The sequence below is a fragment of the Myodes glareolus genome, chromosome 2, assembly GCF_982192425.1.
Source record: "Myodes glareolus chromosome 2, mMyoGla1.1, whole genome shotgun sequence".
Classification (NCBI taxonomy): Eukaryota; Metazoa; Chordata; class Mammalia; order Rodentia; family Cricetidae; genus Myodes; species Myodes glareolus.
Window position 1 is genome coordinate 113,518,678 of NC_142027.1, and position 72,089 is coordinate 113,590,766.

A 72,089-nucleotide genomic window follows, 5' to 3' on the forward strand; every position below is an offset into this window, starting at 1 on the left:
GAAGAAGTGATAACAGAGTCACAGGACACAGTACAGATCCTCTTCATTTGGGAACCAAATATTCTTGAACTCATGCCATCATATGCATGAGCTATGCATACAGAAATGCATACATGTAACATATAGTTACATGTATAGAATATATATATATGTTATACTTTCATACTTACACAATTACCATGCCTTTGAAGCACTAGATGTCCTGAAAAAGAAACAGAGCTAGTCTGAGCACAGTTCCACACAATTATTACCAACTAGAGCCTTGCCAGCTTAGAACTTAGTTTCTTCATCTCAGGTGACTTTCTTGCTTTGTTTGTTTAGTATTAGTGTTTTGTTGAGACAAGGTCTTTCTCTGCAGCCTGAGCTAGCAATCCTCCTGCCTCATCCTCCTAAATGCTAGAATTACAGGTGTGAGCTCCCATGCCCGGCTTTTCTATTATCCCAGCACTTCAGAAGTAGAGACAGGAGAATCACCAGGGCAGACAGGAATACATAGCAAGAACCCAATCTCAATGGGGTGGCAGTGGCACATGCCTTTAATCCCAGCACTCCAGAGGCAGGCAGATCTCTGTGAGTTCAAGGCCAACCAGGTCTACAGAAAGCATTTCAGGACAGTCAGCTACAGAGAGAAAGGAAAAAAAGAAAGAAAGAAAGAAAGAAAGAAAGAAAGAAAGAAAGGAAGGAAGGAAGGAAGGAAGGAAGGAAGGAAGGAAGGAAGGAAGGAAGGAGGAAGGAAGGAAGGAAGGAAGGAAGGAAGGAAGGAAGAGAAAGAGAGAAGGAGGGAGGGAGGGAGGAAGGAAGGGAGAACGAAAAGAAAAGAAAAAAGACTCAATTTCAAAGAACAAGAAACAAAACCAACAAAATGTCAGTTGGCCAAGGAATTGAGACTTACAAAGTTCTACTCTTCCAAACTCTTGGTCTGTTTCAAAATAAGCAACATTTGGGACAGAGCTGAGAACATGTGTGTTGAGAGCTACAGGAAGTCTCCCTCTCTGGCTGTAACTTAATGCACACTTGTAAATGTCTTTGAGGCATGCCACCCTTGTGGAGATAGAGCATGGCCGTCCAACCATGTGCTTCATTCCTACCCGCGGGTTGGTTATGTGATTAAATCTGCTTCTTTAGCTCCAAGGACGTCTGTGCACTGATGTGTGTGCTGAGGGAGTTGGGGGAGGTCTGTCCAGCTGGAGTAGTGGACTGGAATTTACTTGGAAGGGATAAAATAGAGGAGGAAAGGAAGGAAGGGGGTGAGAAAGAAAGGGAAAGATAAAGGAAGGGAGAGGGAAGGAGGGATCAGGCTTCCCAGGGTCTCAGGGATAATGATTCCAGGGCTTCCAAATAAAAGGTTAATAATGAGAGTTAGGGTGCTACCTCAGTTAATCAAGTTTTTCCCTTGCAAGCATGAGGACCTGAGTTTGATTCTCAGGACCCTTATGAAAAAGCCAGGTATGGTTGCCTGTCCTTACAATCCCAGTGCTGGGGAGAGAAAGCTCACTGGTCATCCGGCCTAGCCAATTTGGTGAGGTCTGAGTCAGTGAAGAACCCTGTCAAAAAAAAAAAGATAAAAACAGCTCTGGAGATTGACATGCGTGGCCTGCACATGTGTATGCACACACATGCACACATGCCTGTTTATGCACAAGTTCATTCATTTGCAGGATTTGATGTCAGTTCTCAACAAACCAGGGCACCCATCTAACCATCTAACCCCAATGTTGTGGTCTGGGGTCTTAGCACAAAGTCATTTTCTTCTTGCTTGAACTCTGCATTTCAGCCCCCATTTTGGGTTGCTCTGTGCCAGTTCTCCATGGGAACTAACCTGATCTCGATGCAGCTTCAAGGAGGAGCTCCAAGGAGCAGCCTCTTCTCATCCTTCAGCTCCCAGTGAGCACCTCACAGAAGCAGCTAACAAGCCTACTCCTTGGTGCCAGTCTCCAGTCTCACCAAATGCTCCCAGGTATGTGTCTGGCCAGAGCCGGACCTAAGTGCTGCTCAGCATAAGCTGGCTGGCTGTGCTATGGCTCGAATATGAAAGATGCCTCACAGGTTAATGTGTTGAACGCTTGCTCCATGATTCCTGGAACTTCCCTGAGAAGGTGTAACAACTCCAGATGGCTGGAGAGACACTTTAGTAACACACTTGCCATACGAGCATAAGGACCCAAGTTCCACCCTCAGAACCCACATGAAGAAGATCTGCCATGGTGGGGTATAGAGAGCTGCGTGATGCCGTGCCTTAAAGATGCGCTGGCTTCCGCCTTCCACCTCCCCTACGGTGAGTGCTCTCGGTCATAAACAACTCCATATATGGTTAACGCTAAGGATCTGGCTTGCTTCCACGTTTCTGGACCTATCTGCATTTCCCACGTGGCTTGCTGGGGTTGGCTACCCAGAGGTTATTTAAGCTGTGGGCTGGCTTTCCCCGGGGGCGAGAGGTCAGAAGGTTGTTCAAGGTTCCTGAATAAACCACAGAAAAAAGAGTCTGTGTCACATCTTCCTTGCTGGTCGAGGTGGGGCGCGACAGTGGGGCACACGTGTAATCCTGGAGCCGGGAAAGTAGAAACTGGAGGATCCCTGGGGCTCTGTGACCAGCCAGCCTAGCTGAACCAGTGAGCTCTAGGGTCTAATGAAAGACTTTATCTCAAGAACTAAGCAACCCTGAATCTGGCTTCCACATGCCAGGCACCTCATGTACTTATGCACCTGCCCACTCCCCCACAGACATGTATGTATGTATCTATGTATGTATAATTTATTAAACCAGGTTATTTTGAAACAGAAACAGCAGATGAATTGTACCTGAGAGGCTGAGAACCCAGTAATTGCTCAGTCTTGAGGTGTGGGGACTCAGCACCTGGGGTGTCCCCTCAGTGGCTCTCTCTCACACTGGAGAGGACCACAGTCCCTTAGTTTCTCGGTCCCCAAGACCAAGAAGCTTAGCAGTACCGATCCAGTGCTGAAAACCTGGAATGTTCCTGAACAGACGCTGGTCTTTAGCCAGTGATGGAAGTCTGGAAGTGCTGATTCTGGTGTCAGCAAATGGAAGCAGCAGCTGCAGCAACAGGGTAGATCAATTCGCTGCCAAGAGGGAAATCCAATCCAGCAAAGGACAGTAATCTTCCTTCTGCCCCTCCCTTTTTATGTGGGTTGCTGACAGAGGTGATGTCTACACTTATCACCTCCGAGGTGGGTCTTCCCACATCAGTTAAGGCCATCAGGACAAGTCTCCAGTTGAGGGCTTTCTCCCTATTCAGGTGATTCTAGTTTGTGACAAGTTGACATTAAAACCAGTCATCCCATGGCTATATCTTTCCCTGGTCCCTTCCTGTAGTCCCTTTCACTACATCCCGTTCACAGTGAGAGGAAGAGGGGGTCCTTAACCACGTCTTCCAGCCACCATAGTTCTGTCCAAGCACACCGAGGTAAGCCACCATGGACTAAGCCCTCCAAAACCAGGAGCCAAAATAAATCCTTCCCCTTTACGTTGTTTCTGACAGGCATTCAGACAAGTCATGCCCGAAAAGCAATTAATATAGTCTCTCTCTCTCTCTCTCCAGGCTACTGCCTAGCTCTAAATGCAGTCACAAACTGGCTGTCACCCAGTGTCCTGCTACTGTGTGACTGCCTGATGGTGTCAGGGGAGATGACTCATTCTAGAATGAATAGTGAAATTGAGAGTGGCCTTGGATACAATGCCCAGGGGTAAGTCCTATTCACCTGCAGCTCCACCAGGCACCCTCTTGGATGTCTCAGGATTGGCAAGTCCATCAGACCTCTGGATAAAGTTATAACAGAGCCTCGGAAGAGAGGACAACGTTAGCAGAGTCAGATAACAGCACTGTCTCCGGCCTGGGAGGAGATATACTAACCCTGGCAGGAGTCGCTCTTCCCCCCCCCTTCTTCTGGATGGGTAACATCCACAGTACTCGCCCCTCACGATCAGGCAGCTGGCTCCATCAAGCCATCTGCATTGCAGAATGCCAAGGGACTCACACAGGGCGTGCCTCTTCTTGGGGGTGGAGACACAGACGTCCAGGGTGACTCACAGCTGCATGATGCTGCTCGTACTGACGTGCTTTCCCCGTGGGGCTGATTTGCCGCTGCATGGAGCCCACCCACAGGCTGCTCATCTGTGTCTATGTGTCCGTTGCTCGTACTCACTAATGAGGGACAAGTGTCATCAAAGGCGCCCCTGGTCTCCAGAGTCGAATTCCACGTCTGCGTGGAATTCCCAGTGACTCTCCCCAAAGGCTAACAGACGACAGTTCGGCGCTGTCTCATACGCCCAGTGACTCTAGGAAGACATATTGTCGCCACGCTGCTCACTCTGTGTCCCTAAGGCCCATCCTCCTCAAGCCCTCAATATCTTCTTCCTTGTTCGTGATGATGACTTCATTGTGAAATCTTCCCCATATGTACATGGGTTTGAATACTTGGTCCCCAGCTGTGGTCACAGTTTTGAGAGGTTTTGGACTGTTTAAGGGGTAGAATCTTGGTGGAGAAAGTAGATCACTGAAGAGAAGCGGACTTAAGATTTGATAGTCTGTCCCCACTTCCTGTCTGCTCTACGTCCCCCACTTCTTGTCTATTCTTTGTGTTCTATTTTTTTTTTCTGTTTTCTGTCTGTTCTGTTTCCTGTCTATACTCCCTTTCCTGTCTGCTCTCTGCTTTCTGGTCTGTTAAGATATAAGACATTTCAGCTATATCTCCCCACTGCCATAAACTCCATTATCCTTCCTGAACCATTAGGCAAAAGAACCTTCTTCCTCTAAGCCTTCTCTACCTTCCTGATGCTGTGACCCTTCAATATAGTTCCTCATGTTGTGGTGACCCCAACCATAACATTTTCGTTGCTACTTCATAACTGTAATTTTGGTACTTTTACAAATCATTATGTATATACCTATGTTTTCTGATGGTCTTAGGTAACCCCGGTGAAAGGGTCATTTAACCCCCCAAAGGGGTCAAGATCCATAGGCTGAGAACCACTACTCTAAGCTTTTTCTTGTCAGGTACTTGGTCCCAGAAATGAGAAAAGAAACTAATTCATGAATCTTTGTACAAATATCACTTACTGTGTGCCCTACCTTCAACCTTTCCTTACTACATGCACCACACCCATCATCTCTAGCCCAAGCCTTTACCTGTTTCTTCATGATTCCCATAGGAATCTCAAGCTCCTTGGTGTGACACTCAACATTCTATGTGCCTTGGCTCGAAATGGCCAATCCCTTCCACTTCCTTTCCCTTCCTGAATATGCACTATAAGCCACCATCCATATCAGCCCTTCTCCATTTCCCAAATGCTCTGCTTCATATCATTCTCTTTACCTGAAACATCTTTCACCCTCCCATCTCCCACTCTGTTCTTTCATACTGCTCAGAGAAAGTAATGTTTGCTTGGAAGAAACTAGAATTAACATAAAGCAAGGACCAGGACTCAAGAAAGAAGAATTCTGTCGCTGAGAAATTCAGCACTCAAAAACATGGCTCTCTTGAGCTTAGTGAAATCCAAGGGAACTCTAAGAATGTAATAGTGAAATGTTTCAAGGAACACTTCAATAAAATACCCCCAGTGAGGGGCTAGGGACATGGCTCTGTAATAGACCATTTGACTGGAATCCCTATTGAGGAGCTGGGGTGTATCTCAGTGGTAGAGCACCTGCCTAGAATTCCCCAGTGAGGGGCTGGGTTGTGGCTCAGTGGTAGAGCACCTGCCTAGAATCCCCCAGTGAGGAGCTGGGGTATGGTTCAGTGGTAGAGCCCCTGCCTAGAATCCCCCAGTGAGAAGCTGGGGTGTGACTCAGTGTTAGAGCACCTGCCTAGAATCCCCCATTGATGGGGTTGAAGTGTGATCCAATGGTAAAGCACCTGCTTAGAATCCCCAGTTATGGGCATGTGAGTGGAGACATAGCTCAGTGACAGGGTGCTTACCTAAATTCAACAGTCTCCAAGTGAGGGGCTAGGAATGGCTATGGCTCAGTGGTAGAGTGTTTGTCAAGAATGCATGAGATCTTAAGATCAACCTCTAGTTGCTCCAAATAAAATAAAATAAATTTCAAGCACAGAATAGCAAAAAGAAGTCTAGAAAACACCCAAGTTAAGGTCCACATCTTCAGTATTTGAGCACAATATCCAACTGTACTTGACCATCTATAAAGCAATAGTACTTACCAATCAGACAGCAGCATTGGCACTGAGTCTTCAGTGACCAGACTTAGACTGAGCCCCCAGTTGCTGGTGTGTCAGGATGTTGGGTCCAGAAGCTTCTTGCTCAAGCTTAATGTGGGAGGTGAAAGACACAGGGGAACACCAGGAAAGATTAGATGGAGAGTGAACAGAGTCCTCCAAGGGTTTGGGACTTGTTATCCGGTCTTCTGTAAAACAAAAATAAGACTATTCTCACTTGCAGACCTGAAAAGATGCCTCCTTTTTGCCAATTTCCTAAAGGAGTTATATAAAAATCCTGCCTCTAAACCCAAAAAGGCTCCAAAGAAGTGTGATTTGTGTTGGCCTAGGAAAGATTCTAGGTGCTAAGTTTTTAAGTCTTTCACCACTTAAAATAGGAAACATATGGATTCATTAAGCATTCCCTGTGCCTCACATCTGGGTTTTCAGCTGGGTATAGGGCTGCCTTCCTTAGGCTTTCTATTGCTGCAATGAAACACAAGGACCAAAGCCAGTTGGGGAGGAAAGGAATTCTTTGACTTACACTTCCATATTGGAGTTCTTCACAGAAGGCAGTCAGGACAGAAATTCAAACAAGCCAGGGACCTGGAGGCAGGAGCTGATACAGGGGCCATGAAGGAGTACTGCTTATTGCTTGCTCATCATGGCTTGCTCAGACTACTTTCTTATAGAACCCAGGACCACCAGCCCAGGGAGGACACTACACATAATGTGCTGGGCCCTCCTCCCCAGTCACTAACTGAGAAAATGTTCTACAGGCTTGCTTGCACAGCCAGACCTGATGAAGGCGTTTTCTCAACTGAGGCTATCTCCTCTCTGATGACTCTAGCTTATGCCAAGTTGACATAAAACAAACCAGTACGTGTGTGTGTGTGTGTGTGTGTGTGTGTGTGTGTGTGTGTGTGTGTGTAGGCTAGAGGACAGTCTTGGGTATTATCCCCAGGTATCATCTCTCAAAGGACCTATTCTTTATTCATTGGACACATGGCCTCTCATCGTCCTGGATCTCACCAATTAGGCTAGGCTGACTGGCCAGTGAGGCCCAGGCACCTGCTTGTCTCCACTTCCCCCGTTTTGAAATTACAAAGACACGACACCACCCCTGTGTTTGGCTTTTGTCTTGTTTTGTTTTGTGTTTACAACGCGGCTGTTGGTGCCTGAACTCGGATCCTCGAGCTTGTGCAGCAAGCACTATGACTGCGCCATCTCCTGAGCCTGAGTCCAGGCCTTCTTCATGTCTTTGGCTACCGTCTTCTGTAAGTCCATTTCATTGCCCTGCCTCCTCTCCCAAGAGCTGAACTCACAGACACGAGCCACCATACCTCAGTGATGTCTTAGGGTAATTTCCAGACGGCTGACTACTTTCAAATCGAATCAGCCTGATAAAGAATACTCTACTGGTATACTACAGGGTACAGTTTGCAGCTTATTTAATTAAAAATGCTTGATGCAACCAAGCTAAGGGTGTTGGAGTCTGTCCACTCACTCCTGTGGTACCCCTCTTCTTCAATCATTCCCATCTACCAAAACCCACTGACAAAAACTTACATACCACTTGGCCTGGGGCATTCACCTCCAGCCTGTCTCATAAGCTTGGACATCAGCCCTTGTAATTCTGCAGCAGAGAGTCTCTTCTTCCACTTCCTGCTCTGCCATGTTTGCTGTGATTGTTTAATTATCAACGAGGTACAAGCTGGAGTCACCTGGGAGAAGAGTCTCACTAAGGCCCTGTCTGAGTAAGACAGGCTGTGGGCAATGTCTGTAGGGGATCGTCTTGACTGCCTTAATGGATCCAGGAAGACGCAGACTGAAACTTGGTGGTGCTGTTCCCTGACTCTGAACCCTGAACTATATGAGTAGAGAAAGCTGACTGAGCCCTGAGCAGGTATGCACTCATTCTCTCTGTACTTGACTATGGATATGACCAATTGTTTCAAAGTTCCCACCGTCTTGATTTCCCTACCATGACAGGCTATAAAGTGGAATTGTGGGCCAAATAAACCCTTTCTCTTTTAAGTTGTTACCTGTCAGGGTATGTTAACAACAGCTACAGAAGAGAAACTAGGACATATACCCAAACCCACACACCTAAACCTTTACGAGAAACCATTGTTTCTTGACTAGGAAAAAAAACAGATCAATAAAAAACACACTGAAATCTGAACACTCTCTGGCTCTTACATGTATGGGGCTGATCCTGGCTTTCCTCTTCTCTTTCTTTGGAGACTTTACCCTACTAATTTTCTGCATAATCAACAAGTTTCAAAGTAGCTCCTACCTTTAGACCAGTAATTCTCAACTTGTGAGTCATGACTTCTTTGGGGCTCAACTAAAATCACTAGAAAACACATATTTACACTATGGTTCATAACAGCAGCAAAATTACAGTTGTGAAGTAGCGACAAAATAATTTTATGGTTGGGGGTCATCACAACATGAGGAACTGTATTAAAGGATTACAGTGTTAGGAAGGTTGAGAATCACTCTAGATACAAGTTCTCTGAGGCAGCCCCACTCTCTGGGACTTTGCTTTTCTGCTGATTAGTTTTTATTGTCAACTGGGACACAACCTAAGAGTCACCTCAGAAATGGTACCCTCACCAGAGTGACCTCTGGACATGTCTGTGGGAGCATTATCTTATTTGCTCATTGATGTCAGACAGCCTGGTCTGTAACATGAGGGGGCTGGCTTGTTGGGGTTTCTGTCCTGCCCAGTACCCCAACAGCCGGCAAATCCCAAAGAGAAATTACACACAGGACTCCATAAGGTTATAAACTGATTGGTCCATTAGGTCAGGCTTCTTGTTAACTCTTATAACATATATTACCCCATTATCCTTATCTATGTTAGCCACATGGGCTCGGTACCTTTCTCGGTGTGACAGCTTACATGTTGCCTCTTCGGTGGTCTGTACAGGAATGGCTGAGAGAGAGCTTCTGCTTCCAGAATACTCCAAGTCTCTTTGCTCCACCCCTACTTCCTGTCTGGCTTTCCCGCCTATACTGCCTGCCTGGCCAATCAGCGTTTTATTAAAATATGATTGACAGAATACAGATAATTCTCCCGCACCATTTCCCTCTCTTTTTTTTTTAAACAAAGGAAAATACCCATAATCCATTTGTTGGGAATGTGGGCGTAGTATTTCAGGCTACTTCCTGCTGGTTGGGGGCGCTGATAATCTTATGGGGACCTAAAGAAAATTTAGAGTTATAATCAAGTCCTGACTGAAGTATCCTGTGAGTCTTGATCATCTCAGGCAGCAGTCTTGAACCTGTTCTGGATGAAGAACTCAGACATCTCGGCCATCTATTCCTGTCGGAGATTTTTCAGGTGGCCTCCCTTGGTGAAAGATGATTTTTCTTAACTCTGAATAAATCCAGAGCCTCTCGTTTTCTGTGGAAACAAAAGCAAAATCTCTTCTCCAAAGTAACATACCTTTTGACTTCAATTTTGAAGCCAAGGTATTTTCAAAATACCTATCTTGGGTTAGTTCAGCAGCATTTATAAACAAAAGTCTTTTAGCAGCTGTTGTTCCTTCCTCAGCATTCAAACAATTCAAAGAGAGCATAATAGCATACAGTATCAAGATTCTCTGTATATTTTCCATCTTTATTTTAACCTCTATTTCTTCCATTTTTACTTTTACTTTTTGAGACAAGTTCTCTGTATATCTTTGTCCTGGAATAACTCTGTAGACCAGGCTGTCCTTGAACTCACAGAGATCCCTTTGTCTCTGCCTCTCCAGTGCTGGGATTAAAGGTGTGTGCTACCACACCCTGAAGTCACAGAGGTCAACTACCTCTGCCCCTTAAAGTCTCAGAGGTCAAGGTACCTCTGCCTCCCAGGCATTGGGATTAAAGGAGTGTAACACCACACCCAACTCCTCTCTTTTTAATTTAAGAACTTTAACTTTTATCCTGCATTTATTTTTAACACCACTGGTCCACCGTGACTGGTGGGCCTGGGTTGTATAACAAAGCCAGCTGAACTTGTTCCGTGGAGCAAGCCAGGAAGCAAATTTCCTCCATGGTGTCTACTTCAGGCTCCTGCCTTGAGTTCTTGCCTTGGCTCCCCCATGGTAGACTATGAACTGAAGATGAAAGAGACCCTTTGCCTCACATGGTGGTTTTGACCACAGCATTTTATCATCACCAAAGAAAAGCAAACCAGAACAGCCCTGTCCCTGAAATCCCATAGCACACCCTAGAACCTCTCCTCTTTTGCTCTTCAGAGCTCATTCCCGCAGTTCTGGCAGAGACCACAGTTTCTGGTTTACCCTTGATGGAAGAACCGTCCTCTGCTGGGGAAGGTCATCTGCTACAACCAGCACTGGCGCCTCAGGAGGGACCCACACGGAGTGGTTAGAGAGGGAAGACATAGCTGCCTAGCCAGCCAGGTCAGCCAAACTGACCCTGGTTATCAATGAAGTAACAGATGTTGCTGTCAGCCCCCCAAACACACATATCGTGCTTTCTAATCTTAACGTAGGATTCAAGGCAGATGTCCCTCACAGAGGGGAGCCTACCTTCTTGCTCCATCCTACCACAGGGGTCTAATAGATTGGGGCGCTCTTCTACCTGTACCCATAAAACATAGTTACGTATTGCATGTAGCATACTGTCTACCATTTGTCTTTGGTTTGCTGAGACGGTCTCATTGAACTTCTGATCCTCCTGCTTCCATGCTGGGATGACAGCCATGTACCACCCACCACACCAGGCTTAAACATAAGGTTTGTTTTGTTTTACATTGCTATGGCGAGATCTGCTGCTGCAGCCAAGTCTAGCCTGGAACTCGCAAAGTAGCTCAGGCTAGCCTTGATTCACAGCTTGTTGCGTCAGTCTCTGGAGGAGTTGGGGGAGGGGAGTCATGTGAGCTAGCACACCAATTTGCTGCTGTATATGTATGTATACAGCATGTATATGTTTATCCCATGTATATGTATGGTTTGGGTGTTTTAGTGCATTTTATGTATTTATTTTGTGTAGGCATTGGGGTGTGTGTGTGTGTGTGTGTGTGTACCACAACACTCAAGTAGAAGTCAGAGGACAATTGAGGTGGGGGGGGGAATGAGTTATTTCCTTTCACTCTGGGAGTTTCAGAGATGTAGCTTGGAGACCTTTACCAGAGAAGCCAGGTCTCCAGCCCCTGTTTGTTGTGCTTGGAGACAGGGTCTCAAGCTGGCTTCAAACATACTATGAAGCCAAGTCCGGTCTTGACTGATTAATACTCCTTCCTCTACCTCTCAAGTGCTAGGATTGTAGGCATGTACGATCACACACCGGACCCACTTGCTTTGTGTCTGTGAGCTCTTGGAAGGCAGCAGCCAGAGTCTCGGGCATCTTTAAACCCTGGATGCAGAGAACAGGGCTGCCAGAGAAAACACTTTCAAGCGCACGCAGGAAGCGAGGTGGAAGTTGTGGGAGCGGAGCATATATTTTGGAAAACCTAATAAGGGCTTCGGGCGTTTTTGACAGGATAGAGTGATGAACTGAGTTTAACAAGATAAAATTTAATTGGAACAAATGTAAGGTTCGGCCCTTGGGTCCAGAAGGCACAGGTGTGGAAGATGGAGCTGTGTGGAGCTGCAGTTTATATGAAAAGCCTGGGGAGCTAGGTTGTCAGGGTGCTCGGCGCAGGTCAGCGGTGTGATCTGACTGCCAAAAGCATGCATGTGCTCTTAGCTCACACCAGAAAGGCAGTTCAAAATGAGCATGGTACCTGCAGTCTAGAGAGACCATTAGATAGTTAGTCCTGGGTTCCTTCTTCGCTTCACATTTGGGTCAGGGGCGGGGTCAGATGGTAAAAAACTTCGCAGGCAGTGAGGGTTAAAGTTAAATAGAAACAGAAAAGAGCAGGGTCTATTTATTGAGCCTTCAGAAATCATCTGAGTCCTGGTTACTTTTTAGACATTGACTTCTTTTAATTACTGTCGGTTTTTTATTTTTATTAAATTTCATCTATGTATTTTGTGTATGTGTCTCTATGGGCACACGTGCACATGCGTGCAGGTACAAACACATGCAACGGTGCACATATGGAAGTCAGGAGTCAGCTTGTGCCTCCATTTATGGGGGTCCTGAGGATGGAATTCAGGCTGTCAAGCTTGGTAGCAAATACCTCGCTTGCTTAGCCATCGCTAGAGCCTATTATAATAATCATCATTGTCATCCTCATGATCATTTGAGGACATGTAAGTGTGTATGTATGTTGATGTGTGTACTAGGTCACCTACATACAGATGTTCAAGTGCTCTTTGGCATTTGGAGCTGTTGGCCGTGTTTATTGAAACAGGATTGATTGTAGATGGACTTTCTTTCCCATTGCCAGCCCCAAATAGGACACGGAGACTTATTATTAACTATGAAATCTTGCCCTTAGCTTAGGCTTGTTTCTAACCAGCTCTTTGAAATTAACTCATTTCTATTAGTCTACACTCCGTCATGTTCTGCCCATTCTACTTCCTCCGTGTCTCTTTGGATCTCTCCTGCAACCTAGATTCTTCCTCCTACTTCCTCTCTCTCCCAAGAACTCCCACCTGTATCTTCTGGCCATTCAGCTTTTTCTTACCCCACCCACATCAAACGCACTGTCACACGGTGTACAAACATCCCTCAACACAGGAGCAACTAGGTCATTTGACCACTGAGCCCCAGGGATCTACCCGTCCCAGCCCCCTCCCCCGGCACTGGATGGCAGGCATACAATGCTATGCTCAGCTTCTTTCACATGAGTTCTAGGAATCGAAATCCAGTTTCCGTGCTGGCACAGCTCGCACCGTGCTGACCGCATGCCCTTGCCTTATTTCTGTTGCTGTGATAAAATAGCCTTACAAAAGGCAACTTAGGGCAGAAAGTTGACTTTAGCTTATAGTTCCAGGTTACATCCCATCATCTGGGAGAAGTCCTAGCAGCAGTAGCTGAAGCAGCTAGGCACACCTCGTCAACAGTCAAGAGCGGAGTGCCGCTTCCTGCACTTCTAGCTTTCTGTATAGTCTTGAGGCATAAAACTAGGTAATGGTGCTGCCCATATTCTGGCTGGGTCTTCACACATCAGTTGAGGCAATCAAGACAATTCCCCCCACAAACATAGCTACAGGCCAAACTAATCTAGACAATCTGTAGTAAAAGGGGAGCAGCCCCCGGCTAGCTTTACACCCGAAATAATTACATGGAAACTGTATTCATTTAAACACTGACTGACCCATTAGTTCTAGCCTCTTATTGGCTAACTCTCCCATATTGATTCAACCCATTTCTAATCATCTGTATCTCACCACGAGCTCGTGGCTTACCAGGAAAGATTCAGCATGTCTGACCTGGCAGCTTCATGGCGGGCAGCTCTCTGTCTCTGCCTCCTTTCTCCCAGCATTCTGTTCTGTCTGCTCTGCCTATCTAAGCTGCTGCCCTATCAAAAGGTCAAGGCAGTCTCCTTATTTAACCAATGAAGGTAACACATAGATAGAAGACCCTCCTACACCAACAATCCCTCTTTGAAACTCCTTTTCTATGTGAATCTAGGTTGTGTCAAAGTGACAATAGAACTTGCCACACCGGGTCATCTCTCCAGCTCACTATTTATGCTCAGATTTATAAATGTGTGCATAGATAATTATAAGAAATTCATTTCTAACCAGTAGCAATAGCCCAAAATGGATAGGTCGGGAGTCCCCTAATAAGGGAAACATTTCTTTTTTAAATTTTTATTTATTACTCCAGCATGGTCATTTATTACAGTTAAAGGGAAAACGCTAGAAACATTTGCATAGCCCTCATTAGTTCTTGTATTTCAAACTACAGCAAAATTATCCTCTTAGAATGCACAGTGTTGTCCTCCAGTAGCCAAGGGAGACCGGTTTCAGAACCATCCAGGATCTGTAGATGTTCAAGTCGCTGACATAAAACGCCAAACTGTTTGCATTTAACCTGTTCACAGCCGCACAGATACCTTCCTTAAATATGATACCTAGCACAATGCAAAAGCTCGTATACTCTATTTTAATTTCCTAATACTTTATACCCTTTTGTTTGCTTGTTTATACAGCTGGCGGTTGAATCTAGAGCCCTGAGCACAGCTCAGCAAGTGTTCTAACACAGGTCCAAAAACATACTTGCGCTGACAAATCCTAGAGAGGCTTGCTAGTGCTGAGCCATGCCCCTAGCCCCTCACCTCAAGATGGAGGGGAAATTCTAGACAAGTGCCCTACCACTGAACTATGTCTCCAGATGACTGAAAGAATTCTAAACCCTCCTCCTTCAGGCTACCAATTACAGTTTATTTTCACTCAACCGAAAATCATAAACAGCAAAGTAAATTAAGTTGAATATTACCGATGTAATATTGCCAGTGGGCCTCCAGTTTTTCCTCTCCCAAATTCAAAGCCATACTGAAAAGATAGATACACATGAATTCTCTAGCCACTTGCCCCATGAGCTATAAAATTTCAACTTTACTTTTCTAAATTTCACCTAATTCCTATTGCAAGTCCCATCCCCTCACCTCACCATCTTATAAGCAGTTATAACTTGATCTTACCAATGTGTGGTCATCCCACTGAACTGGGCGGGTTCTGCTTTTCCTTCCCCTTCTTGCGTTTCTTGTTGTGGCATTTAAGGGCTGGCCTTAATTGAATTTATGAATTTTTGAATCTTTTTTCACTATGGAATCATCTGTCAAATACTCCGAAGTCATCACTCAACTACACTGGCATTTGATGGGATGGTCCTGACCCTTCTTGTGGCCTGAAACGTAGCCCAGTGAGAGTGAGGATTGTGCTTCACTGCACATAATTGGTCTCCTGACTTCTGCTTAGTTCAGCTAATGTTTCTCTAGGTCCGGTGTCCAGGTGAGCAGTACCACTGTAGAGTGATGTCTTGCTTTCTCTTCTGTGGCTGTCGTAAACTATTCTGGATCAAAAGCAACATGGCTCTAGGTTCAGTGGAGGACCATCTCTTAATGGAATTAGTGGGACATGGTGGAACATGATACCCTCCTGTTTCTTCCCATGACCTCCATACATGAAAGGGAGTGCACCCCACACACACACACATTTGTATATACCACACATACATATCCTACACACACACACACACACACACACACACACACATATATATATATATATATATATATATATTCACACACACATAGCATAGCATACTTTTTACAACATAAATTAAAGTATTCTTATAAGTGTGCTGTTCGGGTATTTCCAGGTAGATCCACTCTGTATGTGGGCAGTGCTGTGCCACTGAGCTAGGTTCCTGGACCGAGGAAAAGGGATAAAGGGAGCTGAGTGCCAGCATTCATTGCTCTCTGCTCCCATTGTGGATAGAGTGTGGATATAGCTGCTTTTCACTCCCACCGCCATGATTTCCCCACCGTGATGGACTGTACCCTCAAAGAGCGAGTCAGAATAAACGGTCTCCTTCAGCTGCTTCTTTCAAGTGTTTGGTCACAACAGTGAGAGAAGGAGGTGATTCAAGACCCCAGATGACTTAGTTCCCCTTCACCAGCCTAGACTCCTTGCAGAGTTATGTCTGCAGAATTTCATGACTAGTGTCTGCAAAGTACTCTGTCCTCTCTCTGCTCCGATGTGCAAAGGCCCTGGGGAGGCCTGTCACCCACTGTCCTTGGTATAAAGAGTGTCCTCCTCACCTTCAGCGATCAATCTGAAACAGCCTAGAGCCACCTAGGGAAAGTCTCAGTTCAGGGGCCGCCTAAATCATCTTGGTCTATGGGCATGGCTGTGGCGGGTTGCCTTAGTTGATGATAGGTGCAAGGGGGAACCAAGTGCATTGTGGGTGGCACCATTCCCAGGCAGGTGTACCTAGGCTGTGTAAGAGAGCAAGAGCCCTTGAGAAAGCCAGGCAGCAAGACGACAGCAAACAGCGTTCCTCTGCGGTTTCTGCTTGAGCTCACGCCTGACTTTCTTCAGTGAGGAACTGTGACTTCCAAGTGGAAGACAAATGCATCCCTGCCTGCGGAAGACGCTTTTGGCCGGAGTGCTTTACCACAGCAACAGAAAAGCGAGCTGGAATAAGAGCAGTTGAAGAAGGCAGGAGGAGTCGATGTTAGCCTGCTCCTGGAACCCTTTCGGACCCTTTTCTCCCCCTCTAGGAAAGAAAGAAGGTCTCTGGAATCGGGGATTTAAAAAACAAAATACTGACGCAATGTGTATTCCCCAAATTCTCCCTGATTTACACAAGAATGCACCTTAAAGCCAAATATTTGAGGCCATTCTTCCCCGACTCTGTTCGGCAAGCAATGGAAACGTCAAATAGAGGAGTCTGTAGGAGGTTGGGGTGGAGGGAGGGTCTCATTGCAGAAGAGCTCTCAAGGGAGGGCGGGAAGCATTGACTACGTGACAGTACCCTGTCAAATCCAGAACGACTTCATAAACACTAGCTGTTGTTTTCAGAAACATTTCTGGAAGGGAATATTGTACAGATGTGGCGTGTGTTGGTGGGGGGTGGCTCCTCTAATGCTGTGTCTAAGACATCCAAAATAGCAATAGGCAAAGAAATCTCTCTCCGACCCAGTTATTTTGAGAGAAAACCCAATGGTGTGGATAGAATGATCCAGTGATCTGAAGAACTTAATCTCTTCCCCACCTCCCTTCCACCTACCTCCTATCCCCCTCCTTCCCTGGCTCTCTCTGCAGGGTCTCCTTAGGTAGCCCAGGCTGGCCTCACACTTGCCATCGTCCCGTCTCCCTCTCCCAAGGGCTGAGATTGCACAGACTTTCTTACCCATCCAAGATAACTATATCTGTAAGTGTCATATGAGCTGTATAAAAGACTGCTGAAAGGAAGCCGTGATCATACAAGACACGAGGCAAAGGAAAGCGCCAATCTTGGTTTTAATAAACCAGAGTTCTCCGTGTAAGTCCCTCAAATGTTTCCTGATGCGACTTTTTAAAAACTGTCTGATTCTTCAGAACGGTTGTGAATCTAGGGAAAAGGGACAGAAAAGGGTTGTAAAATTCAGAGCCAAGAGAGAATGGCTCTGCGAAATGCTGTCCTCTGGGCAGGACATGGCTGTTACTCATAAGATCCCACAGCAGCTGTGGTCACTGCTACAAGATACAGCAGGTTAAATTTCCAGCGCGGAGAGGGAAGGAAATTCAGGCCATGCTCCTAGCTGGGGAACTATTGGCAGGTGACCACTCTGAGAGGAGCAGTCACTTTGGGGGAATGTATGGCCTGTGGCACTTCCCCATGCCCTGAAGGATGACCCCACAGTCATGCGCATGGTAACAACACTAATTGGGTTCAATGGGTTAACAATAAGTTAATAAATAAAATTTTTTAAAAGAAGAACATGAAGTAGGGAGGGATATGTGATTGGGGTCCTGGGGAGAGTTAGAGGGAGGGAGGAAGGAAGGAAGGGAGAGAGGGAGGGAAGGCAGGCAGGCAGATATGATCAAGATACATTATATGCACGGATAAAATTTTCAAAAAGCCAATTAAATATTATTTTTAAAAAGAAGTGAAGGAAATTAAAGACAATAGGAATAACTATGTCTCCCATGTTATTCAGTAGGTTATATTAGGTCAAGTCTGACCTGGATGATTTTCTGTAGGGTTTATCTACCAACTACTGAAAGAGAAATATTGAAGTCTTCAGCAGCTTTCATAATGCGTTTCAGTCTTGTGTCCTTTGCTTCTTACATTTGTTTATCTGTGTTTGTGTGTGGTATGTGGGTGAAAACGCCATAGGGTGCATGGAGAGGTCAAAGGACAACTTTCAAGAGAGTCTGCTCTCGCCTTCCACCACATGGGTCCCAGACAGACAAAGTAAATAATACATACCATGTAATCCCAGCACCTGGCTCATGCAGAATTTTATCGGATGAGCTTTTGCTCAACAATGACTCTTAGGAGAGGAATTCAAGCCCAAAACACAAGGAGACAGACCAACTCCGATATGAGGAGTTCCCGGGACACTAGCCCAAGAATCAGAGAAATGGGGACTGGGCATGGTGATATATGCCTGTAATCACAGAACTCAGAATACAGAACCAAGAATTTTGCCACAAATTTAAGGCTAGCCTGACCTACACAGGGAGTTCCTAGCCAGCCAGAACTACAGAGCAAGACCCTATCTCAAAAAAACAAAAACAAAAACAAAAACAAAAAAAAAAACAACCAGGCAAAAAGCACAGCTATGTAATATGTACTAGAAGAGACAGCCCTATATTCTCCCCCCACACTGGTCCCTTCGTCTTGGAACACAGCTGGTGTGGGTCTGAGTGTTTTTGGAGCCCCACTCTGAGCCCTCGGAGGTTTCAAGATGAAAAGAATTAGGCTAAGCTTAAACATTTTTTTCTTGTTAGAGTGTCCGTCCCCCCCCACACACACACACACTCAAAATTTCAGTCATTTCAGTCATTCCTTTTCCCATCCCAATCCCAGGAGCCAGGAATAAGCCCATGTGGTCTTCCCATTGATGTAAATAACCATTGGCTTTATTGAACCCATCTGCTTGGCCTAGTGGTTGAAATCATAGCTCTAGAGTGTTTTCCACCAGGCGCCCCTTGGGCATTGAGGAAGCTGAGCTCCTGCCTTCCTTGAGAACATTTGTTCAGTTTCTTCAAAAGAGCTCTCAGTACAGAAGCTCTATGTTCGTTTTTCTCTAGTATCCTCAGGGGCGGAACGTCTAGCCGTTTTCTCCACATTAACCATCACTTTCTCTCACTTATTTTCTTGGTTGCCCCTAAAGCATTTTTTCTGCCTTCTAGTCCAGACTGCCTGGCTTTGTCACTCTGTCTGGGGTCTCTGAGTTGAAGATAGCTAGCCAACTTGGAGCCATGGTCCAGGGCAGCCAACAGCCCCGAGTCAGCTTCTGTGTAGTTATGGTACCAGGCTCTTATATCTGTACTGGGGCTCCAGTCTCGTGTAATCACGGGGTCCTAGGCTCATCCTAAAACATCCTCGTCCACAGAGTTTGTGTTAGCTCACAGTACCAGGTTACAGACAATCACTACAGGGAAGCCATAGTGGTAGTACCTTGAGATAGCTGGTCACATGACATCAACAATCAAGAACAAAGAGAAGTAAATAGATACATGTGTGTGCTTGCTTGCTTGCTTGCTTGCTTACTTTCCTGTTTGCTTGCAATCAGCTCAATTTCTCCACGCTTAACACAATTCAGTACCTCCTGCCTATGGAACATCACAGTAGGCTGGGTCTTCCCACATCCATTAATTTAACTTAAAAAAATTCCTCCTACAGACATGTTCACAGGTGAACCCAATATGGACCTCATTGAGAATCTCTTCCCAGGCAATTCTTGGCTGTGTCACGTTAACAGTTAAAGCTCATCATCCACATCTGGAGAGGTGGCTCAGAACACATACTACTTTTGCAGAGAACCTGAGTTTGGTTCCCAGTACCCACATCAGGTGACCTACAACTACCTGTGGCTACAGCTACAATATCCTCTGGATCCAGCTACAGGAGAATCCAGTACCCTCTTCTGTCCCGTACAGGTACCTATATACATGCGTGTGCGTGCACTTGTGCACACACACACACACACACACACACACACACCACTTTTTCTAAATTTTTTATGACTTATTTATCTTTATTTTATGTGCATTGGTGTGAAGGTGTCAGATGCCCCGGAACTGAATTTTCAGACAGTTGTGAGCTGCCATGTGGGTGCTGGGAATTGAACCCAGGTCCTCTGGAAGAGCAGTCAGTGCTCTTAACCACTGAGCCATTTCTCCTCCCCCACACCACTTTTTTAATCTTAAAAAAATGCTAAGTATCACACACAATAGCACTACAAACTAAATGCCCAGGGCACTTGTTACGCATCACATTTTGTCTAAGCAGGTGTGTCCCAGAATAGCTATGCATGAGATCCAAGCACATCTGTAGATGAAAACATCATGTCATAACATCGAAAGGGTGGACTCTCATTCCATCTGCATGTATGGGGATAGGTAGCTTGCTTGCTTGCTTGCTTGCTTGCTTGCTTGCTTGCTTGCTTGCTTGCTTGGTCTGGATTTGGAGGACAGAATCCTTATGTAGCCCAAGTTAGCTTTAAATTTCTTATCCTCTACTTCAGTTTCACAGGGGCAGGAATGTATATGTGGACATGCAAGTCTTAGTCTATAACACACACACACGTGTGTAATTAGACATGTAAGTCCTAGTCTATAACACACTCACATGTGTATATGGACATGTGGTGTAGAAGGTCCTTCTGTTTGTATGTTGCTTTTATTGGTTAATTAATAAAGAAACCTCCTTGGCCTAGCTGATAGGGCAGAACTTAGGTAGGCGGGGATGATGGAACTGAATGCTGGGAGGAGGAAGAGAGGCGGAATAGGAGAGAGACGCCATGGAGCCACCAGAGACAGACATGCTGAATCTTTCCCGGTAAGCCACTGCCATGTGGCAATATACAGATTAATAGAAATGGGTTAAATCAAGATGTGAGAGTTAGCCAATAAGAGGCTAGAGATAATGGGCCAAGCAGTGATTTAATTAATAGAATTTCTGTGTGGTTATTTCGGGGCTAAGCTAGCAGGGCGGCCGGGGAAGAACAAACGGGCCCTCTCCCTACAATAGACACGCAAGTCCTAGTCTATAACACACACACACACACACACACACACACACACACACACACACACACACATATATATATATATATATATATATATATATATATATATAAACAGGTGTGAGTGGGGGCAACATCTAGACAGGAGTTCAAGAGAGGGCAATATTAGGTGATGAGAATGGATGGAGAGTGAGCAAAAGGACACAGGGGACATGGAAGAGGAAAAATCTGGGGGACCACAAGGGGACAGCTGGGGAAGCAGGACATGGAGGAGATAGAGAAATGAGACCAGCACAACACATTATATATTGATTTTTAAATTTTAAGTAGATTTTTTACAAAGGAACTTCTACCCTCACACTTCTCCAAGTCACCAGCTGAGTCTATTTTCTCTTGTAAACCTTGGTGCTAACTTTCTCTATAGAGAAGCCTCACCCTCCAGATTTCAGCCTTCAAATTCATCTTGCGTCCTGCCCTGCTCGGAAGCCCCTAACCACCACATCTCTTAATAACTCCTTTCTGCCTGTGGACCAACACTCAGATCATCAGAGTTGACTATGGCTTTTCCCATCATGCTGTGCCCAGTGCCTAGATATGAGCCTCCTTCCCCATCCTCCGGGACTAGACACTGGCCTTCCTTACTCTTTGGCAGGACCTGGTCACTGGTTCCCTTGGCCTCACACATTAGACCAAAGGCTCTGTGGCTCCCAAAAGGAACCACTGTGATATGAAAGTAGGGTCCTTATACAAGCATTTGAACTGAGGTTCTCACTGATATCTCAGATCATATCAAAGGCATGGATCCTGGACTCTGGGTTGAATGGAGCCTAGAAGAGTGCTGTGGAGTTTGATAGAAACATGCATTTGAACCCTTGGTCCCTACCTAGCCAGAAGCACAGTTTGAGGTGGTTATGGAATCGTTAGGAGGTGGAGCCTTGCTAGAAGTACATAACTTGGGGAAGACTTTAAGGGTCTAGAACCTTATCCAACTTCTTAGTTTCTTTCCCCCTCTCTGATTCCCATGTGCAGGGAACATGAGATCTCCTGCGTCCTGTGTTTCCTGTCATGCCTCCCCCACCGTTTTGAACTCTCCCCCTCTGAAACCATAAGCTAAAATAAACCATTATTTCCTTAAATTGCTTTTAGTCCTGATATTTTATCACAGCAACAGAAAAGGAATTAACACATGTTTTCAACCTTTTCTTCCTCTACTTATAAACAACTGGTCTGAGTCCAATTCCACTGACAACCTTTCTCAAAGGGTGACTTTCGTTCCTGGACCTAGAACTCCAGAATTGGCTGCAGTCTTAAGTTCATCTCTGTCTTGTTCTCTTCTACGTCAGTCAAGAAGTAGCATCACAAGGTCCAATAACAAGGGAACTGGGAAGCTGGTGGGCAATGGGGAAGTAGAGAGTGGAGCTGGGAGCCTGTTCCCACACTCTTCAAATCTCTAAGCCAGAAGTCTGCAGCCAAGCACATATGAGCTTAAGGTATAATAGGAAACATATGTTTCAGTTCTGTCCCCGCAAGAGAGAGGGAATGGGGGCAAAACAGAAGCTGCAGCTGGTAGTGGAGGCTGGACTTCAAACTCAGGCCCTCCTCTCCCCAAGTCCTGCTTAAAACACCGAGAAATGCTGCCTCTGCTGATGAGGACCTTCATGCAAACATCATTTTGACTTTTGCAGGAGGGTGGATTAGGGAGCAGAGAACAAGGGACCTGGAAATTAACCAAGAAATTCACAGAGAGTCCAAGTACTAGATGGAAGACATGAGGCCAAGATGAAGAAAACGAAATAGAAAAAAAAAAAAGAGGTAAAGGAACTGAGGAACGAATTAAGATCTGGGAGGAATCAAGGCTCCAGCCTACGCTTCCAACTGCACTGACTAAGAAGATGCCTTTCTTATGAGCACAGGCTGGGAAACACAGGACCCCAGAACTCCATTCCCTGGCTCTGCAGTAACCTCTGAGACCCCGTCAACTCTGCAGCCGTATACTAGGGAAAGCCTAGCACACAAATGCCAAGGTTAGCCTGAGCTAGCAGGTCCATGCCAAGAACCACAAAGTTCCATTTTATGTCAAACACGGGACTTGGCAGAATTCCCTATGTAGACAGAGACAAGCCCATTACTTCATCTCATGAGCTGCAGTGCAAACCTCTGTTTCTCGTGTTCCTATTAGCAAGACCTGGTGGCTAACAATGCAGCTAATCTATCAGTTACTCCTCCCAGAAGCCCACGGATCAGACCGCAGAGGCCAGAATCCCAGTAGACATGATAGATATTTCCATGTGGGATCAAGACCCCAAGACAATCCTGTTTATGCATAGAGGCCCTTATTGTTTTACATTTTTTTAATTAAAGGCAGCTTTTTTATTCTATGCAGCCCTTCAAAAAAAATCTACTGGGGGAACTGTAATTTTACTTCCAATCTCCCCATTTAATACTCCCCTAGTGCCCATAAAAAGCTCTGGAGTTTCAGTCCATGATTTGACTCTTTACAGATAATTAGCTGGCAGAACGACTCCGAGAGGAAAGCAGGTATATATATTTTCACAACTTGGTGGGGAGTGGGTGGGAAAACCGTGGGAGAAGCATCCCCAGGCTGTCTTGGCTCATCTCCGTTCCAGAAACGTAAACATGCAATTCATTGAAAGATACATTCATTTTGGTTCTTTAATTGATGCCATAAAAAAAGTACATTTCCCTCCTCTCTGAAGCGTCTTATTAAAAAGCCACTTGGTTTTCCCACCTCCAGCTGCCACCTCCGCCATCCTTAGTCATGTTCCTTAGCCTGCTCCCTGACACCTTGGCCGGGCCCAACAACTTAGCCTCGGTTTCCCTTCTAAACATGAGCAGAGTGGCTTGCCTTCTTCCCTCTCCTGCCTTCATTTCCTCCTCCCTCAACTCCTCCAAGTTCACTCCCTCCCCTCTTCTCCTTCCCACCCATTTCTTTTCCTTTCAACATCAATTCTCATCACTGTAAACCGGCTGCCTTCTATGTATGATGGAAGGTGCACTCAGTGAAAGCCTTGCACCAACCTTGGGGAAAACTAACGTACACACTCACCTGTGCATTCACCCATGCCCCCAGCACACCCTTGGACGTCTAAAAAACCATAAGCTTCTAGAAGTTAAAAGACTAATTCAAACTGTGTCCTCACCCCTCTAACCACCCCCCGACCCCCGTGCATATACACAGGCACAAAATGTGTGTGCGTTAAATAATTTAGTGAATGGATGGGGTTGTTTTATAAAAGAAGGCTCTCATGGAAGGGACGGGAAAATGGACTCAGGGCTTGCTAAACACAGAATCTGTCCCTCCAAAATTTATAGGTTAAAACCTGATGCTAAACATGGTGCTATTTGGATGTGGGACCTTTGGGAGATGATTTGGTCCCAAGGACAGAACTGTATGGAAAGAACCCTTTAAAAGCCGCTCCAGAGGGCTCCTTCATCCCTTTCGCCGACTGAGGATGTAGTGAGACGGCTCAAGTCCCAACCTGGTGGTACTCGGATCTTCAGCTTCAAGCTTTCAGAAGTGTGGGAAGTAAACTTCTGTTGTTGATTAGCTATGCCGCTGATAGCATTGCGAGCCAGCCCAGGTACACTTGAGTTGCTCTGTCTGTGGAGACTAGCTACTGTGTGCCTCTGGGCTCATAAGCCCGGGTAGAGGTCCCTGAATGCTCGCTCTAGTCCTACTTCTAACCACTCTCCTTCCACACTTGAGTCCTAGGAAGCTCATGAGGTTCTTTAAACCAGCTCATTTCTAAAATGGAAGGCACTTGCTCTCTCCCACCCCAATCCATGCTGCCGACTCAGGACAGAATTTGGTGGAAACATCCTTGCACCAGCATTAAACAGCTGGTACTAATCAGGTGTGGCAGCACACACCTTCAGTCCCAGCACTCAGGAAGCAGATCTCTGGGAGTTTGAGGCCAGCCTGGTCTGCACGGCAAGTGCCTGGCCAGCCAGGACGACAAGTAAGACCTCAAAAGAGAAAAAGAACTTTTACTAGTCTTTAATTGGAAGGACAGAACGATGGTTTAGCCATTAAAAGTGTTTGCTGCTCTTGCATCAGACCCTGAGTTTAGTTCCCAGCTTTCACATCTGGCGGCTCATAACTGCCTACAACTCCAGCTGCGCGGTATTAGATACCCTCTCCCAGACTCCCCATTACCCACATGCATGAGCACATAGTCATACAGAGCACACACCGACACATAGAAATAAAATGATAGAGGTTTTCCTCCCACTTCTCTGTAGTTGGCTTCTCTTTTCATTTACCACACCCTTCCTTTAGGCTTCTACATTGGTACAGGAGACCCTGACCCTGAGTTAGCGATGTTTGGACCCTCCTACAACATCCCATTCTGAATCACTCCTCTTCGCCAAGACAGAATTTTCAGAGAACACTGAAAAGCGAAAACTTGAGGCTTCCTTTCAAACATTATCAAGAACAATGAAACATTTAAAACTCAGGTGCAAGCCTACTCTATAGGTTAGACTCACCCAGTGTCTCCGGATGGGCAGATCCTACATTCTCCCATACTGAAAGGATACCCTGTCTTCAGAAGGCATTTCATCCATGGAATTAAGGGATAGTCCTGAGATTCAAATCCTGCCCCCCGGAGTTCATCAGCTTTAGAGTAAGCAGTCCTTGCCTTCTCTTCCCCTCAAATCTGTATTAGCACTGTTTTCTCATTACTATGACAAAATACTTCACAAAAGCAACTTCATGGGGAAAAGGTTTGCTTCAACCTACAGCCCACCATAGTGAAGAAGGGTTGAAAGTGGGTGCTTCGGGGGCCTGGTCGTATGGCATCCACAGTCAGGAAGCAGAGAGAGATGAACAGTCATGATTTTCTTTCTACTTTGTATGCTAGCTGGGATGCACATCCCATAGAACAAGACCACACACACTGGAGTTGATCTTCTTAACTCGATGAACCTACTCTGTGTTCATCTCTCACAGACACGCCCAGAGATTTGTCTCCAAGGGTTTTAGAGAGATCTTCTCAAATTGGCCATCAATTTTTAAAACATGACATGGTTGATTTGAAATAGTATTCAACGTGGCCTCTGTCTTTGCCTAAAACTCTCCAAGGAAGTCAGTAGCCAGGCAGAGGAAGGCTCATCACCCACCCTTTCCCACAGTGGTCGCCAGCTGTCTGTGTGGAGATTTATGTGCCTTCTCTCCTCAGAGCATAGGGCATCGTGAGATGGACTTGACTTCAGTACTTGGGAGCAAGACCATTGCATCCTCTTGGTGAAAAGACGATGGTGAAATCTTCAGAACTACACCCTGTTCCTAAGATTGGGTCAGCTCCTTATTGGCAGGCATTGTCCCGGGCCTCGGGGGTAACATAAGTCAAACATAAGACAGCTATTAACTTTCTGAAGTTTCAAACCAGCTGTGGGAATTAGAACAACTGAAGAAAGGACATCTTACCGCCATCTAATCAAAGTAACTTCAAGATGCCATCAATCATGAGCAAAGCACTGCTGCTACCCCAGGACAGCATTCATCTCTCCCACAGGCTGGAAGTTCAAATTCCACCCAGGAAAGATTGTTAGGAGAATTTATAGAAGTTTCTGGGATCGGGGCACATGTTAGATTCACTTAGGGAATTGTAAAAACAGAAACAAAACCAAAACTGAGCCCCAGGCAATCTAACAAAGTGTTTTGTTCCGTAAGTTTAGAAGTTTTAATGTGGGAAATTTCTGGAATGTGAAATATATGTAGAGAGAAACATCATAAATCTTAAGTCCTCATGTGCCTCATCTAATCTCAGGAATTAACAACACAGGACCAACTTCACAGCAACCTCTGGCTCTACTTGTCTCTCTTCCTCCTCCTCATAAGAAATAATTGTTTGAAGCAAAAATGAGGTATCAGGTTTGACTAATTCAGAAATTGTCTCTAAAAGATGAAAACATTCCTGGAGATTCTTCTCTGAGACAATTCTTGATCAAATATATATGGTTTTTCAAGACAGAGACTCTCTGCTTAACTCTGGCTGTCCTAGAACTTGCTCGGTAGACCAGGCTGGCATCTAACTCATAGAGATCCACCTGCCTCTGCTTCCCAAGTGCTGGGATTAAAGGCGTGTGCCACCACCGTCCAGCCTGATTATGTTTTTTATTCATTCATTTATTTATACTGCCCTATCATTGTAGCATGATTAAAAAAACCCAGAGACAGACATTGGGGTTCAGCCTGAAGACCAGAAAAGCAAAGCAGTCAGCCACTGGTTCTTACCTCCACCTCAGTGTGAAAACGGCAATCTTGCCTCCAGGAATCCTCAGGATAAGATTGGCAATGGTGTGATATACTGGACCCCTCTCTAAATTGATCTGGATATTCACTCTTATAAATGAACCTTCTTTTATTTTCCTTATTTCCAGATATGATGGTTGATACTGATTTTCAACATGACAGGTTCTAGACTTACTCAAGGGAAAATCCTCTGGGTGTGTCTGTGACAGGCATTCTAGAGTAGGTGAATGTAGGCGGAAAGCCCTATCCTAAATGTGGGCACCACCATCAAAGACTGAAAAAATGGGAGGAAATTGGCCCAAGCACCAACACTCATCTCTCTGTTCTTCCTGACTAAATGCAAAGCGACCAGCTGCTTCACGCTCCTGCCGCCATGTTTTCTCCATCAAGATAGACAATACCCTCAGACCATGAACCGCAGTAACCTTCCTCCCCTAAGTGGCCTTCGTGGGTGTTTTGTCACAGCAACAAGATAAGTAGCTAAAACATTTGGTCAGCAATATACATTTCCACTGTTAACTCCACTAGATTGAAAGAGACTTGGGAAATTCGTGACACGCAGCTATGAGGGTATATGATGGTGCCCCCAGAAACAATCAATCAATGAATTAATCTCTTGATGTGTCATACTATGAAGTATGACAGCATTATTGCAAGGTAACAGAAACTAGGAGGCAGAGCCCAATCGGAGGAAGTAGAGCATTGGGAGCATGGCCTTGGGGGCTGTATCTGTTCCTCGTTCTTTTCTCTTTCATTTTCTCTGCTCAAAGTCCACCAAGAAGTGACAAAGAGCCTCACTACACACTGCTGCCAGCAGCAGCAGCTCAAGTGCCTGGTGCTGAGCAATTCCCTGAAACCATGAGCCAAGGAGAATATTTCCTCCCCTTAAGGTGTACCTTCCACGTGCCCATTCACAGCATGGAGAAGTGCAAAACTAACACAGAGATTCTGTAATAAGTCTAATGTCCACTTGAGGTTAAGATCTTTCTTTGTGGTGGTAGTGATGGTGGGGTGTGCCTGCATGAGTGTGAATGTGTATATGTGTGTATGTGTGGCTCGGTGTGTTTGCATGTCTGGCTGCCTGTGTGGCTTTGTGTATGTGTATGTCTGGCTGTGGTGTGTGTGACTCTGTGTTTGCATGTCTGGCTGCCTGTGTGACTTTGTGCATGTGCATGTCTGGCTGTGGTGGGTGTGGCTCTGTGTGTGCATATGCGTCATGCATGTGCGTGTGTGTGTGTGTGTGTGTGTGTGTGTGTGTGTGTATGAGTGTGCGTGTGTGTGTGTGACTATGTGGCTGTCTGTATGCTGAAGCCAGAGGACAACCTCATCTGTGGTTTCTCCGGATCTGTTCACCTTGTTTTTTGAGACAAGGTCTCTCTTTGGCCTGGAACCCACCAAGCATGCTAGACTGGCTAGATGGCAATCCCCAGGGATTTACGTAGCCGAATCTCCCCCATACTGAGATCACAAGAGCCTACAGCTGTATCTAGTTGGCTTTGTTTGCCTATTTTTACATGGATTCTGGGGCTAGAACTCAGGTCCCCATGCTTGTGTGGCTAGCACTTCATCAGCTAAACCATGTCCCCAGTCCAAGGTGGAGAATTTTGATGAAGAAATCCAGTTATTAAAAGAATAAATCGGAACCCCAGTTCTGTCCTTATCTTTTTCCTCTTCAATCTGAATATTAATTGTTTCTACCTTGGGTGCTGGAAAGATGGGTCAGAAGTTAAGAGTGGCTGCTCTTAAGGAGGGCCCAAGTTCGGTTCCTAACACTGTCAGGTGGCTCACAACTGCCTCTAACTCCAGCTCCAGGGGCTGAACGCTGAGGGCACACACCTGCACATACCCCCATGCACGCACACCATGCTCTTTTAAAATAAATAAATATTTAAAAAATAGTTGTTGCCTCTTAGGCTTATTGGTTAAATGAGCTAGTACATGTTAGTGTTTAAATCAGATAGGAGCACATTTTAGGAGGTATGACTATTGCTATTGTTATGACTCTCCAAACTTCTTATTTAGTTCCTGCTTCATTTCTTCATCTGTCCCTACTGTCTCGTGGTGTTGGCCCAAAAAAAAAAAAAATACCGTTAGAGTGAAATTGTTTAAAATAGCTATAAGCTCTAAAAATCCAGGGGGGGTATTATTTTTAGGAAGCAGAATTGAAACCTATTAAAATACATAGTTTCTCTTTCTATTTTCATGTGTGTGTGGTGTGCATGTGTATGTACATGTTTGCTTGTGTGGGACACATGCATGGAAGTGCATAGGCACATGTATGTGAAGGTCTATGGCTCATCTTGGGAATCATCATTGAATGCTTATCCACCATATTCATCAAGTCAGGGTCTCTCAGTCAAGTACAAAGTTCACTAATATGACTAATCTCTCTAGCTAGCTTGTTCTGGGGACCCAATTTCCGTCTTCTGAGGCTGCAATCACAGTGGGTCACCATACCCACCCAGCATTTATATGGGCTCTGTGGATCCAAATTCAGGTTCTCACTCTGGCTCTCTGCAAGTGTTTTAACCACTAAGTAAACTCCCCAGCCCTAAAATACATATTAAGATTAATGCAGGGCATTAAATTAAAGGGTTAAGGGAAATAGGGGTACTCCAGAAGAAACTAAGACATGCCCGAAAACATGGGTGTGGGCTTCTCTAAGAGTTGTCAAAGATTTTATACGTGTATTTACTTAGTTGTGTGCACATGCGTATTCACAGCGTGTGTGTGTGTGTGTGTGTGTGTGTGTGTGTAAGTCATAGGATCACTTATAGGATCACTTGTAAGGGTCAATTCTCTCCTTTCTCCTGGGACCTGGATGAAACTCACATTGTCAGGCCTGTCAGCGAGGACCGTCGCTCTCTGTGCTGTGCCAGCCTGAGTTTTATTTTGATCACCATAAGAAGAGAGAGTCCACCTCAGAGCAACCATCTTTAGAATGGTGAGATCCATCTCCACAACATCCGTAGAGCCTTCTCAGAGGTGACCGAGTTGGTTAGACAACCTGTCAATTTGCTTGAGCCACTAATTTAATTGATTTTTTTTTCCTACTAAATTGACAGACTGAGCGCATTGATGAAATTGACTGGCTGTTTTGATATCGTTTAGGCCCAGCTGAGTGGAGCTAACCATGAAGGGGAAATAATTGTTATTGACATGGTGGCGGTGGCCAAAGACACTCCTAGCTCGGGCTGCTGAAGGAGCACTGAAGTCTTTCTAATGGAGCTGGCATCGCACCTCACCGAGCTGAGATCCGGGTAATTGCCACTTCCCCGTCCGCTACACTGTGCCATCAGGACAGCTGAAGGGAGATTGGGAAAGCAACTTTGAAAAGATTCATCCATGCCTATGTAAATTGTTTTTGCATTTCATTTTTTTCTTCATTTGGGTAGGGGGGCACACATGCCACAATATGTGGAGGTCAGAGGACAGCTTAAGGAAGTGGGTTCTCTTCGGCCGCCACGTGGGAGCTGGGGATTAAAAACTCAGGTCACTGAGTTCACCCAGTGAGCACTTTACCTGCTGAGCGATCTCGTAGGCCCTACCTAGAAAGTGTTGCTGTCACTCCATGAGCTCAGTTCTGAGTGTGTGGAAGCTTCCAACAAACCTGGGGAGACTTTACACACTCCCTGTAGGGGCTGAATCTATATGTGCCAAAAGGGGCTCTACAATGTGATTGGTCGGGACGGAGAGGCGACTCACCAATTAGAATAGTAGACTGGCGGAGAATCTGAATTTGGGTTCTAGGACTCACATCAGGTGTTTCATAACAGCCAGTAACTCCAACTCCAGGGGATTTGATGCCCACTGCTGGCTCCCATGGGCACTTGTATGCATGTGGCTTGTGCGCGCACGCACACACACACACACACACACACACACACACACACACACACACACACTTTAAAAACTAAAGTAAAAGTTGAATTAATGACTTTTACATTAGCATACCTGTGTGGCTCTAATTTAATCCCAGATTTCCTGAATAGAAAGTGGTGGATCTATTTAGCTACTAAAGAGGAGAAGGAAACATAGGTTGGGAGCAAGGCATGGGTGATGAAACGGAGAAGGGGTCACAAGTCACCCTGTGTAAGCAAACTCCAAACACTAGGAAAAACAAGAAAGTGAATTATCATCCCTTTAGGTGAATAAATTTAAGTCACTAAATATAGGATGGTGATGATTTTTAGAGCAAATGTTGGGAGATGAGTATACTTCCTACCAGTGACTCTCGGGTATCATTCGGAGTAGAAGCATGTCAGGCAATACTGGGAGCCCAAATGGCTGGAAGGAGAAGAGGCTGAACTTCCGTGTCTGCTTTGTGTAGAAAAGTTCTGTTTTAAATCTGGATTCCATTTAAGATTTCACGGGGAAGGGCATTCTAAAATAGAGAAGAGAGAAACCGGAAACAGAGACAGTTGCTATCCTTGCATCTAATCCATTGAAGACATTCAGAACATTGCACACCCTGGGGCCTGGAGCAAAGGAAACAGAGCAAATGTAGCCGTGGCAGTTGTGGTAATGACAACTGTCATCTACTCAGACTCCTCCCCACTACCATCGAGACACAATGCCTAGTGCAGATGGGTGTTTTGCCCCGTGTTACCAGCTCCTACAAGCACAGGGTTGGATGCCTACCTTTGTGTTCCTAATCTCTACTACAATCCAAATAGGAAATGGCATCATCGGACGGGCTTATTGATGACGGTTGCATAAAAGCTGTTTTGGAGCTGTGGGTGAAGCACTTGCAGGCCAGGCATGAAGAGCAGATTTCAGAACCTCAGCACTTGCAGGCCAGGCAGGAAGAGCAGATTTCAGAACCTCAGCACCAACAGAAATGCTGAGCGTGAAGGACGCCTGCAGTCCCGGTGCTCAGGAGGTGGAGCTGAGTGATCCCTCAGACAAGCCGGTGGCTAGACTAACCAAGGGTCTCTCTGGGTTCGTTGAGAGACTTTGATTCTGTAAATTAAGTGGAGAGTGAGAAAGGAAGACAGCTGATGTCAGTCTTGAGCATATAAACATACAAACACATACACACACATACACAGAAAAGTTTTTAAATAAGCAAAAAAATGTTTTTAACATTTGTGTGTGTGTGTGTGTGTGTGTGCGTGTGCGTGTGTATGTGTGTCCAAGCATGTGGAAGTTAGAAGGCAACTTGTGGGAGTCCTGAGGATTGAACTCGGGTCCTTGGGCTTGGCAGCAGGTACCTTAGCGTACTGAGCCATCTCTCAGGCCCCCAAAACATTATTCTTATGGTGTGTCTTTACTAAGCACTAATGAGACCATTCCTGACCATGCCAGGAGCTCTATATGACTTCGTCTTCTTGCTGGGCCTCCATGTCCACAGATGGCTTTATACCAGACATGGTGGCTGCTTTGTGTCCTTTCTAAACCCAGTAGACAGGGGATGGATGCTGTTCTGACTGCAGATCAGATTGTTGTAGAGATAGAAGGGTAAGGAGAGCGATGGAGTAGGAACGGTGAGACAATGACAGGGGCAGCTGTCAACTTATTAAGGATGCTCCGTTATAATCTGGGCCACATCAGGTCCATCCGTCTGTCATCTGAGAACCACAGCTGCCTGCTGAGTCTTCCCGCCAACTGCAGAAAGGACCAAGTTGGCCCTTTCTCCCAGCACTGAGCACCACTTGTAACCCAGGTACTTGCTTTGCTGTCCCAGGGAGGAGGTATTCTATTGGCCGAGCATCAAATAACATCACAGAGAAGCGAATAGGACTTAATTTTTAAAATTCATTTTGCGTGTGTGTGTGTGTGTGTGTGTGTGTGTGTGTGTGTGAGAATTTGCACATGTGTGCACAGGGGCATGTGTACATATGTACGTGCATGTAGATCTGGAAATCAAGCTCAGGTGTTATTATTCTTCAGGAACCATTCGCCTTCATTTTTGAGACAGGTCCTCTCACTGGTCTACAGTTCAATCATTAGGCCAGTCAGTCCTAGGGAACCCACCTGTCTCCACTCCCCAGTGTTGGCATTACAAGCATTTACCACCGCACCTGGCACTTTATGCGGGCGCTGGGGGTTGAAGCTGGATCCTTGTGCTTGTGTGGCATGCACTTTGCTGACTCCACAGCCCCCGGAGCAGGGGTTTCAGCCCAGCTAATGCCTTTCTGTACTCTGCTGTAAGAGGATGAGGGAGAGAGAAATCACGGGTCCCTGGGGAAGTATTTCCCTGTGTTTTCCATTCCCTAGGGCTCTTGTCGCCTTTACCCAATCACAGGCATGCCTTCTTATCTCAATAAAGCTCCACACCCAGTCTTTCAAGATTATTGACTATTGAGTCCTCGTTAACCAAACCAAAGACTCATTCTAGTCTGCCACCCAAGCCCCTCAGATGCCGTTCTTGAAGGGAAGGAGTAGACATCTCCCCAAGGGGAGGAACTTTATTCAACACACCAGGATTAACCAAGCATCAACAGAGGCAGGAGACAAAAGGTCCAGCTGCAGCCTGAGCTCAAGGACAGCTTCACAAAATCCTGAGCAAGACTTCTGGTGAAAGACTCGAGGTCCCGTGTGAACTCGGCATCTACACTGAAAATGCACCTAAAGCCAGGAAGTGGTGGTGCACACCTTTCATCTCAGCGCTCGCTCGGGAGGCAGAGGCAGGTGGGTCTGTGTGAGTTCAAGGCCAGCCTGGCCTACAAAGTGAGTTCCAGGACAGCCAGGACTATTTCACAGAGAAATCCTGTCTCAAGAAGAGAAAAAAGAAGCACCTAGAACCAACTACCCCAATTGTCATCAGAAAGCCTTCCTCCAGTGACTGATAGGTATAAATGCCGAGACCCATGGCCAAGCCCTGAGCCAAACTCAAGGAATCCTGTTGAAGACCGGGAGGAAGGATTATACAAGTCAGGGGGTCAAGGCCATCACAAGGGAACCCACAGAGACAACTAACCTGGGTTCACAGAACCTACCAAGCGCTGTCCATATGTGTGACAGTTGTGCAGCTTGATCTGCTTGTACAACTCCTAGTGCTGGAAGTAGGGCTCTAAAGCTTTGGCCGACTTCCAGGATCTTGGTCCTCACACAGGGTTGCCTTGCCCAACCTTAATACAAAGGAAGGAGCTTAGTCCGATCTCAACTTGATATGCCATGTTTTGTTGACATCCATGGGAGGCCTGCCCCTTTCTGAACAGAAACAGAGGAGGAATGGATGAGCGGGAGGGAGGGAATGGGAGGAGAGGAGGTTGGGAAAACTGCAGTCAGGATGTAAAATAAATGAATAAATTTAACTATAATAATAATAATAATTTACCTAGGGCCAAGACCTTTTCCATCCGTCATATTCACCAGGAGCATTCTAACCCAAGCCAACCTCCTTCTTTATTGAGTTATTGAGTTATTATGTCAATTATATGGTAATGCATCTCCTGTCCTTATTTCTTCCCTCTCTCCACTCTAAGACCTACGGTTTAGTTTCAACACAGTCAGGAAGGAAGTACTTGCTCTGGCTCACAGTTTGATGATAACAGTACATCATAGTAAGGAAGTCATAGTGACAGGGAATGAGGCAGCTGATCACATGGTACCTGTAGGCAGGAAGCAGAGACATAGATGAACGCTGTGCCCAGCTTAATTCAGCCCAGCATCCCAGCCCATTAAGTGATGCTGCTCACATTTAGGATTAGGTCTTCCCACCCCAGTTCACCCAGTGTGTAAACTCCTTCGCAGACAGACACATGTTGCCTTTTCAGCCAATCTGTACAGATCTGCTGGATCTGAGGGCCTGAAAGAATGGGGCAGACTACAGTCTAGTGATCTAGACAGCCTTTCTCCAGCTTCAGTGCACTTATATGCACGAAACAAGAAAGGCGATTATCAAAGAAGCTGTTTGAGTTCAGAAAAACACGTAAACAAACACCAGTAAGCACATACTAAGTATTGACAAGCCGCCCTTTCCCACAACTTTCTCAAGACAGACCAATTTTAACACAATTGGCTGACGCATACTATAGATTCTGTCTGGGAAAGTACGAGAGCAAGGGAGACGGCCAAATCTGGATTCAGGGTGCACTGACCCGGTTGGGTTTCTGTAGCTATGTTCTGAGATTCACCAAGAATAAATATATTTTATGAATTAAATGTAAATGTATGTGACAGGAGACATGAAATCATATCCAAGAACAAGCCTAGGAACAAAATTCACCTGACAGAAAAGGCCCTCTGCCTTTTTCCCTAGAGCCTCTCTCATGGTGCCCCAAGGCATGGTTCACCATGCGTCATTCTTCCAACCATGCTCCAACCACACAGAGGTTTGTCTTCCGTGTGGTTCTAGATTTTTGTCAAGCTGACAGTCAATATGAACCACCACAATTTCACTATCAACTTGACACCCAAGCACATTACTTTAAATCATAACATTCCACCTCTGACCCCCAAAGTCTCATTTATATTTCATAACACAAAATGTACTTGGACTCTCTCTAAAAGTCCCCATAGTCATTGGCTGTCCCAGCGCTGTTCAAAGGCATAAGATCCAACATCTCTTCTGAGGCTCAAGACAATCTCTGAACAAATACGCCTCTTTAAAATCAAAAACAAGCCACATACTTCAAATATGTGGTGGTATAGAGGGCCCCTTCACATTCCAAACAGAAGGAACAGAAGAAAATCAAAAAAGATCAGACCACAGCAAGCCATAAAGCCAGCAAAAAACATCAAATCCTGCAGCACCGTGTCCAGCATCTGGGATTCCTGATGGATTCACTAGGACTCTGACAGGTTTAAGTAGCCCCTCTGGCTCTGCCACCGACAGCCAGGGCTTAGATTCCCCTAGAACATATCAGTTAAATTCCCCTTGTCCTCAGTTCTTCCATGGTTCCCCACCTCTCTCCAAGTGAAGCCTTGAGTAACTATTGTTCACCAAGGTGGTTTATTTTTTGTGGGAACATGACCAAGGTCATAGGAAGCACTGACATTCACTCAAATATTATTCTGGTGATCTGTCTATGAAGGTGTTTCTGGATTCAATTAACCTTTGAATCAGTAGTCATGGAAAGAGAATGCCCTTTGAGATGCCCAAAGACTCATGTGTTAGAGACTTGGTCCCCAATGCAGTGTTCAGAGGCGAGACTGAGCCAGGCAAACATGGGAGGTCATTTATCCTAGAAGCCTATTTGATTTTTGTTTTAGACATACATGGAGGGGGTGGAGAGAGAGAGAGAAAGAGAGAGAGAGAGAGAGAGAGAGAACCCTTCACATTATGCTTCGCACAAATGCCCCTATCTAAACAATGGGCCTAGGTACCTCAGAACCCCTTCAAAACTCCACCTACATTACTTCCATTCCTGAAACCTACTTACTAGTAACTTACACTGAAGTTCCCCTGCCTTTAGTAACAACCAAATTTAGATAGTTTCTATTCGAGTATATTCTCGACACACCTAGGTAATAAGCAGAAGGGCTGATAAGGCCTGAACCAGTTTGAGATTCGAACATAGAAAAGCAAATTGAATCCTTCAAGGAGACTTTTAGGGAGGATCCCCTATTTAGCATCTTATGCCTATGCATAATCATGTGTGTGTGTGTGTGGTTAAAATCAGATATATTATAGGAAGCTATACATACAGTAGAAGAATGAATATACAACTTAATTAAAATACAGACCCACCCAAACTATGCCCCTCGGTAACCAACTCCTCCACCTCCTCTTGAACACAAAGCCCCAAACAAGGGCCCTTGAGCACTCTCAGTCATGTGACCACTGGCAACCTTGACAGTGTATCCCTCTAAAATCTGTACTATCTCCTGCTGTGGGTAAAGCCACCCCCTTCTTTTGCAAATCTGAGTGAGCCCTTCTTTCCAGTTCTTTGGATAAGAGACCAAGAACCTGGAAACTCTCAATCCCAACCCCAACCAACAGACAGGGCTTTGGGAAGTGGTTGGCTCATGAAGGCTCTGACTTAACCAATGGACTCCACTAATGAGTTCATAATTAAATGAACTCCTGGGGGTGGGGCTAATGAATGTAGGGTCTGGTTGGAGGAAGTGGGTTACTGGGGCAGGCTGCTTCTCTAGGCCTTTCTTCTATGTCTGCCTCGCTCTACTTCCTGATTGTCATGAGATGAAGAGCTTGCTTGAGTCCACCACACACACTCACTGCGTGACTCTTTGTGTCACCTCAGGTCAAAAGCAATGGGAATGTGTCACCTTACACTGAGTCCCATAAAACCATGAACCAAAATAAATCCTTACTCCTTTAAAATGGTTCCATCAAGTGTTTATCACAGTGACGAAAAGCTGGCTGACGGATGTGGTGGGTCTCATCCAACTAAATGGGACGAAAAGGTCTGGATAATAAAGGATTCCTCCTGCCAAGTTACATAAACTGGGGCATTAATCTTTTCTTTTCTTCCACCTTGAACGCAAACACTGGTTCTCTGGGAGGTCTTGCATCTGCCACTTTTAGAACGAAGCCACACACTTCAGCTCTCCTGAGTCTCCTGATTACCAAGAGCAGATCTGAGGCTTTCGTAATCACACAAACATAGTCTAGGTTTTGTGTGTGTGTGTGTGCATGATTGTGTGGGTATATGCATGCTTGCATGAATGTGAATGTGTGTGTACGTGCATGGTTATATGTGAGTATGCTTCAGTGTATGTGTGTGTATGCCTCCATGTGTGTGTTTGTGTGTGTGTGTGCATGTACTCATGCAGATGCACACACACAAACATGCACACACACCTGTTCATGTGTATGTGTGCTGTTGCTATTGGTCTGCTTCTCTGGAGAATTCTTTCTCATAAACTAACCTACAAGCCGTAGGTGGCTCACCACTTGTCCCCCAATCCCATTGCCCTTCCCTGCACCCTAATAGTCTCTTCCAACTTTCCCACAACTGGCTGTATTCTAGCTATGGTGGTCTCATCTTTATTCCCCAAAGTGAGCTCAGTTAAGTCGTATGACCTTGGTATCACCTTGTCACAGAGCCTCACGCGATGGCAGTTAGCTTCATATCCTTCTTACCTCCAGGGTCTAAGTGTCTTAGACCCTCACTGCTTTCAAGATTCTGTTCAAGTGTTATGACTATGAAGTCACTTCAAACCAATATAAAAAATAAGCATATGGTCCAGGCAGTGGTAGCACACGCCTTTATTCCCAGCACTCAGGAGGCAGAGGCAGGCAGATCTCTGTGCGTTCAAGGCCAGCCTGCTCTAAAGAGCAAGCTCCAGGACAGGCACCAAAGCTACAGAGAAACCCTGTCTCAAAAAAACAAAAAAGGGGGGGGGGCATGTATATTGATGTAAGTACACACATGCACATTTGTATCTTTTTATTTTCATTCCTTATAGCAGCTCAGTTTTCTGTGTAGCATTTTTTATTTTTTATTTGTGTGTATATAGATGCACATGTGCTTGTGAGAGCCAGATACAAATGTCAGATGTCTTTTTCAATTTCTCTCTACCTTATCTATAGAAGCAGGGTTTCTCACTAAACCTGGAACTCACTGATTGAGCTAGATTGACTGATCAAGAAGCCCAGAAACCCTTCTGTCACCTCTTGCTCAACACTGGCACTACAGTATATCCTTCCTTGCTTGACTCTCATGTGAGTACTGGGGACCCATGTAACTCAGATTGCCATACTTACCCTGCAAACATTTTAACAGATGAAACAAACATCTCTTCCACCCTCTATAGCATTTAACATTTTTATTTGCATCTATTGATTCATTTGCTTGTTTATTTATTTTTATTGGATCTTTTTCTGGTTGTTGTTTGTTGTTTTCTTTTTGTCTCTGTTTCTGTTTTGAGACAGGGTAACCCTGGATGACTTGAAACTTGCTCTATAGACCAATCTGGCCTTGAACTCAAAAGACTTGCCTGCCTCTGTCTCCAAAGTCCTTGAAGATGACCTTGAACTCTTGACCCTCCTGCCTCTCTCTCTCTCTCTCTCTCTATCTCTCTCAAGTGTTGATATTTCAGGTGTCAACCATTATGCCTATAGAATTTACAATGACCTGACATACTACATGAGTGTAGAAACTTTGCCTTGTTTATGCCCGCATTCCCAATACATAGACTGGAACCTGGTACTTGCTATCAATTGGTCAACTTAAATAATAATGAGTACAAAAGATTTAATCCCAAACTACAAATAGAGACATTGTAGCTGAGTTGGAATATCAGATGTACAAATAATCATTGGGTTTTGTTGGTTTTTTTTCCAAAAAATGAAGTTTTTCTAGGTGTTGGTAAAGGATGAAACAGCCAAGGGATGACAAGGTGTCTTCGTGGGTAAAGGCACTGTCACCAGTCCTGACAATGTGAGTTTGAGTGCTAGGACCCACATGGTAGGAGGAGAGAATTGGCTTCTGAAGGTCAAGAGGGAGTTTCAGGGGCACAGGAGAAGCTGAAGGAGAAAGGGGTAGGGGTGGAAAGGATGTAAACACAGTACTCTTGTATGAAATTCTCAAAAGAAATTGAAAACCAGAAAATCAAACAATCGATGAATGTAAATAAATCTACAGAAGCAAAAAAAAATAAGTATGTAAAAAAATTGTGATTTTAAAAAGTTAAAGAATTAAACAGCAGTCTGAGCTTGATGGTTCATGCCTGTACCCTTGATGCTCAGGAACCTGAGGTAGGAGCATCATGAGACAGCCTGAGCTATGTAGTGAGTACCAGGTCAGTCTGGGCTACATAGTAAGGCCCTGTCTCACAACATATAATTAATTCATGAGCAGCAAGGACTTGAAGGCCGTTGGCCTCCAGCAGAAACCTAGTGGACAGTTCCTGCAGACTGCTGATTAAGGGCTGATCTCTGCACTTTAACAGCCAGCAAGGCACACAGCATGTTTGACATCCTCATCTATAAATTAAGGAGTGCAGCCTGGATCTGAGCTTGAGGTGAGTTGAATGGGAAGCCTCACACGGAGCCAAGATTTTCCTCAGAAAATAGCTCTGGATCGGCTCCAGCGTGGAGACAAATTAGAGGCAGAGGCCCCGAAGTTCAATGCCAATGAGAATAGCCACAATATTTTTAGTTGAAAATAGCCCACCAGGGCCATAAAAATCTCAGTGAAGAAATCAAACTTAGAAGGTCTAGGTTTAAGCTATGTGACATCTCAGCAGTCTCCAAGAGATGCTGGGGATAAAATACTGCCCCAGCAAGTAAGTGAGTTGTCTGGTTATAAATGGTTGTCAAAAGAAAGAAGTTGAGAAGGCTAAAGTTGTGACAGACATCGTGGTCTGAAAAAAAGGAGAAAGAAGCTGTGTCTGGTGACAGAAACCTGAAATCTCTGCTTCCTTAGAGGTTGAGGCAAGAAGATGGTGAGTCCAAGGCCTTCCTGCACTAAAAGTGAGCCCAAGGCCAACCTGAGCAGCATGGTGAGATTCTTGTCGCAAAATGAATAGAAAGAATGTTGAGTATGTAGTCCAGGGGTAGAGCAAATGCTTAGAATCCAATATTGAGTGCTGTGACTCAGCAATAGAGCTCTGGCCTAGAGCCTGACAGTGAGAAGGCTAGGAGACATGACTCAGCAGTAGAGTACCCACCAGTGAGGAGCTGGTAATGTGGCTCAGTGGTAGAGCCCCTGCCTAGAATCCCCCAGTGAGGAGCTTGGGTGTGGCTCAGTGGTAGAGCCCCTGCCTAGAATCCCCCAGTGAGGGGCTGGGGTGTGGCTCAGTGGTAGAGCCCCTGCCTAGAATCCCCCAGTGAGGAGCTGGGGTGTGGCTCAGTGATAGAGGCCCTGCCTAGAATCCCCCAGTGAGGGGCTGGGGTGTGGCTCCGTGGTAGAGCTCTTGCACAGGTTGGAGACCCTAGGTTTAAACCCTAGTACTGGGGAGGGGCGGAGGAGTCTGAAACTAGAGCTGGCGTTGGCTTCTTCTGGGATGACAGCCAGGTGGAGAGCTGAGTATCTGCTAATTACCCTGAAATGGAGCTATTAAATGCCCTCCCCTATTCCACATCATAACCACAACAGTCAAATGAGGTCAAGTTTGCAGAAATGCCTTGGAGGACCATCAGCGGTCTCTATGGGTCTCTAACCTCCATAGACGAGTGGAAGGCGTGTTGAATGTGATGTTTCAGGGATGTAAGTTACACAAGATTCCTGAAACAGATTAACTGCTACTTGAGAACTAAGCCTAGCTAACGTCACCCCTAGCTCTTGTCTTGCGTGCCTCCTGCATGAAGGCAAATCCTTCTGTCTTGTCTGTCTTTTCCATTCTAGCCCTTGTATAAACCAACTGCACATCTGTCAAACTGAGCTCAAGTGCCAAAACTTTACCTAGTTGACAGACCACTTCTTAAGTTCCTGTTGCCAGTTGCAGTCACTTGTCACTGATTACAAAAGTCATACATGCTTGAGATGACATACATTCAGTGTCATTCTTCACTGCTTCACTAAAAGAGAGATTAAAAATAGATTAGGGATTCATTTCAATGACTCATGATAGCCCCCAAAATGGAACATTTGTTAAACTTTAGGTGCCTCTTTATGTGTCAATGTGACCTCATTATTGAAATATATTGCTACATCAAGAGAGAAAAATAATAATAGAGAAACATGGGGCTGGAAGACGGCTCAGTGGTTAAGAGCGTGTGCTAATCTTGAAGAGACCCAAGCTTGGTTCTCAGCAGCCATGGTAAGCAGCTCACAACTATATGATGCCTTTGTTCATTTCTCACGGCTGCAATAAAGCATCCCTGACAGAAAAACTGGAGGGCCAAAGGGTTTATTCTGACCTCCAGTTCTGGTGGTAAGAAAGACACAACCGCAGTCAGTAAAGCAATGGTCTTGACACCAGGAGGCAGGCTGGCCATACTACATCCTCACTCAGGAAGCAGGCAGAGAAGAGGAAGTAAAGCCAGACCATAAAGCTTTAAGGCCCTCTCTCAGCAACCTGCTTCCTCCAGCAATGTTCAGTTCCACAAATTCCGCCCCCCAAAAAATCAGCAAACTGGAGATCAAGAGTTCAAACACATGAGCCTGTGGGAACATTTCAACTCAAACTAAATCATATTGGATTTTTAGCTTAGAGATGTATAGAACATTTTAGTATACCCATAGAGGTGATAATAGGAACTATTTCCAGGAAAAAAGAAGTAAGTAATGGATGGATGGATGGATGGATGGATGGATGGATGGATGGATGGATAGATGGATGGATGAGTGAATAAGAGATAAAATGGGTTTTGATTTTTGTCTCACAAGAATATATTATGTCAAAAAAAAGACTTAAAATCAGAGGCAGGAGTGATGGTTCAGCAGTTCAGAGCACTAAATGCTTTTCCAGAAACCTGGGTTCAGTTCCCAGCACCCACATGGTGGTTCACAACTGTCTGTAACACCAGTTCCTGGGAGAGCTAATGCTTTTTTCCGGCCTCTGTGGGCCCTGAAAACATGTGCAGGCAAAAAAAAAAAATCCATGCACATAAAATAAAAATAAACTTCAAAAAGACCTTAAAACCAAAATAAAGACAATACAAAATATATCAGAAGTGATCGCTATAGAAATTCCAAAATACAAAAAGCATAGAGAGGAAATAAGTAAAATCCCATATACTCATGACCAGATCTACCCAACTTTATTAGTTTTTGAGGGTAGAGGTTAAGGTAGGGTCTTACTATATAGCTCAGGCTGGCCTTATACTCATAATTTTCCTGCTTCACCCTTCCAAGAATTTAGGTTACAAGTGTGCACTACTATACCAACTTCAAAATCAGCTTTGTTTTTAAGACAGGGTCTTGTGTAGTTAGGGCTGGCCTTGAACTTAGTATATAACCAAGAATGACCTTAAATTTCTGATCATCCTGCCTTTATTTACCTCTGGAGCGCTGGGATGACAGTGGTGTGGCACCACACCGTGTTTATAAAGTGCTGGGAATCTAATCCAGGGCTCTACACATGCTAGGAACTAAGCCATGACCCCAGTTTGGTGTTAAGCACTAATACTGCCTAATGCATTTCTTTCCAATTGCTTTGTTTCCATTTTTGCCATACCTAAGATCACATGGTACACAGTTTTTTACACTCTGACATAATATCATAAGCATTTCCCCATTGCTGACACGTTAATGCGATGATTGTGTGGTGAATGACTCCAATACATCTTTAGACATTGGTCATTGTCTCTGTTTCTGACTGCATCCTTAAGTCAAATTCACCAAAAACAGACCTAGGGACTCAAAGCACACTACCTGACTCTTTTGTAGTTTTTGATACAGGTTTCCATATTTACTCCAAAAAATTCCATGTTATTCTCCTACCAACTGTATCGAAAGTTGGTAGAGAGATATATATATTCTCATGATACGCCATGTGGCGGTGGCAACAACCAAGACACAGAGTCAACTTGAATGCCCATAATAGAAAATGTGGGATAGGTACACACACACACACACACACACACACACACACACAGAGGTACAGTATTTCATCTAATATTTCAGCCTTGACAACTGCCACTCAAATCCCTGTGATAAGTAAGCGGCACACTGCACCTTAAGGAGACCTATTGTCATGTGCAGCAGCCAATATTTATATGAATTTATCTTGAGCCAAATACTGCTTTGTGCTTTGCACGGGTTTTATTTCATCAATCTTCCTCCAAAAAGCTTTCAAACATGTCTTCCCCTAGGACTTCTATACTCCAAGCTGAGTAAATACATCGAACTTTCCTTTTGTGAAACGGCACCATCTCTACTGATTGCCTTGATTCTCTGGGAAAATAGATGTGGTAGTCAGGACTCCATACTATCTCTTTCCAGAAAGGGACCTGTCTGCAAGTCCACTGCCACCGACCTGCACAAGGTTCGTTACACTACTTCCAAACAGAATTGCAGAAGGTGACTGCAGGGCTCCACTCACACAATCTGTTCTTCTTATGTGAGGAGCTGAACCTCTTCCTGAGTGGCAGTTGCTCCATCATCAGGGTTTCCAGAATAATAAGGTGCTTAGAACAGAAACCTTGTATTTGTTAGAGTCACTGTAACCAAATTCCTGGCAGAAACTGTTTAAGGGAGGAAGGATTTGTTTGAGCTCACGGTTACAGTGTTGCCCATCATGGCAGAGCAGGTCAGCTCACAGAATGGTAGGTGGGAGGCAGAGAGAAGGGGAGAGGAAGACGCTAGGGCAAGACGCAGCTCCAAGAGCTCTCCAGTGACCCACTTCTTCCAACTATCTCCCACCTCCCACTCTTCAACATCCTTTAAAAATGCCTTTGTATTATGACTCCACCAAGGGATCGATCCAAAAATCAGTCAGAGCCTTTGTGAGCCAACTGCCCCTGGGAACATCTTCACAGGCATGCCCAACCTCATCACCAAGGTATCTCTTAATCCAGTCAAATTGGCAATCAAGATTAACCATCACAGCTGCAGACCTACAGCAGTAATCCACCAAAGCATGAATGAACAAGAAAGCAGTGTTTAGGGGACTGGGGAGGTTGGCTCATTTAGAAAAGTACTTACAACCCACGCAGGAGAACCTGAGTTCATTCTTCAGAACCCACATAAGACGCTGGGTGTGGTGGTGACACATACTTGTCATTCCAGCGCTGGAGGGTCCCTGGGGCTTGCTGGCCAGTCAGTCTAGTCAAATTGCTGAATTCCAGGTCAACTTCTGGCAATAGTGCCTGACCCGCATACAGACACACACATACACACACACCCATAAATTCACATCCACATACTTACACACACACCATACACACAAATACATGTGCTCACACCCAATATACACATATAACCATACATACACATACATATGCATACACACATATATATACACCATACACACACATACACAAGCACACACACCAATATACCTATATACCTATTCATACACACATATGCACCCACTATACAACACATATACATGTGCACACATACCAATATACACATATGCCCATTCATACACACATCATACACATACATACATGTATGTGTACACACACCAATATGGTAGAGGAGGTTCTTCTGTTTATGTGTTGCTTTCATTGGTTGAATAAAGAAACTGCCTTGGCCTTTTGATAGGTCAGCACTTAGGTAGGTGGCGTAGACAGAACTGAATGCTGGGAAGAAGGGCAGAGAGAGAGAGAGTCGCATGGAGCTGCCAGGTCAGACATGCTGAATCTTTCCCAGTAAGCCACAACCTCGTGGTGACATACAGATTATTAGAAATGGGTTGAATCAAGATATGAGGGTTAGCCAATAAGAGGCTAGAACTAATGGGCCAGGCAGTGTTTAAATGAATACAGTTTCTGTGTGACTATTTCAGGTGTAAGCTAGCAGGGCGACCAGGACAAAGGGCCGCCCCACTCCCTTCAACACCAAAATACACATATACCCATACATACACATAAACACACATGTACAAACACACCAGCATATACACATGTAACATACATACACCGAACACACACATACACACCGATATTCACATATACCCATACATACATACACACATACACACAAAGATACTTTTTCTGTAAGCTAGTGACTTTTGAGGTCCTTAGTTGCTTGGCAAAGCTATCTAAACAGAAAACTACCAAAATGTGGCAATTTTGGCAAAGGAGAGATCTTTACCCTCTCTCCCTATGTCAGGATACTTTCCTCCCTAAGACATTTGTTAGTATATTATATTAGTAGTATACCGACATCCTCGCACTTAGATCACAAACATTGATATAGCAAGTACTTGATGCCAAGAGCTATTCTAAGAACTCTACCAAAACTTAGTTAGTCAACCTTAAAAACCCATCATGGAAGATTCTATTCTGTCCGTTTCACAGACGAGGTTGCTGAGGCAGGAAGAGGCCACACAGTGGGCCAGAGAATGATCCACAACAGCCAGGCTTTTGGTCTCCCAGGCGTGTGTTTATTAAGTGTGCAACAAGAAAGTATTAAAGAACAAAACAGCAGGCAGCAGAAAGATAACAGAGCATGAGGAAGGACACCGGCACCATGCAGTAGGACACATGGGGAAGGTGTTTGAACAAGCTGGAGTTCCTTGGCAAGAGCCCTAGGCAGGGCAGCATCCCCTCAGGTGAGACCTGCAAGTAAAGAAATACAAATAGCAACAGATAGAGATAAAATCACGAAGTGGGGAGCTCACAGCATCCCGCAGAAACCGCTGGAGTGGTGGAGGCGGTCATCTGGAGCTCTCTGCGGAGCTTGCTCTCTGTGGATGAACTTGCGGGTTCTCTCTCCCACTGCAGGCACTTTTGTATCGTGCGAGAAACACCAGTGAGCCCTGATGGCAATGGGTCACCTTCTAGCTACTCTCAAGGACACAGTGTTTTCACTCTTGGGCTGGTTTGCTGTTCTCGTCCCTCCCTGTCACAGTCAGAGGGACCCAGCCTAACTCTAGACACAGGGTTTCAGACGACACCTGAGACAAACATGCTTGAGTCTGAAGTTGGGCATGGGGGTTGGGGCAGTTGGCAAAGTCATTCCCACAGTCAGCTTCTCGAACAGCTGGAGCAGGCAGGACATATCAATTTACCAATACCATGTACATTACGGAGTTCAAACCCAGGAAGTCTGGCTCCTGTGTCACGCTGTCAACTGTTGGCTGAGCCCTTACCACAGTCACCAATGCTTACAGGGTGCATGTATGTTCTTAGAATAACTCCAGGCAGTGAGGCGGTCAGCTGAAGCTCTCCACTGAGCCTGCTCTCCATGGCTGAACTTCAACTGCTGTCCTCCACAGCAGGCACTTTTATATCATGAGATTAAACACCATGACTAGACACAGAGATATAAAGTTACTGGTTCAAGGCCACACAAGGACCCTATCTATCTATCTATCTATCTATCTATCTATCTATCTATGGGGGAGGGGGTCTTTGTTTCCTTGTTTGTTTGTTTTAAGATAGGGTCTTTGTATATAGCCCTGGCTGCCCTGGAACTCACAATGTAGACCAGGCTGGCCTCAAACACATAGAGACCTCCTGCCTCTACCTTCTGAGTGCCGGGCTTAAAAGCCTGCACCGCAATGCCCAGTCACACTGGGACAATCATGGCAGCAAAGACCATATTCTGTAACGCAATAATAACAAATGGTTTTGAAAAGGGGAGAGGGCTGAGGCTGGAGCTCACTTGGTAGAGTGCTTGCCTGACCTGCACAGCCCTGGGTCCCATGCCCAGCAACACATAAAGCTGGGGTGTGAAGCGGCATTGCCTAGAGCTCCAGTTCTCACCTGCAGGTGAGTCGGGGGTTCATGTGGTGGGAAGAGGGCTTGCTGCGGGGAAAGCGCTTGCTCTGGAAGGCTGAGCTCAATACCCAGAACTCACGGGGTGGGGGGGGGGGGTGCGGGGGGAGCCACCAGCAGGAACACAAGGCTTGTCCTTCCAGGACTGGAGAAGTGGCCAACAAGTCTAGTCTACTTGGTGAGTTCTAGGTCAGTAAAAGACCCTGCCTCAAGCAGAAAGTGGATCATGCCTGAGGAATGTCCTCTGGCTTCCATGGGCACCCACACAAACACTTCTACATGTATTCACGTGCATGCACTGCACATGCACACAAAAATGTTCAAGGTTATCCTCAGTTGCATAGGAAATTTAAGTCCAAGCTGGTATGTTTGAGGTCATGTAAGAAAGAACAGAAGGGTGGGGGAGGGGGAGGAAAAAAGAGGGAGGAAAGGAGGGAGGGGGGAAGCAGGGGGGAAATGAAGGGAAGGAAAGAAGGAAGGGAGGAAGAGAGGGAGAGAGGAAAGGAGGAAGGGAGGAAAGGAAGGAAGGAAGGAAGGAAGGAAGGAAGGAAGGAAGGAAGGAAGGAAGGAAGGAAAGAAGGAAAGAGAGAGAAACCACACCCCAAAATGTTCTAGCTCCCTCTTCAAACTGAGAGTCAGATCTGCACAAATTCAGCACTATGACATCTTCAGGAATTCACTCTGCTTGTATCACCATCGCTGCCATTAATAGATGTTTACCTGGCAGCCAGCTTAGGAGAAATGCTAGGCCAGACTGGCTTGCCCCAGTTAACACCGCAGCAATAGGCTTGCTCTAATTAGCCCTCGGCATGGTGTAAGATGAAATAAACTGAAAGGCATCCGGCTTCCCGGTCAGGTGGCTCTTACTCGATGCCTACAGTTTTCACAAGTTTGCACAGCAGCCAGCTGCCCCAGAATGTCGCAGGAACTGAGAACATAATACTCCTGTCCTCCTGTTTCATTATCACCAGCGAGGGTGGCCACATTAAAGGATCAGTGTGAAATGGACAATTCACACATCTTCCCTCGTCTCGCAACAGTGTCCGTCCCTGCTGATGCCACGGCTGCTGGGCCTGCTGCAGCTTCATGGCCTTTCCCACAACAAGAGGAAAAGGTCTCTGTCAGCAGGAAGCATGTGCAGACAAGCAGGCAGCTGTGCGCATGAGTGCACATTCCCTGTGCCCCATTCTTCCCATGGCTTAAGGGTGTCTCCAGAAGGTTTGAGCGCTTAAGACAGCGGTTCTCAACCTAGAAGTTCAGAGCAGATATTTACGTTATAATTCGTAACAGTACCAAAATTAAGTTATGAAGTAGCAACAAAAATAATTTTATGGTTGGCGGTCACATGAGGATCTGTATTAAAGGGTCGCAGCTTAAGAAGTTGAGAACCACTGGTTTAAAAATTGGTCTCTGATGGGGCAATGGTTGAGAGAAGGTAGAAAAAAAACACCAAAGATTTGGAGCCAGTCTGGAGCAAGGCTCGGTGTTAGAACCCCTGCCTAGAATCCCCCAGTGAGGGGCTGGGGTGTGGCTCAGTAGTAGAGCTCCTGCCTAGAATCCCCCAATGACAGGCTTGGGCATGATCCAGCAGTCACATGCTTGCCTAGCAATACACAATGACACAGATTTCATCCAGCACGCTCGTTCCCTCACCGCCCCCCCTCAAAAAAAGGGGTAGAGTAGGAGATAACTAGGTCATTCAGGACAACTGACCTTAGAAAAAATCAACATTGATCTCAAAAACAGTTCTTATGAGAGGAAGTCCATACAAAAGAAAAAAGCTGGCCGATCTTAGACTTTCAGCCTCAGACTTCATACTTTATATAATACCCAACCTCAAGTATTCTTGTGAAGACTTAAGTCTTCCCAATACTCTGGCTAGCCTTGCCTTAAACTGGAGAGAATTCCAGGTACCCTGTATTCATATCCTGAGCTGCAAATCCAGTGGCCTGGTTCGCAAGTCTGCCTTAGCTCCTAGCCACAGGATCCTGTTTTAGTAATCTGTCTCCCACTGGTAAACACCGCTTCCTCTGAGACAGAGACCTGTCGTGCTCTTCCAGCCTTCGCTCAAGTTCCAGTCTCCCGTGACAACACACCAGCTCTAAGTCCAAGCCAGGTGTCCTCGCCTAGCCCAGTTATCTCCACCAGGCCTTCACTCCTTATCTGGAAGACCAGGAAGGGCCCTGATGACTTCCTGTGGGAATGGTTCCTGCCTCCAGTCATTTGTCCTTTTGTTTGGTCACGTTATGGCATGTCACTTGTGCTCATGGGATTTAAGAGTCCTTTATGTATCTCCTTGTGTGACTTTTCCTGGGGAGAAATAAACAAGATAAGATTTTGAAGACAGATCCAAGAAACCATTCCACCGGGTCTCATTGAACCAGTGAGTTTATTGGAGTCTCTTGTAGAACATTTGTGAAGGGCGGCTTCTAAGAGCTTGGGTGACTGAAAGGCGTGCATCTCTGTAAAGCCCAGCCCAGGAGGAGTGACAGAGCACAAAAGTGGAAACGCTGGAGCCCCCATCCCTGTCCCCTGCACCATATGGTGTGGAGGTAGCTCCTCCTCCCCAGCAATGCTACTGCTTATGCAGCCTTGGAGAGAGGCCTCCTAAATCTTGTAAAATTCCTGCGTTCTGTGAGTTTCCTTTACTTCCTGAGACTGTTTCAGGACTGGAGAGGTGGATCAATGGCTAAGAGAGCTCTGGCTTTTCTTCCAGTGGACCCAAGTTCCATTCCATATGATGGTTCACAACCATCTGTAACTGCAGCCCCAGGGGATCTGACACCCTCTTCTGGCCTCTGTGTGCGTGCAAGCGGTGCCTATACATACATGCAGACAAAACACTCATAGACATAAGAAATTTCAAAATAAAAATAACACTTTAAAAAGAAGCTTCTCTCGAGGAGGGAGGGTTTCAATATGGAGGAAACAGCTATGAAAACAACCCATTTCCCATCCCTATCTCTATCTGACACTCCAGTCCTTTGTGTCAGGGACCGTGTAGAAAACAACTTCATCTCTGTGCCTGTGAGAAGTGGTCCTCACCAAAAGACCTCCCAACAAGAGCCATTGAATGACATCCCAGCAATGACAATATGGTACTCACAGCTGGGTGGGTAGATGGAGACTCTTGGAAGACTCAGACATCCCAGGACAGTCACTCTTGACTCTCAAGAAACCAAGACATACTTGCTTTACAAAGCCCACGTAAAATTCTGCCTTTACCTGTCTGTTCTATTCTGGGATGTCACGATAGAATGTTTCCAAGGGTGTAGAATTATCTGATCCAAGCAGATCATCCTTCAAGCATCCTCTCCAGATAGAATCCTGACTTGCAGAGATGGGAGTTTGTCCTACTTAGCAGTAGTAGAGGCCATAACTATTTTGCCAGACTCTGAAAAGAGGGGAAGCCACTTCCCACGGCACTCCCGTGGCTATCTCCTGTCCTCTGCATCCTTCTCGATCTCCCACACCCCTCCAACAACCCCCAAACTCTGAGAATAACATGAACTAAGAGATCTGCCTTGTGACAAGCTCTCCAGCTACGGCTCTCTCGAGTTCGAATGGCTGGCTTGCCCTCCCTGCCTTCTGAACATGCCTCCTTTGCCCTCCCCAGCCCTTTATTTCCCACGGGACTCAGTTTGAGAAGGGTGGCATTTCAGTGGCAGGTAAGATTTAAATGCTGTGACAACCGGCGTTTTTCTTCATTTCGGTTCTGTCTGTGTTCTGATTGTAATTTTATAGCATGTCAGAGGTCTCCCAGAGAGCACCAAAAGTTTATTATTTACCATTTATACTTAAAGTTATAAAATTACAGTAGGAGTAGATGTGTTTAAAATATTGCCTGGTACATTGATGCCACTAGCTGGTTAGGAGAGCTGACCTAAAATATATAGCAGTCTCCCTGCCTCAGTATCTCAAGTCCAGGATGGCAAATGTGTGCCACCCAGCCCATCTGAATTCACCTTTTGTTCTCTCTCTCTTTCTCTCCCCCCCCCAATGTGTGCAGGCACCCATACATCACACGTCATCACACATATGTGGAGGTGGAATTCAGCATCCAGTATCAGTCCGCACCTTCCACCTTGTGACAAGGTCTCTTCTTCGCACGGTGGATGTCACAATAGCTGGCTCATGAGTTTCTGGGACCTCTCCTGTCTCTGCCTCCCATCTCACGAGAGGAACACTGGAGTTACACATGTGTGCAGTTGTATGTTTTCTGGAGATCCAAACTCAGATCCTCACACTTGTGCAGCAAGCATTTTTTTTAAATTGATTTTTATGGAGCTCTACATTTTTCTCTGCTCTCCTCCCTGCCTCTCCCCTCCCCCTTCAACCCTCCCACAAGGTCCCCATGCTCTCAATTTACTCAGAAGATCTTGTCTTTTTCTATTTTTCATGTACACTAGATCCATATATGTCTCTCTTAGGGGCCTCATTGTTGTCTAGGTTCTCTGGGATTGTGATTTGTGGGCTGGTTTTCTTTGCTTTATGTCTAAAAAGCCACTTATGAGTGAGTACATATAATAATTGTCTTTCTGGGTCTGGGTTACCTCACTCAGTATGGTGTTTTCTAGCTCCATCCATTTGCCTGCAAATTTCAAGACATCGTTATTTTTTTTCTGCTGTGTAGTTCTCCATTGTGAAAATGTACCACATTTTCCTTATCTATTCTTCGGTCGAGGGGCATTTCAGTTGTTTCCAGGTTCTGACTATGACAAACAATGCTGTTATGAACATAGTTGAGAGCATTTCCTTGTGGCATGGTTGAGCACCCTTTGGATATATACCCAAAAGTGGTATTACTGGGTCTTGAGGAAGGTTGTTTCCTAATTTTCTGAGAAATAGCCAAACTGATATCCAAAGGGGTTGTACCAGTTTGCATTCCCACCAGAAATGCAGAAGTGTTCCCTTTTCCCCACAACCTCTCCAGCATAAGTTGTCATCAGTGTTTTTGATCTTGGCCATTCTTATAGGTATAAGATGGAATCTCAGAGTTGTTTTGATTTGCATTTCTCTGATGACTAATGATGCTGAACATTTCTTTAAGTGTCTTTCAGCCATTTTAGATTCCTCTGTTGAGAGTTCTCTGTTTAGGTCTGTACTCCATTTTTTTTATTGAATTATTTGTTCTTTTGATGACCAATTTCTTGAGTTCTTTGTATATTTTGGAGATCAGCCCTCTGTCTACTGTGGGGTTAGTGAAGATCTTTTCCCATTCTGTAGGCTGTCATTTTGTCTTGTTGGCCTCATTCTTTGCTTTATAGAAGCTTTAAAGTTTCAGGAGGTCCCATTTATTAATTGGTTCTCTCGTGTCTGTGCTACTGGGGTTATATTTAGGAAGTGGTTCCCTGTGCCAATGCGTTCAATTGTACTTCCCACTTTCTCTTCTATAAGGTTCAATGTGGCTGACTTTATGTTGAGGTCTTTGATCCATTTGGACTTGAGTTTTGTGCATGGTGATAGATATTTTCATTCTTCTACATGTTGATATCCAGTTATGCCAGCATCATTTGTTAAATATGCTTTCTTTTTCCCATTTGATATCTTTTGCTTCTTTGTCAAAAATCCAAGGACATTTGTGAAAGCAGGATTGGGCCAGAGCTGCAAGCATTTTTAAGCCTTTAAATTTTACTTTCAATAAACAGATCATAACTAGACTTATAAGTAAAAAGTGCTGTTTCAGTATATTATATATATCATATTCAATCCTTATATAATCAGTATACATTGATTGATTGATTGATTATATACGTCAGTATACATTGTGGAATGAACAAATCAGGCTAATTAGCATGTGGGCTTCGAATGCTTATCATTTCTTCATGATAAGAGCATTTAAATCTTTTAGCTATTTCAAGGGTCTGGGGAGATCTCTCAGTTGTTGCATAATTGCCTCATATGCATAAGGAGTTGAGTTTGGACCCCCAGAACCCATGTAAAAAGCCAGGCAATAATAAGATTGCAAAAGGGAAGAAAAATAGGTGGGTCTCTAAAAAGCATGCTTCCTGGGTAGCCTTGCCTAGGTAGTGAAGTTCCCAACACATAAGGGACCTAGTCTCAAACAAGTGGTGAAAGGGTCCAGGAGACCAACAGTTGTCCTCTGACCACTACATGCATATTAAAAACATATAAACAAAAATAAACATGCAAGTCCTATAGCTGTTTTTGATATATGTCAATATGTTACTGATAGAAGTAGTCACTCACACTACGGAGTTAAACGGAATCTCCTATCTATCTGAAACTTTGCACCTGTGGTGGCTCATTTTAATGGTCAACTTGACACAATCTGACACCTGGAAGGAGAATATCAATGAGGGACTGTCTGAATGGGGTTGGCCTGTGGCCTTGTCTGTGCAGGACTGCCTTGATTATATTAATGACCTAGGAAGAGCTTGCATCAAGTGGACAGCACCATTTCATGGGGAAAGGAGAGAGCACACTGAGTATTAGCTTGCATGCACCTATTGCTCTCCCAAGTACAAATACAATGAGATCAGTTCCCCCTAGCAGCTGGAGCCTAGTTCCTGCCAATGGGATTTCCCTACTATGCTGGACTCTAACCTGTAGCTCAAGAATTGTTAGCTAAAAATAAACCCTTTTCTCCCCTAAATTGCTGTTGCAGAGAGTATTTTATCACAGCAACAGGAAACTAAGGCTGTACCCACTGATTCACCCGTCCCTGTCTCCCATCAACACCCCTTTCAAAGTGAATGAATGTCTAATTCACATACAATGGTGCCTACTCCCATACAATGACACCTAATATGAATACAATAATACATAAATCTGCATACAGTGATGGAGCTATACTAGAATGCAACCAGTCCGAGAGAACAGCAGAAACCCCAGATCAACAACAGCCGTGGGCTGTCGTGTGCATCTGAGCATTGCTTCAAAGTTGATTTTTTTTCTTTCTTTTTCAAAAGATTTCTTTTATTTATGTGTGTGTGCGCATGCGCATGTGTATGTGTGTGTGTGCATGCATGTGTGAATGCATGCAAGTGCACACATGTGTGCACAAGTTTACAGGTGTCCATGGAGACCAGAAACGGGGCCATATCCCCTGGAACTGGAGTTACAGACAGGTGTAAGTTGTCTTATCCGGGTGCTGGGAACCAAACTCTGGTCCTCTTCCAGAGTAGGAAATGCTCCTAACTGCTGAGCCTTCTCTGCGGCCCCGAAAGTTCAATTTTTCTTCCATTCTCCTCTCCACACTCCCTCCTCCAAGGGGAAAAAAATTATGAGAAGACACGAGTATATTGTCTCCCAAATAAAGGTAAAGTGACAGCACTTTCAATGAAAGGCTCTGCATGATTGGAATTAAATGTCAAAGACGATTTTCTGTTGGCAATTCAAAGTGTCTGTGTCAAAACCCAGAGTGACGGTGTGGCTGCAGATTAGTATCTGTGTGAATGGCGGTGTCACGCTGTGGGGAAGGTTTACGATTCAGTAGATTAACACAGCTCTCTTCACGTTACCACTTAAGAGATAATTTGTTCAAGCAAGACACAACTAGATTGTGGCTGCCCATGAGTAGGAGTTCCCTGTCCCCTGAAGTCACCCACCCCTTATAAGGGTGTTTTGATAACGCACTCTGCCCCGCTGTTTGGGAAGGCTGGGATGTCTGTCATCATAACTGGGTGACAGGCAGGGGGGCTGAGCAGGACACAGCTCTTGGCAGCCCAGCTGTCCGTAGCTACCAGCCATGTCTCTGGGAAAATGGAGTTCTTATTGATCTCCCTGATATGAAATGGTCTTCCAAGGCTGGAGATTTGATTCGTTTCATTTCAACTTTCCACATGGGATGAAAGGAGAAGGGGAGCTCCCTGGCCGCTCCCCCCCCCCACAATCGTGTATGGCGCCACCAGGTTTCTTCAAGACCCAGAGAAAATGATGGCTGCCAGGACCCAGAGAGGATCAGAAACGTGCCCGATCCCAGGACACAATGGGAAGAGAAGAGGTCACAATGTATAATATTCACAACATGGCAGAGGCCAAGTCTGGTGATCTTGAAAAGCTCCGATATCCTGTGTACTGTGAAAAGTGACTTTGATGTGTTGATGGGACACTGTTAAGACTGTTAAGTAATGGGCTGAGGGCGTCCCTGGGAAGTAAAACATTCACCTGAGATCAGGAGGAGGAGCTGGGGCAAGGCTCACTGGTAGAGGACCTGCCTAGTGTGTACAAGATTCCACCCCGAAAGCCGGCAAATAGGGGTGGGACGTAATGCGCAATTTGCATAAACCACAGTGAGCTAACAGCAGAGGTCTGTAGAACGGAAGTCTCCCAATTCCCGATGGAGTGCTCTCTGCCTCAGATTGTGGGACTTTATCTGGCAGACGCTGTATTTGTCCTTTCTTTCCCCAACAGAAACTTGTCTCACACACACACACACACACACACACACACACACACACACACACACACACATCTGGTGACAGAAGTAGAACAGCAAAAGCAGTCTCTTTTCAGCATGGCATTTCTGTACTGCAACCAAAGATGTGAGAAGTTCACAAGACAGTGTTCTGGCTGCGATGTAGAATGTTGAGCCTGTTCCGGGTGAACTCTGACATCCACATGCATTCATGAGGTGCCATTTTCAACTCTCCTGCCAATCTCCGTCCTCGCCCGTACCGGAATCTTAATGCCCGCTTCCCTGTTTGAGTTATGGTAATTTATTGTAATGGTGTATTCTGACCTTTTCAGTATTTTGTGTTTTTATTGGATAGCTGTTTCACCTCTTCCCTGGGGGTTAAACCAGGTTGAAAACAAGAGAGAGTGGTAAGAACAACCAATCAAAATACAGAATATTAAAAAGGTCAACACACAAGAGCAAACTGCTAATTTGGAAAACACAAATATAAGAGGGAGGAAAATTCCGAAGCACCTCGTGGTCGTGGCAAGAGAGGAACGGACAGGAAATGGCTGGGGGCCTTCTTTCAACCCATCACACAAAGGCCGGGCATAGTGGCCTGGACCCATATCATCCTAACTCTTCGGATGCAGAGGCAGGAGGATCAAAAGTTCAAGGTTATACTGGCTACGTAGGAATTTGGAAGCCAGCCTAGACTGCATAAGACCTGTCTCAATAAAAGGCAGAGGAAAATCAATTCCCAGCACAGCAGTTACATCAGCCACTAAGTGGAAACTCGCCTGTCATGAGAATTCCAAGAAAGGGAGCCAGTGCAAACACCAGAATATGAGGTGTAAACTATACAGTTTCTGTTTCCCCTGGTGATTGGATAAGGCAGAAATAGGCAGTAAACCCACCAAGTCCCAGCCCAGAGATGCCAGGCACTTTTAATATAATGTGGCATCATTAGAAGATGCAACGAGAGGCTTCTATGCACAGGTTGACGAGCATCTTAAGGGTCCAGAATTGATACCTGTCTCTTTTGTGAGGTTCTACAGGAAGGGAACTCTCTATTTTGGTTTTTCAATTCAGGGCTTCTCTGTGTAACAGTACTGACTGTCCTGGAACTCGGTTGGTCAACCAGACTGGTCTCAAACTCACTGAGATCCACCTGCCTCTGCCTCTGCCTCCCAAGTGCTGGGATTAAAGGCATGTGCCACCACCACTGGGCTCTATGCATTCTTTTCGATTGAAATCTATGAGTCTATAAAATAAGCATATCTTGGGCCACATTTGGTGCTACATGCCTGTAATCCCAGCACTTGGGAATTTGAGACAGGAGAATGGGGAACTTAAGTCTAGCCTGGGCAACAATAGGGAGACCCTGCCTGAAGAAAAAGGAAAAGAAATAGCGTATCTTGACAATAGCACGAAAAATGGAAGCAATTTATGTGGACTTTTCTGTTGTTCTGCTGAAGGTTAGAGCAATCAACATACTGAATGAGCTATGGCATATCAATGTTTACCCATGGAAATTTATCTGGATCATTTGATAGCCATGGTCTCAATCTGGGGGAGTCTACTCAGGCCTCTACCACTGATCCCTGATCCCAGTCCGTTTTTCAAAAATCATGTTCATTAACTCTAGATGTTTCATGTAATGAAACAGATTTTTTCAATATAACAGACCCCTAACCAATATAAATATGTTGATACACCCACATATTGGCACTTTTAAGTCAGAATCTCGTCAATAGCACTCCAAGTATACCACAGGCGAGAATTTGATTTTAGAAAAATTATGCAGATTCTAAATTACAGTTCTTAAGAAAGAGATAATATATAATATACTTACTATATTATTAAATAGAAAGGGTTTCTAAAAGATTATGTAGTACATGACCTCTGACTTAAAAAAAATTATATAAACTTTCACTGCATGTGCTCCACACTCCCTCACTGGGGGATTCTAAGCAGGGGTTCTACCACTGAGCCATACCCCAGCCCCTCACTGGGGAATTCTAGGCAGGTGCTCTACCACTTAGCCACACCCCAGCCCCTCACTGGGGGATTCTAGGCAGGGGCTCTACCACTGAGCCATACCCCAGCCCCTCACTGGGAGATTCTAGGCAGTGGCTCTACCACTGAGCCACACCCCAGCCCTTCACTGGGGGATTCTAGGCAGGGACTCTACCACTGAGCCACACCCCAGCCCCTCACTGGGGATTCTAGGCAGGCACATCCCCATCCCCAAGGACTGTACTTTGCACTTAATGTGCATTCACTAAATTCTCCTCACCCAGAGAAAGTCATCCATACCATCATACTATGGAAGTTTGTGTTTAAAATAAGTAGAGCATCACAAGATGCAGAGACATTAGATGAGCTGCCTGGGGCCCACCAAACATCTAATTAGTGTTAGGTACAATGCCCAATGTCAAATTTCTCTGGCTCTGGTCTCATGTTTGTAGCCATTGTACGGTAGTGCACATGACAGGCATTGAGAAGGGTGTTTGTTAGGTAATGTCGTGATGAATATGGTCATGCATACCTATAACCCCGGCACATGGAAGACTAACACAAAAGGACTGTGAAGCCTATATATTCAAGGCCTATATGAACCTATGAACTATGAACAAAGATCACTTCTTAAAATCAGTATGTGTGTCTGATATGTGTATGTGTGTGTGTGTGTATGTTAGATCATGAACTAATTTTTGTTTCTTTGTATTTTCTAAGCCCATTACTAGTAAGCCACACCCCTAGACCCTCACTGAAGAATTCTAGGCAGATGCTCTACCACTGAGTCATGCCCCTAGCTTGTCACTGGAAGATTCTAGGTAGGAGCTCTACCACTGGATCCAAGGCTCCATCACATCACTGGGGGAGTCTAAGCAAGGACCCGACAACCAGACCACACCCTCAGCTCCTTGCTGGGGGATTCTGTGCAGGTGCCCTACCACTAACTACTTTTATAATCTTTACATTAAAAATGATTAACTAAAGAAAATACAAATAATTTTCACATGATGTTAAGGTTCGGGCCAGGGAGATGGCTCAGGTGGTAAAGTGCTAGGCGGTCCTGACTTCACTCCTCAGGACTCATCTTATTGGTTCTGTTTAAAAAAAAAAAATGCTGGGCATGTGCTCGTTAACTCCAGAGGCTGGGCGGTAGAGACAGGAGGACTCCATGAATTGATTGGCCGCTAGCCCCGTCTACTTGATAAGCTCCATAAAAGACCCTGTTTCAAAGAGAACATGGACAGTACCTGAGAAGTGACGCCCGAGGACGTCCACTGCTCACCACGTGTACTGGCACACATACCCACCGACACATGAACACACACACCAGAAGTTAAGTTCTCAGCTGGAGAGTAACATGTGACTAGGGAACAGCTTTGTGGAGACAAAGGAAAGAACACAACTGGTTCCTTTGCATCTGGAAGGAGAATTAGGAACTGGCAAGGATCCATCAGATGAAGGCCTTGGCATGACCCCTAAGAGCCACCACCTTAGACATGCAGGTTGCGGCATACCTGGGTAACCCTAAAACTGGAGTCAAGGAAACAAGAGGATCCTCGTGTTTAGTCTGTCCAGTCTAGCAAGCTGGTAACCTTTAGGGTCAATGAAATACCCTGTCTCAAAGAAAGTAAGATGGCATTAATAGACAAAGTTGCCTAACAGAACTGTGGCAAGTGCGTACACATGTACACATGTACTAGCAGTCACACATACTAACATTGCCACACCCTCCTCTAATTGCTTCCCATTCACATGGCTTTGTCATAAGTGACAAGTCTCTGGTCATCCTGCCAAATGGGAACATTATCAGAAGCATCTGACGGCATCTGCAGTATTCCCTATGTCATGGTTTGAATGCTCACTTCCTGATAGGTGTCTCTGTTTTGAAAGCCTTTGGAGCCCATAGGGAGTGGGACCAAGCTGGAGGATGTAGGCCCCTGGGGAGACAATGTTTCAGACCTTCCAGGCACCCACTTCCACGTTTCAGGGTATTCAATGCCAGAGCTTCGGTTGCCAAGGGCTCCTGTACACGGATATACAAAACCACACACAGACACAGAAATGAAAATAAAATCTTTTTCAAATAAGAACGAAATGTATGTCTAGACAGCTGCAGTCCCAGGCCTCGGCCCAGAAACATGACTCGTCCTGCGTATACACACCAACCAAGAGGACTATGTGGTGTTGACTCAGGGAAGAGTTTCTAAATAAGGAATGAGATTTGGTTAGTCACCACAACACATACTGGATCTCGAGCTCTGGGTCCCCCTATGAGGAAAGCCCTTCTGTTTCAATACAGCCCTGGCTTTTTGTACTCTCCCAGGCTCTCATCGGATCATTTCCACTTATTTCAAAAGTCGTTTCCTCCACCTTGAGGTTTCACCTGTGAGAAAAACCTGGGGCCGCTGCCTTACAACATCCCCCAAATTATGCATAGGGATGGCAAGCCTCTTGTCCTCACGCAGAAGTGGCTTAAAACACCACATTCCTCTTTGTAGACATTGGTAAAACTATCATCAAAACCAAGATGAAAATCAAGAACCTTCCCTCCCTAGTGGTGCCTGGCGGTTTTCCTCTTTTGTTCCAGGCTAAATCGCATGTGATTATTATTTCTTTGACTTGGGTCCTCTGTGTAACAGTTCATCAAATCAGCTTTTGTTCTAGAAATTTATTTTGTCAGCTAATTGGTCCTCCCAGGCTCAGAGGCCCTAAGCTGCCCACCAAAGGGCCTTTTTCTTTATATTAATATAACGCCTTTCTCTAGAGAGGGCTTAGCGTTTGCAAATAGCAGCGAATTATTCATTGAAGGTATTTTCTGAGCATTTCAAAAGCTGAAAATTGTAAAAAAAAAAAAAGTGATAATAAATAGAATCTCCAACAATTCCTTAAATAATTATTGTCCAGGAAGAATTTATAACTGGATGATAGTCTAGTTCTGATATGACCAATCAAGAGGGTGTGTTGCAGGAGGGTTTATGAAAGGTAGGTTGAGGAAGATAAGTAGAATTGGTTGGGAACCGGAGCTTGGGAGGCAGCTCAGTCAGTAGCTTGCTATGCTAACATGAGGACCCGAGTTGCATTTCCAAAAAGATCTGCCTGTAGGAGGGTATGTTTGTATTTACCAAGCTGGTGAGTGGGGCTTGCTGCGGTCAGTAAGCCTCAGGTATACGTGAGACACTCTGTCTCAAAAATCAAGGTGGGGAGGTGACCGAGAAAAGACACTAGAGCTTGACCTCTGTCCTCCATGTATCCATATGTGTATGTGCACATGCATACATACAGAGAGAGACAGACAGGAAATAGACTGATACCCTAATCTATATGGGCAAATTGTTCCATATAGGACCAATCAAGAAAACACACAGACATTTCATTCTATGTAGAGAACAAGTCCCTCACTTTATGTTGGTACCCTCAACAGTGAATCAATCCTTCCAAGAGTGATATCTATCTATCTATCTATCTATCTATCTATCTATCTATCTATCTCATATGTATCTATATATCTGTCTGTCATATATGCTTCTACATATCTATATCTTTATTACTATTTCTTATATTTGGGTTGTGAGCCTAGCCATCTCTCCAGTCCTCTTTATTACTATCTCTCTCTCTCTCTCTCTTTCTCTCTCTCTCTCCCTTTCTCTCATCTTAGTTGACTCTGTTGGCTCACAGTGAACTTGCCCGAAGTGAATCCTGGCACTATGATTGTACACTAGCGTGTGTTGTTCTATTTGTATCTCTCCAGTAGACTAAACTGTGCGCCTTCCAACCTGCAGCCCACAGGCCACATGCATCCTGGAATAGCATGAATGTGGTCCAACACATCCGTAGAGCACACTATCGTATTGCAATGTCAATGACTAGACCTCTGAGTAACTTAATAGAAGGGATCTTTCTTGCGTTCATAAGCTTAGATTCCCAGAGCCTAAATATGGTAGGAAACCAGTCCTTTGTTATTTTATCTGTTTACTGTGTGTCCTGATCAGCTTTGACTAACAACTTGACACAGTCTAGAGTCATCTGAAAGAAGAATTATCTAGAGACTACTGCCCTGTGTGTACGTTTGTGTCTTGATTATTAATTGTGTCTCAGGGTGGAGGTCCTATGCTGTACAAGAAAACTAGGTAAGAACGAGCCTACAAGTGAGCCAGCAAGAAGGTTCCTTCATGGTTTCTGCTTCAATCTTTGCTGAGTTCCTACCCTGACTTCCTTTGGTGGTGGACTGTGACCTGGAAATTGAAGTCAACCCTTTCCTCCCCTATGTTGCTTTTGGCTAAAGTGCTTTACCACAACAACAAGAGGCAAACTAGAGCTCTGTGTTCTTAGTACATTATCAAGGGCACGCTTTCAGAAGATCTCAGGGCTGGGAACATCTATCTAGCTGTTGCAATAGTTTCTCATCTACCGTCTACGATGTCTGCCTGAACTCTGACCTGCTTTGTTTCTTTCCGCTTCCTTTGGTCTCCTACAGTGTATTTCTTGTCCTCCCTTCCAAGAAGCATTAATATTCTTCTTGTCTTTGGAATTCTCCCTTAAAACATCGCTTGTAGATATATCAACTGTGCCAGATCAATGGGACAGACAAAAAGAACCACACCACCACCGGAAATAAGGGTTGGAGACAAGATACCATTAATTTTCTTGCTTGTCCCAGAGCTAAGTAGCTCCTCTCTTTCCCCTTCTTACTAAGTGATTGGGGGTAATCACTGGTTATTTGGGGGGAAGGAGAGTTATTGAGGAAATGTTTGGGTTTTAGTTGTTTTTTGAGACAGTATTTCACAAAATTTTCCAGGTAAGCCTTGAATTTGTAAGCCTCCTGCCTCAACCTCTAGAGTAGCTGGGATGACAAGCCAAGGCCGCCATCTCGGTGATCACTAGGTGTTCATAAGTATTAAGTTCCACTCATGACCTATATTGGAAAGTGAGAAAGGGTGATGGGATGGTTAACTTTAACTGTCAGCTTGACTGTATTAGTTATTTTTCTGTTGCTGTAATAAAACCCTATCACCAAGGCAACTTATAAAGGTGATTTGGACTTACAGGTCCTGAGGGATAAGAGTCTATTATAGTGAGGAAGGCATAGCAACAATCCTGGTAGCTAAAAGTTCACACCTCAATCATGAGCATGAAACAGAGTAGGCACAAAATGGAAGTGGTACGAGGCTTTAACTCTCAAAACCCATCCCTAGCAAGACCACACCTCCCAAATTTTCCCAAGCAGTAGCACCAAGTGAGGACCAAGTATTCATAAGTCTGAGGCTCTGGGGGACATTTTTATTCAACCCACTGCATTGACATACACCAGAGTCACTTGGGAAGGAAGTCTGGCTGAAGGATTACTTAGATCAGATTGACCTGTGGACATGTCTGTAGAGGATTGTCTTGGTTGTTAATTGATGTGGGAAGTCCCAGCCCACTGTGGGTAGCACCATTCCCTAGTTAGGTGGTCCTAAAATTGGATGGTAGGAGAGAAAGCAAGTTGAGCACGAGATTATGTATTCATTCACATCTCTGCTCTTATCTGGGATGTGCTGTGACCAATTGTCTCAGGGTCCTACCTCTGAGGCTTCCTTAAGGTGGCAAACTGCAACAGAACTGTGAACCAAACTAAACTCGAAGCTGCTTTTTGCAAGGTCTTTGTGTTTGTTTATTTGTTGTTTGTTTTCTCACAGCAACGGAAGTTACACTAGAGCAGCGAGGTTCTACTTGTTTTCTCAGTAGAGTATCTAGAGAATTTTTTTTGTCAGTATAGTGCAGAGAAATGGTATTCAGCACCAACAATCAGATGATGTAAGAATTATATTAAAGATATTATAAGTGTATTATTGAGCTTATTTTTTAAAAAGAAGGAATGAAAAAGGAAAATCCTCAAGGGCAAATTTTTTTTTAAAAAAAAACAACTTGGTTTTTCACATCAGGCTTCTAAGAAAACACTAAAGTTGGATTGCCTTGGGAAAAATGCTGACTCAAAGAATGTAGAAGTTTGGAGATTAATATTCAAATCTAAAGGAATAGACTTGACCTGGAATACATACAAATCAAAAGTGAACCTAAAAAATTCTGTGCATAACAGTCTATCATGAGGATTGTGTTGTAAGTAAAATAGAAGGACAAGAAGTAAAAGGAAACCAAGATACCTCCTGGGTTATGTTTATTGCAGTTCTCTGGAGCACTTGAGATGTTTACCAAAATAGGCATGCATCTGAACACAAAAAATATTCTCAAGGTATTTTCAGAATTCAGTAATCATGCAAATTCTCCTATCTTAGGGCAATTAAAACACATTCAATTTTAAATTTACTTTGGGTCTGATGGTGTAGCCCAGTGGTAGAGCACCTGCCTAGAATCCCCCAGTGAGGGGCTGGGGTGTGGCTCAGTGGTAGAGCACCTGCCTAGAATCCCCCAGTGAGGGGCTGGGGTGTGGCTCAATGGTAGAGCCCCTGCCTAGAATCCCCCAGTGAGGGGCTGGGGTGTGACTCAGTGGTAGAGCCCCTGCCTAGAATTCCCCAGTGAGGGGCTGGGGTGTGGCTCAGTGGTAGAAAGTCTTTAAGTGAAGAATCTTTTAGTGAAGAGCTAAGAATGTTATTCAAAATGGAGCATCTGGTTAATATGCATGAAACACACATACGCGAGCACGCGAGCGCACACACACACAGAGCATACATAAAGGCAATAACCTTATATTTGATCCCAGGAGCTCACTCTTCTGTGTGTGTTCTATAAATGAGAAAGTCTTGAGGATTTCTTCCTCTACGTAGCATGTCTACATCCATGTCTGCATCCATGTCTGCTGCACCATTCTTCTTTTCGTGGATGCCTCAGTTTCATCCTGTACTATCTACCTCCAAGCAAATCTGTTCCTTCAGTTTCCATATTTCCTGTCTCTGCCTTCCCTGAACCAGGATTACAGGCATGTTGCCACCAGGCCCATCTTTTTATGAGGTTACTGGGAATCCCAACTCAAGCCTTCATGTTTGTGAGCCTTTTCCATGGCCCTGCTTTGTTCTTTCCTGTCTTGGTTCCCCTCTCCCCTTTCTGAGCCAGGCTGCCCTTAGATAAGAGATCCTCTTCCTCTCACCCATTTGCAGTCTCTCCACATTTTCCTCACCTTCCATTCTTCTTCCCAGAGGCCTTTTCTGGCTTAGAAGATTGGAAACTATTTTTAAACTGATTCTATTTCTCCCAGAATTGACAAATCCCAGAACCGATGCATTTTCTGTTCACATAACCGTTCCTAAAACTCCTTCTCACTGCCTGTCTTTCCTCCATCTCAAATGAGCAGATCTAGCAGAAGGAAATGAGCTGTTTGTTGTTGCTGTTGACTTCCTTTTCTAGACTCTCGATTTGGGATAAATCCACGATGTTGTTCCCTAAACTCAGAAAACTGCACACTGTTTGCTTAAAGTACTCACACCTACAGACCACTTAGACTGTTGTTAGACAAACTACGCCAGCTCCCACTACCTTACTCTTTGCCTGTGTTTCTTAGTTTCTAAGGTACATGTCCTGTGTATATGAAAAACAAAGCCAGGACAATGCAAGATATTTGAATACACTCATACACTCTGTCCATTGCCCAGACACTAAAGGAACTTTAAACAAGCAATGTTCCCCTTTTGGAGTTAGATCTCTCTCTCTCTCTCTCTCTCTCTCTCTCTCTCTCTCTCTCGGATGGGGAGAGTTTGTGTGTGTGTGTGTGTGTGTGTGTGTGTGTATGTGTGTGTGTGTATACATAATGGTCATTCTTTAGGCATCTTTCCTCAGGTACTATTCTTTTTGAGAGATGATGTCTCACTGTGCTCTAGCTCACAGTAGGCTGGCTGGCCAATGAGCCTCAGAGGTCTACACATCTCTGTCTCCCCTGTGCTAAGGTTATACTAGTATCGCAAAACCCATCTTTAAAAAAAGAAAGAGAGAGAGAGAAAGAAAGAAAGAAAGAAAGAAAGAAAGAAAGAAAGGAAGGAAGGAAGGAAGGAAGGAAGGAAGGAAGGAAGGAAGGAAGGAAGGAAGGAAGGAAGAAAGAAAGAGGTGGGAGGAATTCTGTGGCTCAAACTCTGGTCTCCAGTCTTGCAAGGCAAACACTTGACCAACTGAGCACTCTCCCCATTCCCTATCCCTGAAGATAGCTATTTTAAAAAATCCAAAAGTGTCTAGCCTTGCCAAATCCAGATTCCCGTGAATCAAAGCACAAAGTGACACCATCCCTCTCTCCCCTACAGGCTTCTTGCCGTACCAATACAGAACACTCAGAAGGGTAAACAAAAACCCACATCTCTGCTCAGGCTGACCTCCACCTGATGTTAATTATCCCAGGGATGACTCCGAAGCCTTTACAGAGGAAAATGGGCCAGATCCCAAACCTCCAACGAGTGCTGATTACAGATACCATCTCCCCAGTCTTACACGGCTAATGCAGTTTGGATCTAAGGGTTTGGCTTCAGCTTCCTCTTAGCCTGCTAAGATGCTGATCTAAGGCTGAACCCCACACAGGCTTCAGAGAGACATTGTAGCTAGGCCCTTTTTCCTGGAGAACTAGCTCGGCTTCAATAGGAAATGTCCCTCAAGACTCATGAGTTGAAGGCTTGCTCTCCAGTATGACATTCAGAAGCAGTTGTAGCATAAAGGATGTGACGGCTGGCTATAAATGGGGACCTGAGAAGGCTGTATCAGCTGAGGAATTGTCTAGGCCAGGTCGATCAGTGAGCATGTTGGCAGGATGGTGGCGGGGGGGGGTCTTCTTTGTTAATTGAGGGAGAAAGGCTGACCCCAAATGTGGCCAGCGCTGTCTCACAGACTGAGCCTCGAACTGTGTAAAAGTGAAGAAAGGGAGTGTTGCATAAGCAGCAGGCAGCAAGCAAGGATCCGTGTATTTATTCTCTCTGCTCTTGACTGCGGAGGTGATGTTTTGATGCTCTGAGTTCCTGCCTTGACTCTCCCACCATAATGGACTGGAAGCGAGAATTATGAGCCAAAGAGAGCCCTCCCTCTGTCTCTTCAGTTGCTGTTGGTTATTCTATTACTGCCACAGAATGAAATCAGGACAAGGCTCTGACCTGATCAATGGCTTCATCCAACACTGACTGGACTATTGGGAAGGGAAGGAACCTAGGAGAGATGAGATGGGGTCAGAGGGCAATTGCTGTGTAACCTGGGCCCCAGGAGGCCTCTGATGCGTGGCCGCTGGGAGGTGACCAGCTTCCTCTACCACACAGCCTCACCACAGCTCCAGAGTAGTGAATCCAGTCATCCGTGACCTCAAATGTCTGAAACTGTGAACAAAAATAACTCTTCCTCCTTTAAGTTCTTTTTCTTGGGAGTTTTGTCACAAGGAAAGTAACACATATGGAATCTTGATGCATGATCATGATGCCAAGCCAGGGCACATTTTCTCTTTGTCAGCGATGTCACCTAGCTGACCTGCAGCTAACAGGACTCATCACACACGCTGCTATGAAGCCACGTCCCTCTGGCCATGCGTTTATCCCAGTGGACTGATTAAATCTGACCTGCTTATCCCCTTGTTTATATATCTCATGATACTGGGCCACACGCTCACCGGACTCACAGCTTCGTCCAGCGCATTTATGTTACAAACCCCTTTGTAACTGTCCATGGAAATCATAGATGAAAAAGAAATGTCAAAAGACAAGAGCAAAGCTTGGAGCATGTCTCTGGACACTTCTCCCTGGGATCCGCTTCACTTTGCAATCAGACCCTTCAAAAAGAGAAGCTATTTAATCAAGAATTATTCCGTTCCGTTGTCCCTTTTTATTTTATTTTTTTTTTCCTCTCCTGCCAAACACTGTGTTGAAGTTCAGAGTTCTGGATGAAACTAATCCTGAAAAACTGGTTCATAGTGAAGCCATGCTGGCAAGCGGTACCTGTGGCTATTTTCCCAGATACACATGCACTTGCCAGCCCTTCAAACTTTCAGGAGGACATTCATGGATGCTTCTGGTGTCTGTGCTGGGTGTGGGCTTACTGGGTATTGTGGGTGTGTGCACGTGATGTGGAGGTGGGTGTGGAGGCTGGGGTTCACATCTCTCCTTGATCACTGTCTGCCTTCGTTTTGTAATACTTTTTAAATCACCATATAATGTGCTGGAAACATGGTGACGTTATTGAATGGGTGGCGTTTCTGGGGTTCCCCTTCTCCTGCAAAGACTCTGTCCCTCTTTCCTGTCCCGTTTGTCTTCTTGCCTACTCTCTATTCTTCCTCACCACCCTCTCTTCTTCTCACCAGTCTCAATGCCCATCGCCAGATGAATGGGTAATGAAAACAGAATATATATGGACACCAGAATATTATTCAGCTATAAAGAAAAAGGAAATCAAGAAATTTGCAAGAAAATAGATGGATCTGGAAAGTGTAGTGCTAATTGAGGTGGCCCAAACTCAGAAAGAAAAATGTCACATGTTCTATCTAATATGCAGATCCCATATCTAACTTCACGTGGATCATTGCAAATGGGTCTAAGTGTGGAAGAGTCTCTCTCTCTCCTCTCTCTCCTCTCTCTCTCTCTCTCTCTCTCTGAGATAGGATCTCTTACTGAACCTGAAACTCATCCATCATCCATTCAGCTAAGATGACTGGCCAGTAAACTGCATGGCTCCTCCATTCCCACACTCCCAGTACTGGGGTTACAGGATCCTGCCCCCACCCTCAGCTTTTTACATGGATTTTGGGGATCCGAACTCAAGTCCTCATGTGTGTTTGCACAGCAAGTACTCAGCTGACTAAGTCATCTCCCTGACCCTTGTCCTTCTTTTCGACACAAGGTATGCAGTCCAGGCTCTGGGTTTAGAGGCTTGAACCACCACACAAAGGTTGTAGATGTTTCCAAGCTAAGATGTTACCTTCTTTCTGCGTAAGAAATACAAGCTTGGACTGGAGAGATGGCTCAGTGGTTAAGAGCATTGCCTGCTCTTCCAAAGGTCCTGAGTTCAATTCCCAGCAACCACATGGTGGCTCACAACCACCTGTAATGAGGTCTGGTGCCCTCTTCCGGCCTTCAGGCATACACGCAGAAAGAATATTGTATACATAATAAATAAATAAATATTTAAAAAAATAGAAATATAAACTCTAGCTGCTTTCCCCCAAGTTTCCAAACCTTGTTTCTTCTCTATAATCTACCAGGACCATCCATTACAATTGCTATGTCTAATTTGTCATGGAGTATAATTTATGCCATCCCAGAATACCACAAAGGTCTGTTTCACCATCTATAAAATGGCAATTATCACATCAGTGCTCATTATGGTGGTGCCATAATTGAATGACACTATAAACTATAAGAACGAATATTTAACATGGAGTGAAGATTTTTGAACAGATTGTTTTACTTTGAGGCTGTATCTCCTTATGTAGTCCAGGCTGGTCTCCACATGGAGCTCCTCCTGCCTCAGCCAATGGATTACAATCAGGCATCACCACCTGCTAAGAGTGTTTTGAGTTTTCTTGGTTGTTTTAACTCTAGCAGGCAAGCCTACCTCTCAAGCTTCAAGTGATTCAATGAGTCTTAAGTGGCCATGAATTTGAAAGCAGTTCTATTGAGGACACCAGGGTCATCTGAAGAGCCCCTGCCTCTCTGCAGCCTCAGACGGGCAAGGAGAATACAAAGGCGACACTGAACCCGGAAGTAGGAAGCTTTCCTGGCGAGATTATTTTCCACCGAGGTTTGCCTGAATGGTTCCTGTTCTTATTCTCTGCAAAGAGTGACCCCCGAACAATGGGACCCATTCAGTCGGTCTTCAAAGCTGTGAATGCTACCACCCGTGCTTCTAGGCTTCCTGAATAAATAAGCCATGGAGAGCCAGCGGCCGCCCTGCTCCCATTGTTTTAATAATAACAAGGCTTTCCCCGGGACTCTCAGGACTCTGGTCGATTTGATTACAATGGCAGTGACATTCAAGCGACTCCCATTTTACAGGCGGTTTGATCCCAGTGCTCACGTGACAAAGCAGACCCTTAGCAGTTACAGCTGCAGCAGAGAGGCCGGCAGACTCCTAGAGAGCCTAGGCTAAGGGCACCTTCGCGGACCAGCGCATCTGATGTCACTTGCAGAGCTGAGCCCCTGAAACCTAAGTGACACGGTGACCAGCCCCTGCACAGGACTGTAATGTCAATAATTTGACCTTCGCATTTGTGAGGTGACAAACTCGATGAGAAGTGTGATACCGGGAAGTCATGACATTGTTTCCTGGGTTCTTTTCAACTTTTTTGTTGTTTGAAAATTTCACACATGAGCATAATGTGTTTTGAACAAAGTCACCTCCTATAAGTCCCCCTCTTATTAACGCGCCCATCTCTCCCCCACCACTTTTTACTCCCAACTTGATCTTCCGAGAGAGAGAAAGAGAGAGAGAGAGAGAGAGTCCCTTATGTGCTCATAGGTGGAGGACCATCAACTGGATCACCCCTGAAGAAAACTGAGTCTCTCTCCTGTTGGGTGCTGTGGACCCCTGACCCTGAATTTCCACAAACAACTTGTTATGCTTGCAGCTGCTCTGAGCAAAACAACTTGTTTTCCTGTGTTTGCAGCTGCTCTGAGCAGGAGACCCTCAGGAGTTCTGCATGGCAGGGGAGTGGTTTCTGGTCGGTTTGGCTGGGGCGTGGCTATCAGTTAAGGATATAAGCTGCCCTGGAACGCACTAAAGGGGGCATTCAAGGATGACCTGTGTCTCTGTCTCTCTGTGTGTCTGTGTTTAAATCTCCAGGCCCTTTCCCAGCTTGCAAAGAGTCCCAAACCATAGTACACGTAGTACAGGTGCCACAGAACCGTAGTGCATGTAGTAGCACAGAGCTACACTCTCACTAGTGGTGCGGGAGAATTATCTGTATTCTGTCAACCACATTTTAATAAAACGCTGATTGGCCAGGCAGGCAGTATAGGCGGGAAAGCCAGACAGGAAGTAGAGGTGGAGCAAAGAGACTGGGAGTATTCTGGAAGCAGAAGCTCTCTCTCAGCGATTCCTGCGCAGACCACCGAAGAGGAAGCATGTAACTTGCCCAGCTGAGAAAGGTACGGAGCCATTATGGCTAACATAGATGAGAATAATGGGTTAATATAAGTTATAAGAGTTAACAAGAAGCCTGACCTAATGGGCCAATCAGTTTATAATCTTATGGAGTCTTGTGCGTGATTTTCTTTGGGACCTGCCTGCTGTGGGGTACTGGGCAGGACAAATACCCCAACAAGCTGGCCCTCATGTTACACACTAGCAGTCATCAGTTGCCAATAGCTCCTCAGTTAGTGGTAGGATTTCATGCATCCCTCTGGTAGCCATGCTAGGTTTTAGCTGTCTTGATCTTAAGTCACTGTGAGTTTGTGTACACAATGGTCCTGTCATATCCAGCAAATGCTGTTCTCCTATCTCTGGCTCTACCAATCTTTCTGCCACCTCTTACCCAATGACTCCATTAGTTTGGGGAGGAGGAAATATGGTATCAGTGTCTCATTTAGAGCCAAACACCCCAGTCTCTTCTTCTCTGCATGTTGACCAGTTGTGGGTCTCCGTGTTAACTGTTGTCTCCTACAAAGAGAAGCTTCTCTGTTGAGGGTTGAGAGACGCACTGACCTAGGATACTGAGAATACAAAGGAGGCAGTTTATTACTATGTCCGTTTAGCAGAATGATAGCATTTGGTTCTCCCCGAGGACCAATGACCTAGGTAGTCACACACTTTTGGGCCAATTAATGGTGCCAAGAGTTCATGAGTTCTATCTTATAGGGCAGGATTTAACTCTAACCAGAAAAAGAATACTGGATTTGTTTGTCTGTTTATTTGTAAGGTTGTTAATGTTTTGGGTGTGAAATATGCCCCCAGGTCCATGTTTTTGAACAGCTAGTTGGCCTTCAGTTGATGGCACTGTTTGGGTGCCTGTAGAAAGCTCTAGGACTGAGGTGTGGCTAGAGGAAGTAGGTTGCCAAGGGGTGGGGCCTTGAAGGTTATAGTCCAGCTCATTTCTAGCCTGGTTATCTGTTGTCTGGGCCTCTAAGACCATAGTTCTCAACCTGAAGGTCACAACCCCTTTGGGTCAGATATTCTGCATATCAGATATTTACATTACGATTCACAACAGTAGCAACATTACAGTTATGAAGTAGCAAGGAAAATAAGTCTATGGTTGGGGAGTCAGCACAGCATGAGGAAGTGTGTTAAAGGGTTGCAGCATTAGGAGGACTGAGAACCACTGCTCTAAGGGAAGGAATCCCTGTTGCATGTTCAGCCATGAGAAACTGAAATCCTCTCGAATCATGACCCCCTACCCCAGTCCTTCTTTCCTTAAGCTGCTGCTCTCGGGTGTACCATTCTAATGACAGTAATGCAAAGGCACACTGCCACCGTGATTATATCATGACAGAGAAAGGAGAAAGGAAGCCAGGCCTCGTGGCAGAGATCTGTAACCTCAACTCTTGGGAAGCTGAGGTCAAGGTCCACCTGGGTTATAAAGGAAGGAGTTCAA